This window comes from Sminthopsis crassicaudata, chromosome 1 (assembly GCF_048593235.1).
Source record: "Sminthopsis crassicaudata isolate SCR6 chromosome 1, ASM4859323v1, whole genome shotgun sequence".
NCBI lineage: Eukaryota > Metazoa > Chordata > Mammalia > Dasyuromorphia > Dasyuridae > Sminthopsis > Sminthopsis crassicaudata.
The window spans coordinates 135,992,208-136,059,801 of NC_133617.1; the positions used below are offsets into that span (position 1 = coordinate 135,992,208).

Below are 67,594 nucleotides of genomic sequence, written 5' to 3' on the forward strand. Positions count from 1 at the left end.
GTATTTTTGATATTGACTCATGAAGCAAGTCATTTCTATTTCCTTCTTAGTTTATAACATAGGGATAAACCTGATGAGCCATTTAGCCTGCATCTCTGAGCTGAGCAAAAGGTTAATACAAATCTAATGGAACATGCCAGACTTACAGTTATGGCCCAATAACTTATCAACCCTCACACAGAAATCAATATTTATTTCCCCTTGTCCATTTATTCTCAATGACACCACCAGTCCCCATTACTACTTTTTTTTTAATCAATTATTCATTCATTCATTAAGCAAACATTTACTAGGTGCCTACTACATGCAGATAAAACTGAACAAGTAGAATAGGGAGGCATCTGGAGATGTAGACATAAAGGATAAAGACCTGGAGTGAGGAAGATCTGAGTTCAGATGTAGTCTCAGAAACTTACTAGTTATGTGACCCTGGACAAGTAACTTAACCTGTGTTTGCTTCAGTTTCCTTAACTGTAAAAAGCAGATAATAATAGCATTTATTTCCTAGGATTATTATGAAGATCAAATGAGATATTTGTAAAAAGATAGGAAAATGCTTTGACATATAAGTTCCAATCCTATCAGAATTTCCATGATCCTGTAAACCATACTGTCCAAAGATTTCTTGGCAAAGATTCTGGGGTATTTTATTATTTCTTCTCCAGTGGATTAAGGAATGTATAGGCTAACTAAGTTGCCAAGGAGGGCAGAGCTAGAAAGCATATGAGGACAGATTTGAACTCAGGGACTATCCTGAGTATCAGTGCTCTATCCACTGAGCTGCCTAGTTGCCTTCTGAGGAGACTACAGGAAAAAAAGATAACTGGGGAATTTCCTAGATGACATATAATAGACACATGAATGTGTATTCTTTTCCTTTCCCTTACCCCTTATCCTGGCCAGACTCATAGAAAACCTTAACTTTTAGACAAAGAAATTTGAACTAGATAGGCAAAAAGATCCATTGGGGTGAGCTTTTTCCAGCCCAGCTATCCTTAGCAATATCATAGTTATAAAGAAACAGCTCATCTACTACCTAAAGGTAAGAGGGTGGTGCTGGCAGGGAGAGATAGTAATATATTTTTTCCCACACCCTTCAATTTTAGCCAGAACAATAGGCTTAAGAAAAGAGGCATCAGTGAATCAAATTATTGTTGTGGAAGTTGATCTTTATTAATATAGAAGTGATATCCTTTTAGAGGAAAAAAGGTACTATCTTACAAATATGCTCTCTGATTTGGATGATTCAAAATTGTGAAGAACAGATTATAAGGATTGACTTTCTATTAGGAATAAAATATAATTAGGGATAAAAAGAATTTTATTGGAGTTAGAAAGGAAGATAATTACACATAACCTAACATATGACCTGACATAAATAGTGAGAAGGACTTTAAGAAGTCCAGGTCTTTAGTTGGGGCTTTTTTTTTTTTTTTTTTTTTGGTTAGAAGAATGTGTTTATTTCTTATCCTTATCTTGTAGAGTAAAACAGTAGTTCTTTCTATTTGCAGGTACACCCATAACTGGCAGCAGTACCCTCTTTCATCTCTTGGGAAAGTAGAATTACTCTTTCTTCTGTTTCTGTTTATCTTTCTCTCTCACTCTCTTCCTGTCTTTCCTCTTTTCCCATTTCTCCTTTTTATCTCCTTTCCCCTTTCCTCTCTTCTTTTGCCTTTCTACTCCCCTTCTTTCTCCCTCTTTCTCTTTTTTCTCTTTTCCTCCCCTATCTTCTGCCATCCTTTTTCTCTTTCCCCCCTTTTTCTTCTCTCCCCACTCTCTCCTTTTCTCTCTCTGTCTTTCTTTGTCTCTCTGTATATCTATGTCTCTGTCTCTGACTCTGTCTCTCTCTATCTTTTCCCCTTTTTTCTGTCTTTCTCATCCCATCTGCTGGCCCCTTTCCCTATGTGCTTCTTCCTCTACTTCTCTTTCTCTTCTTTTCTTCTTTCTGCTTCTTTTTTTCTGGAGCTGCTAGGCCTACTTGGATCCAAGAGAGCTAATCTGATTCCATCCTATTTGCAGGGATGTTTCTATGCCTCTGTCTTTTGAACTGTTGTTATGAATTATATCCATGATTTATAGAGGTTGCTCTGGATGAATTTGCCTTTGTAACAAGGTGGGGAAAAGGAGAAAAACACAAGATAGATTCTACTTCCTCCTCAGGTAGCAGGAGTTGTTTGGATCCACATAGACTTCTGGGATTTGGGTTTTCATAAATCTCTTGAAACAAGAAGGCAAAGTAGACTGGAAAGCTCCTGGAAGAATTGGAAGGAGAGTGAGGGGGAAAGCCTTACTTACCCTGCCCCATCTTTGATGGTTACCTCAAGCTGGAAGCAATTTTAATAGAGCCATATCTGAGGCTGGCAATTGAAAAGTATTTTTATAAAGTATCTTAAGCATAGTTACATTGCGCTTTAAATTTTCAGGTTTTTCAGTCATTTTTCAGTTATAGCTAACTTTGTAACACCATTTGGCGTTTTCTTGGCAAAGATACTGGAGTGGTTTGCCATTTTCCTTCTCCAGTTCATTTTATAGGTGAGGAAACAAAAGCAAACAGAATTAAGTGACTTGTTCATGTTAAAACAGCTACTAAGTGTCTAAGACTACATTTGAACTCAGGATCCACATCTTGTACTCTATTTACTGTACTACTTAGCCAACCACATAATAAGTTTTTGTTGTTGTTCAGCTGTTTTTCAGCCATGTCTGACTCTTCATGACACTTTTGGGTTTTTTTCTTGGAAAAGATACTGTAATGGTTTGCCATTTCCTTCTCCAGTTCATTTTTTAGATGATGAAATAATGGTAAATGGAGCTAAGTGTCTTACATAACATCATACAGTTATTAAATATCTGGTGCCAGATTTGAACTTAAATCTCACTAATTTCATGCCTGGCTATCCACTTCATGATCTATATAACTTAATAATTTTTTAAAATTGATTCATTCATGAATTCCTAGATTTTGCTTCAAAATCTATAGAATGAAACAGAATTTCAGAACTGGAACAGATATCAGAAAGCAAACTGTAACTAAAAAGATAGCACCGAAACAATATATAAGAGAGATTGTTTTGGTGGCAGTGTAATATATGAATTGAAGGCAGTTAAGAAAGTGAAGGCAGGGAAACCTTTAAGAAAGTTATTGTAATAACTACTATAATAATCTAAGTAGATGTGAGGAATCTTACAGCAATGGAACTGACCATTGGTAAATAGGTAAGTGATTGGACCTGAGAGAAGAAGTAAGAATAGTCAGAGATAAGCCTAAGGTTATAAATTGCCTTGATTATAAAGCCTGGATCTTTCCTTATTCTACCTATGTGTCAGAGGTCACAGTCAAGAGAGTAAAGATTCCAAAGGTATGATGAAGATAAAAACTAGTGCTGATCTTGTGCCCTTCTCTGTGGTGCAGATGAAATTCCTGTTCATGCACATATTAACAGGGAATCTGGGGATTTGTAGTTCAGAAAAACAAAATCTAAGCCAAAAGTGAGCTTGAGGCATTCCTAGACACTTTTAAATGAACTTTAATGGATTATTACCAATAGTCTTAACTTTGTCCTGTTGCTTTGGAGGATATGATGATTTTGCACAGCTTTGTTTCAAATACATTTCACTCTTTGGCCAATATAATTCTCTTATTGTGCCATTGATTCTGTTGGAAAATAAAGAACAAATAACAATAACAATAATGGTCTGTGAGGGGACAGACTGAGAGGACAACATAGTACATGAGCTGAGAGTAAGTAGTGGAGGATACAAAACCTCTAGCCTTGCCTGGGATTTAATGGCTAGAGTGGAAACAAAATAATGAAACACAATTCTTATATCTTCCTTCTGTTGAATATCTCCCATATTATCTTGTATTTGTACATAGTTTTTTTTTTTTTTTTTTTTTTTTTTTTGTCTCTCTCATTAGAATGTAAATTTTTCAAAAACAAGGACTATGTTTTGCCTTTCTTTGTATATCTTTAGTGCCTGGCAATAAATGGTGAAATTAACTAAATATCATTCAGACTGACTGATTGATTTACTGATTAATGGAGGATCAATAAATGAAAGGAGAAACTCAAAGGAAAACTAAAGTTCAAAAGAAAATGGAAATATTAAAATGATCTGTACAAACTTTAGAGACATTTAAGAAAAAAAATAATTCAAACTGTCCTACCATTTATTCTCACTTCTTCATGGGCTGGAGGAAGTTTCAAAAGGTTTCCTTCCCCCCACCCAACTTCCCTACTCTTTTCCTGTCCAGAAGCAAACATTGCAATATATTATGCTTGCTTCTTTTACCTAAGTGTTTCATATCTCTAAGACTCTGGGCTCTAATAGGTGAGTGTTTTAATTTACATGGAATGAGGCCAAATATCCTCCAAACCATGCTGCTACATGCATACTCTCTCCTTTTTTTGGTTCTTTATGTATTACCTTTCACCATTAGAATATAAACTCTATGAAAGCAGGGCCTGTCTTTCTTTCCTGTATTTATATCATTCATCAAGGTACATAGGATATAGTAAGCACTTAGTAAATATGTTTTCATTCATCCATTCATTTTGCTTTAAATACACAGAAATTATGGCGTTAGCTGGAAGTGCTCAGGGGGCAGAGACCCAAATAGTCTGAATTTCAAGGATTTTCCTAACTGAAGTTTTTGAGCTATTATTATTGTACTAATAATCTTTCCTTTTATATAAACTCTATATAAAACAGCAAAGAAAGGCACCTTATAGCTATTATACGTAATCCAAAGTGAAAGTAAAGCTAAAATATGTAGCTGATTAATCTGGGTAAGTAAGCCTGGGATAAGAGGTTGCTGATCAAAGATAAGATTCTGCTCTAAGCCTCCTATCAGGGAGAAGATAAATGAGATTTGCAAAGATTTCAGCTTTGGTCTTTTCCAGAAGGGAGGAGGCAGAAGAAATAATCAAGTATCAACTAACCATTCCTTACCATCCAGAGGCACTCATCACTAATATATACAGTTTTAACTTCATAGCTTCTGAACTCACTTCCAAGCCTGAGATTCTATGACTGAATCTTCATTGTCAAAACCCTTTGATGTACACTCTATGTCTAAGAACTCAGGTAGTTTACAGCAGGACCCAGAGTAAAATCTCTTCACAGACATACACATTATAGGGAGAAATAAACACAGGTACTTAGAAATATTTGACTTACCTCTGCACTGAATTGTCTCATGTACAAGCTGTGAAAGCAATAGCAGGCCAGCACTACTCTAGAGGTTATGGCTCTTTCTGGTTTTCTTGTTGCTGTTGTCCGTAGTTATTGTTTGATCTCTAAAAATAACCTTAAGATGGGGAGTTTGGTGTAGAGTTCTACCTATAACTCTTGCTTTCTAGCTCCACAGTTCAAATACTCTGGCTTACTTTATGTGGTGTTAATTGTGTCATCAAATGTGATACATTCCTTTAACATGTTCTAGGTCATTCTACCTATGGGTTTTTGCTCATATCATTTTCTGGTTGGGGGTACTAACATCTTTGCCTATTAAAATATCACCCTACCTTTAAGACTCAGTTCAAAAGCTTGATCCTCTATGAACTTTTCCCTGATATGATATCAATTCTTTCCTCTCAGTCCATAGCCCTTTGGAACTCACACAGTACTTTGTGCCTTTCTTTTGTGTGTAACATGAATTATTTTATATTAGAGTTATTCATCCCCTTGTGAAATTGTGACTTCCATAGAATTACAGATCTAGGGCCAGAAGAAACCATAGAGGTCATATAGTTTTATATACTCACGTTATATAAGGGAATTGAGTCCTAAAGATGACATGATTTGTCTAAAGTCAAATATGTAATATAACAGACGTTATAGTATTAGAAGACTTAGAGTCAAGTCTTGATTTTAATATATATATGCTAGACATATGCCATTGGTTTTGCCATACCTACCATTGGCAAGTCATTTAACTTGTCTGAATTCTAGGTAACTTTATAAGATTATGAGTTTCAGAGAAGGTATTGACTGCCTTGGTAGAGGAAATTTCCTCACGTGGGAGTTTCTTATGAAATTACAAGTCTACTTTCCATCTCTATCCTTAAATAAGTAATGAAGGGCAGACCTGGGATTCAAAACCATTTTCTTTTACTCTAAATCTAACATTCTTTCTACAGAGAGAGAGCAGGATAGCTAAACTTTGTGTTTTCTCTGTCCTCACAGGAGGTACTCAATAAATATTAGCTAATTTCGCATGTTGTTTGTACCTTGCCCCCCTAACAAGAGAAAAAGACCTTGTAGTAAATTATGTTTTTATTACTCCTCATACCTAAAATTGTGTTCTGCCCCTAAGAGACACTTAATAAATATTTTTCAATTTAGTAAATAATTCTTATTCCAAGTGGGAAGGCTTGTCTTTATATATAAGGTTGGGATATAGACCTCCTTTCTTCTGCTTTATGAATAAAAACAAGAAAGAAATAAAAATGTATGCAAAGAACCCAACAGATAAAAATTATGATTGATAAAACAATAGAGACAATGTGATTTAGAGAATCTGGGAAGACCAATTATTTTTCATTATTATCATTAGAAGAACTAGAACCTTACTATTATGAAGGGCTGAGAATAAGTACCTGAGTTACTTCTAATGAGAAAATCAACTGAGAGACAAATGCAAAGTTCAATAAGGACATTGCATGACATTTGGAATATGATAACTAAATATGGACACCAAATTGTGATAAGTGAGATGAGAAATGGTGAGTTAGAATATAACACAATATACTTTTATGACATTAAGATTAGAGGTGGAAAGGAAAGATCTATTAAATTATCCAGCATGGTCTCTCTCTGCCAGTGCAAGATTAATATAGCACCTTTCACAAAATGTGTCTCAAGGAATTTTACAACCCATTTTTATAAAGCTTAACGAGATAAGCTATAATTAAATAAGCACTTTATTGTCACAGAGCACAGTTAGTCCTCGTGATCTAACCTAGCCATGGTAAGATTTTAAAGACCAAATTGCTCTTTTGTATCCACTCTGCCTCTCTGATCTGTCCTTTAAAAAAAAAAAGCAAGGAAAAAGGAAGACAGTTTTAGATCAGAGGGAAATGTTAGTAAAAAGGTCTTCAATGTAATCACCAAAGGTTCCCAAACACTTTAAAATGTCACTGAAAAATATAGATAATGCCATTTCAGAAAACTAGTTTTTATGTAAAAGAAAATAAAAAAAAAAATCTTCAAGAACTCTATTGCTTCCTTTCCTTTTAGGGAGAAGAGGGTAGATTTTGCCTTTAAAAAATACATGAAACAGCCTCAGGCCAAAAATTAGAACTCCAAAAAGATCATCTACATTAGTCATTACGAGTTTGGCTTATTTTGCTGTCCTTTCTAACTCTCTTGTTTACCTAATTTGATTGTAAGAATATGAAGGGCAGGGATGGTTTTAGACCTTTTTGCAGACTCAGAAACTAATATTTTGGACATGATATGTACTCAGAAATGTTAGTTACTGGCTCTGAAGCTGGATGAGGTGAGATAAAATTTCAATTCTGCTGTTTGCTAGTGGAATATGGGTTGGTTTAGTCATTTATGCTTTGAGTCTCAATTTTCTTATCTGTAAAATGGATAATATCTGTCTTACATCCCTGATTTTATAAAGCATCTACTACAAAATGTAAATATGCTAGATTTTGGGAACATTAAGACAAATAAATACAAAAAGCATACAAATAATTTGGGGAGCAGAGGATGCAGGCACAAATGAAGGACTTTCTGTAGAAGGTGAGATTTGAGTTGACTCTTGAAAGGAATTAGGAATTTTAAGAGGAACCAGTGAGAAAGGATTTTGTAGTCTTGGGGAACTGTTTGTACATAGGTATGGAAGCAGAAGATGAACTTTCCTTTATGGTGAACACCAAAGGGGATGGTTTGACTTAAATCTAGAGTATGGGAGGGTGATCAGTTTAAAAAAAATTGTTTGGAATTAAATTTTAAAGAGATTAAATATCAGCACATTTTGTATTTTTCCTTAGAGAAAGGAGGGAAAAAGCATTTATTAAGCACCTAATAAATGTCTTACACTATGCTAAATGCTTTACAAATATTATTTCATTTGACCCTGATAATATCCCTGTGAGAGAGATGCTATTATTATGCCTATATACAATTGAGGAAACTGAGACAGAATAATTTAGTCACCCAGAATTATACAATTAAGTATCTAGTACCAGGTCTTCCTAACTCCAGGTTAGTGGTCTTACCAGTGGACAACTTAGCTAACTTAAAAGCAGCAGGAATCATTAATAATTTTTTGAGCCAAGGGAGTAACCCAGTCGCCCCCTTACGTTAGGAATATAACTTGGGCAGTTTTATGGAGGATGAGTTGGAAAAGAGAGACTAAAAAGAGGGATATCATTATAATACAGGAAAGAGTTGATGAGTACATGAATAACAATGGTTAGCATATAAGCACAAAAGAAGGGACAGATGTGAAGAAGATTACAGAAACAGAGTCTATGAGATATGGCAACTGAATAGGGTTTAGCATGAGGATAGAGTTGAAGATGATTCCATTATCATTAGTCTCTGTGAATGGAATAATAGTTTTACCATTAAGTTTACCACTGAAATAGAGAAGTTAAAAGAGGAATGAGTTTTGAGGAATGGGTTATGTTTTGGACAGCACTTTATTCTTCTACCTATATCTTGAAATTCTGCTAGCTCAGTGACCTTTGTAAGGTCTTTCATAATCTTCCAATTTACCTGATGTCCCCCATCATGCTATGTATATGTTTTGCATATATTTATATATGAACATGTTGGTTGCTCCATTAGAAAGTAAGCTCCTTGAAGGTAATAAGAACTATTTTGCTTTTGTCTTCATATCCCTAATACCTAGTATTCTCTGTCAAAAGTGCAGAAATCTTCTGTAGTTAAGCGTATCTCAGTCAGTGGCTATAATACTTTCTTCTCCTTGGACAGGCTATATTAGGAAGTATGGAACTCTTTAGTGAGATGTGCCTTTGACACTTTAGCATAGTTCTGTTAATTGCATCTCCTTTTCTGAATTTTCTTCTGTCCTATTCACTCTTTTGACTCTTCTTAGCTTTCTGGCTGAATAACATGGCTCTGCCCTGAGTTTCGTGGTTCAACTAACAACTAATTTATTGCTAGAAATTCATTGCAGGATTCATTATATCCCTGGTAGAGATCAATTTCTCTAGGGACTCATTTTGTCAAACACAAAAGGGATTAAGAGACAATGTTAAGGCATGTACTTTAACCTCAAACCAGCAGCCACTTGGTTTTATGCAGAAAAGAGAATTCTAAAAACTGTTCTATCTGAAGTGTTGGGATTGAGGAGGAAACTCCTGATTGAGTGTCTCCTCCAGATTGGGGTGTACTGATAAATGTTTAACAACTAGCTGTTGAGATGGGGATGAAAGAAAGGTAGGCAAATTTATATGACATATTGTAATTTTTAATCTGTATTGTTAACACTTTCTCCATCATTTTCTAAAGTCTGGAAATCAACAAAACCATAAATGAAGCTCTGGTTTTTAATACTTTGAAATTTCAGGGGTGTAAGTGATCACACTGAAAATTTAACAGTCTCATCTCAGAGCCAGTATGTAATGGTTCCATCATATTTCTATCCCTAGATTATTTGATTAAATTATAGAATTTAAAAAGCAGGAAACAATGACAATGAGAGGTTATGGGTTTAAAGGAAAGGTAAAAAAACATGTCTATTATTCTTCTGGGAGGAGTGAAAAAGTTATTTGATCAATCCCTTTATAGAATATTAGAACAACTAGACATTGTATGAATGAATTACCCATGTCCCTGGAGGTTTCCAAAAAGGAACATTCTCTAAGGCAAATTTTTTAACCTTTTTTGTGTCAAGGAACTTTTGGTAGTCTGGCAAAACCTATGGATCTTTTCTTATAATGATGTTTTTAAAATGAATGAAACAAAATATATAGGATTCCAAAGGAAACCAATTATATTGAAAAGCAATTATCAAAATATTTTTGAAAGCAAGTTCATGGACTATAGGCTAAGAATCTCTGCTATAAGGAGCAAGTCAAGACAGCTGGCTTTTAGGATAAAGGGGAAATTGGCCGGGTTTTTTTCTTTTCCTCTTCCCCTACCATGACAGAGTTCAGATAAGTTCCATATAAGAATTGAAGTATGAATCAAGCAAGTAAGAGGAATTAAGAGAAACCTGGGCATCAAGAATTGAATGACAGAGAAAAGGCCCAGGGAGCCTAACTGAATGGTGTATCCAGCACAGATACAGTATCTAAGGAAGTACCATGATGATATCATTTCAAAAGAAAGGAAAGTATTGGGGGAATGAATTACTTTGTCCAAATGTCTCCTACAATGTGTCCCTCTTTAAGAATATTGTCATGAATACCCATTCCTTCCACTGAAGGAATCTCAAATTTAGGAGGAAAGGGAGGTTTTGTTACTACTGTTTACATTATGAAATTTCAGTAAATGCTTTTCTTTTGAGTCAAGTGGCTGATTATAAAAGGTAAATTCATTGGTACATCCAACTTGAATCTAAAATTGTCTACTTTGGGAAGACTTGACCTTTAAATGCAAGTTGGGGTTATAATTATGCTAACTAGAAATTTGAAAAGAAGTTATTAACCTTTTTTTGACTTCTTTATCAACATGTCACAACCTGCTCTCTTCTCTCTCTCTCTCTCTCTCTCTCTCTCTCTCTCTCTCTCTCTCTCTCTCTCTCTCTCTCTCTCTCTCACACTCACTTTTCAAAACACTAGAGAGCAAGGCAATTCATAGTCAGGAAGAGTTAAGGAATATCAAACAAACAGAGCTGAAAAGAACTCAGAAAAATAATTAACAGAAAAATTCTGGGAAGAAATCAAATGGCATAACCAGTTATCCAACAAGTATTTAATTGCCTACTATAAATCAAGACTGAGACACTGAGGTTACAAATGCAATCAATAAACCAGTTTCTATTTGTGATAAATTTACATTCTTAGGGAAAAGGCAAGTACATATAAAAATATACACACATATAACATAAATATAGATGTATATGTATATATGTATAATATACAAATATATCACATATAAATTTGTATGAACATATATACATATATATTAAATATAAGATATCTGGGAAACAGTAAAACCTTAAGGCAAAAGATGGTATCTGTACTGCATCTTCATAGTTCTTATTGTTATCTAGTCTTTTCTTTTTAAAAAAAAATATTTTATTTATTTAATATTTCCCCCAGTTACATGTAAAACAATTTTAAGCCTTTATTTTTAAAACTTTGAGTTCCAGATTTTATCTATTCCTCCTTTCCCAGCCCCACCCCCCAAAAGAAGGCAGATAGGAAGCTGTACAAAACATTTCCATAAAATTCATGTTGAGAAAGAAAACATAGATTTCTCCCATACACACACACTCACTCTCTCTCTCTCTCTCTCTCTCTCTCTCTCTCTCTCTCTCTCTCTGTCTCTCTCTCTCTCTCTCTCTCTCTCTCTCTCTTACACACACACACACACACACACACACACACACACACAAAGCCTCAAGAAAAATGAAGTTTTTAAAAAGTGTCTTTCAATCTGTATTCAGACACAAATAGTTCTTTCTCTGAGTGTGCATAGCATTTTTCATCATAAGTTCTTCAGAGTAGTTTTGAATCATTGTATTGCTGAGAGTAGCAAAGTCATTCACCACTGATCATCTCACAATATTGCTATTGTTTTCTATACAGTATATTTCATTTTGCGTGAACTCACAGAAGTCTTCACAGGTTTTTCTGAGAGCATCCTGCTCATCATTTCTTATAAAACAAAAGTATTCCACCATAATCACATACTACAATTTATTCAGCCATTCCCCAATTGATAGGCATCCCTTCAATTTCTGATCTTGCTCTTAATCTAGCTGTGTGATCCTGGGCAAGTCACTTAGTCTCTTTCATCCTTAGTTTCCTCATATGTAAAGTAGGAAGCACTTTACAGATAAAAAATATCCTCTTCATGAGATTGTGAATTTTTAGTGAAATCACACACATAGACATAGACACACGTATGTGTATAGTACTATATGAATATTTGCTATAATGATGGTGATGATATATTCTTTCTACAGAATGTGTTTCATTTTGAAGAATGAATACAAGGTTAGGAAACTGGACCATCTCTTCCTGCTGTTTAGAGATCTTTAAAGGGACTACATTATGTTAAACAAAAGTTCAATCAGACCCAGAGACTGATGCAAGGAATTTTCCTACAATTCAAGGAACCCATATGTCTTATCTAAAAACTGATTTCATATTGATCAGTCACTGTTTCCATGTTCTTTATATGATGTATAGATATTTGGGGGAATAGGATACTTTTTTTTTAATTCAGAGAACTGTACCTATTTGCTCTCCCCTCCCAACTTTAGAAATTTCTAATCTCTCATCCAATTATAAATCAGATTTCCTTATTTTGCATTATTTCCTTTTAATTAATTAGTCTTATTTGATTAATTGTTTTTAATGTATAAAGGTCTGTCTCTCCATGCATTTAGGGTAGAACCTTGATCTGAAGAAGTCTGATCTCAGTTTGCTGGTCAATTGGCCTATATTGCATTAATAAATTGTTATGCTCAGAATGTTGAATCTTTGTTTTCCTTAGTCATTTCATTTTTTATCTGGCACAGGATGAAAATTGGATATATTTTTTAAGAAACTGGTAAAAGAGTTGTAATCTAGCTTCCTTAGTAGTTGTTGTAAAATAAATCAGGCAATCCTGAAAAGTCAAGTCAACAAGAAATTATTAAACATTTGCTATTTGCCAAGAATTGTGTTAAGCATTGGTGATTCAAAGAAAGGTAAAAAAATTTTCCTGTTCTCAAGGAATACATATACTATAAAGAGGGAAACAATGTGCAAATAACTTTATGCAGACAAGAGATATATAGAAGTAGGTACGTTGATATAGATGTGTGTATTTACATGCATACATATCTACATGTGTATGTTTAGATAGATAATCCACAGAAGCATGCAATTTGCCTTTAATGCAATTGATAGCCTTCCTTTAGAGGGCGAGATCTTAGCTGAAACTTGAAGAAAGTTGGGAAGGTCAGGAAGTGTAAATGAGGATGAGAATCCCAGGTGGGTGAGTGGGAATTCAGCCAGGGGAAAAAAATTATGGAGTAGGGAACTAGAGTTGATGAAAATCTAGAGCAGAGAACAATGACTGATGGGGGAAATAGTAAATGACTCCAGGTAGAAAACAGAAGAGGCCCAGGAACAGGAATTCCTGAAATAGAAAACAATTCATTATGGGGAAATGGGCTGACAGAGATTAGTTCAATCAGTTAAAGACAATGCAAGCTTTTGAAAATTCTTTGTGCAGGTGATCTAGTCATATATGCCCCATTTGTATGGGTTTTCATATAAAAACACCGATTTTATCTCCATGTGAAGATATATCATATAATTCCTATGTGTTGGTATAGTGAATAAAATAATAGAATTGGAATTAGGAAAACCTGAATTTTCATCTTGCTCTTAACATTTACTACATTGATCCTGAGCAAGTCACTTAGTCTCTTTCATCCTTAGTATTCTCACATATAAAGTAGGAAGCACTTTACAGATAAAAAATATCTTCATCAATTCAAGATTTATGGGAGGAATATTCTATTACTTAATATAGCTTGCTATTTAATTTAAGTAACTTTGCTATTAACTGAGTATATCATCTGACTGGCTAATGAAAAGCAAAACATTTTGAAGGGAGCTTAAAAGTACATAAATCTAGAAGATTTTGATCTTCAAATTACCTAGAACTTGGGAAATGGGTCACTTGAAAGCTTAAAAAAACACTCAAGGGAGGCCTAGGTTTCTTTGTGGACAGCTTGGAAGAAGCTGGTGGATAAAGAGATATTGAATATTAAATCGAGAATGGGGAAGATTAAAAAGGCAGAGAGTTTGAGGATTTTTATGTTTCAAATGAGACACAAAGTTAGTAACCCATATGTAACAGTATAGATGTTCTATGGAGTGCTTGAAGATCAAAGAGGATAGAGAAATTACATGAAGTTACACAGTTAATATTAAATATTACATCTGAACATTGTTCTTGCAGATTCTAAGTCCAGCTCCCTGTCTACTATGCCATGTTATAACTCTAGAAATTGCTACTCATTGAATTTAATTGATCACAGATCCATAGAATCTAGAGGTAAAGGAATTTTAAAGATCATCTAGTCCAATTCTCTCATTTTATTGATAAATAAACTGAGGATCAAGATGTTAAGGTTACAAAAGTGGTAAGTAGCAAAGCTAAGATCCCTGCCTTGTCACTTGGCTTGTCACTTAATGACTGTATCTCCTTGTCTTCATCTGTAAAATGTATAGATGGTATTAGATGGCATTTAGAATCCCATCCAGTTTCAAATTTATGTTCCTATGATTCACTGACAAAACAAAAAAAATCAATTTAAATTAAAAATGAGTAATCATTTTTCATAGACAGAATTACCATTCCCACCTCTATCTTGTTGTGGGTAATATTCAGTAAAAAAAGTAAATGCAAACAATTTCACACAGTTTTACTTCTTGATTATTTATTACAAGTTTATTACTTTGAAAACACACTAAATCATAAGATAATTTTAATTATCAACTGAAACAGGTTGTTGAGATCATATTCCCCTTTTCAGGATGTAGTGTGGTATAGTAGAATAAATATTAAACTTGGAGTCAGGAAGATCTGGGTTCAAATTTGTGCCTTTCCAAGTAATAATTCATATATAGCAATATTTGCTTAACTGCAGTATTTGCGATTATCTTGACCTAGCTTTGAATCTCCTTGAACCTTCCCCACTGAAATGTTAGCCAGCAAACCAGCACAAACTGAGAAGAATTAGAAATGAATGTGTTGGGCATGTATCATTACTTGGGATGGCAAGGAGGTGAAGCTGTTTCTGTAGAAGCCTAGTTTCTACCAGTATACAAAACATTGTCCCTTCACAAACTGATTGATTTATGTTTCTTTATGTTTCCTTAGTAATTTTGCGATTTTAAGGCTTAAATATGAAGAACATTCACACAATAGAGTCTTGTCTTGACCATCAACACCAGTGTTTTCTGTCTTTTTTGTTTTGTTTTGTTTTCATGATCTCTGTGACAGCAGATACAGCTGGTCTGTTATTAGCATTTCACACAAATTATGCCTCAGAAACTAAGTAACTTTGTGACTCCAGTCAAATCACTTAAAATTTCTTAGCTTCAGTTTCTTCAATTGTAAAGTCATAAGATCTTTGATACAAAGCTAGAAGAGAATTCATCACTCATTTATTGAAGAGTCTAGAAACCCTCACTTTACAGATAAAGAAACTGAGATCCAAAAACATTGTCACTTTCCAAGATCAGACAGACAGTAAATGGCAAAGAGATCAAGATTCAAAACTGAGCTACTCAATTCCAGAACTAGAACCTCTTCCTTCCTCACCCTACAAGCTGCCTCTATAAGCACTTAGCTTTCAACGCATTAAATATCAAATAAGATTAAATGTAATGCAGATCTGGGGCATATGTAGATCTACTCATTTTGCTCAGACCCCTATCTTATTACATGTGTAAAATAATATTGAAAACTTTGGAGCACTCCATAAATGTCAGTTAATATTTTAATTCCCCCAGGTCTTATGTGCTCTTTTGTTGTCATGTATGGGACTAGAAACATTGTGATATGAACACATGACTTGTTATAGTGTTGGACAACTCTGCAAACAGCCTTGGCAGGTTCCCATAATGCTATAAAGGAGGCAAGGTTTCTAAGGGAAGAAAGGTCATTACTTCAGATTTTATAAATATACAAATTCATGGCTGACCAACTAATTAATTCATTTGGTGTGCATTTTCCTTCATCTCCTACTATATGTAAGGCTGAGGATAAAAAGAGGAAAAGTAGTCCTTGTACTCAAGGAGCTTCCATTCTACTGGATAGAAAACCACATTCACACAGTTAAGTGGAAGTTATATTTTATGGAGAAGAGGAGTTCTGACACTTGGGGGCAGTGGGAGACTTTTCTGTTGTTAGACTAGAATCACTTTGCAATTGAAAATTTTCACTCCCTGTGCTTTTTAAAGCCCCTCAAACAATGCTTTTCTGGCAATTTGCCTCCTGGAACATCTACTGTCCTGTCACTTTATAAATTTGTGTTAAAGGAATAACTTCCTCTTTGGCACTTCACCCTTAATTACAGTAATTTACTACCAATAGAAGAGCCATGCCTTGATTATGCCATCTAGAGTTGGAACAAGGCATGTACATTAATCCAAAGGTTTGACTCAAATCAAATACCTTACTATTAATACCATGGACTAAATTATTAATAATGATAGCTGTCGTTTGTTTTTAGTGTTGAAGGTTTAAAAAGTGCTTCACACATACACTATTTCATTTGATCCTTGGAGCAACCCTGTGAGTTAGTTTCTTGTTCAGTCATGTCTGACTCTCTATAACCTAATTTAGGGGTTTTCTTGGAAAGGATACTGGAGTGGTTTGCCATTTTCTTCTCCATTTTATTTTGCAATGAGAAAACTGAGGTAAATAGTACTAAGTGTCTTACCCAGGGTCATACAATTAGTATGTGTCTGAGACTGAAGTTGAATTTAGGAAAACGAGTCTTTCTGATTCTAAAGCTAATGTTATAGCCACCTAATATTTTGTATTTTAAAAATGAAAAAACTGAAGCAAAGTACCTTTCTGATGCCACTCAGTAAATGTCAAAGGCAGAGTTTTGGACCCAGATTTCTCCTGATATCAACTCCAACAATCTTTTCATTAAGTAGCTATGTGACGTAGAGGTTAGAGCACTTAGTCTGGAGGCAGGATGCTTTCAAATCCATCCTCAAATACTTAATCCTGTGACCCTGGACAAATCAATTAACCTGCCTCAGTTTCCTCAACTATAAAATGAGGGTAATAACAATAACCCCTACACTGCAGGCTGCTATAAGAAAATCAAATGAGATAATATTTATAAAATACTTAGCACAGCACCTGGCACATATTAGGTGCTATATAAATGCTTATTTCCTTGTCCATATCACCATGCTGCTCATCACAAAGTTACAATGAAACTCCTCCTCCACTTAACCCTCCCTCTTCTGCCAAGCTGATGGCAGCCCAGGCTAATTGTACATAATATGTACCCTGGAGGAAATAAGCAGCCTCTAGAGTTCTTGAGTTTGGCCCTGAAAATTCTAAGCCTATAAAATGAAAGTAAATGTCACATTTCCATACAGTTGGGAATGAACCGTGACATGTGCCAAGCATCCATAAATCTGAAGGGAGCTGCTGAGATAAATTTAGCTGAAGAGCTGCTGAATTTTTCAAGGATTGTTTTCATTTGCAGGGGATGAGGTGCCCTCCCCAAACATTTTCAGGATGGGAAACCAGAAGTGCAGCTGAAAAAGACAAGAAAGATAAATTGGAATCAAATTACTCTCAAATTCCAGGTATTTGTAAGAAGCTATTTACTGCATGGTCCATGAACCAATAAGGAGTCTTTGAAAGTTCTTGCTTTTGTAATTGGGAGGGGAAAGAGCAGTAGAGGACAATTCAATTTAATTCTATAAACATTCATTAAACTGAAAATTCTGTACAAGGAATTGTGGCAGGTGCTAGGAACACAAAGATTTGTTTTTGTTTTTGTTTTGTTTTGTTTTGTTTTTAAAAGTAGTCCCTGCCCTCAAAAAACTTACAGTTTGGGGGTAGTGGTATAGGGAATAGGAGAAACAGAAATTCCTAAAACAAATGCAACGAATTGCCCCTCTTGGAGTAGACTCATACACCAACACCTTATTGATTGGCTTTTGTGGTCTGGAATTACCTCCTAATGATTTATTGGCTTAGGCTCAAAAAATGTACTCTGGCATATAACTGGAGAATACAGCTTCTCCTCCTATGAAAGTACCATAGTTTCTATTCTCACAGAATCAACCAATAAGCATTTATTAATTCCCTGCTATATCCCAAGCTGTGTGCTAAGCATTAGAGATACAAAAAGAGGCAGAAAACAGATTTTGTCCTCAAGCAGTTTACAATCTAATTAAGGGGAAACAACATTTAAAAAAAATAAATATGAAGCAAGTTACATAGAAGATAAATAGAAGATAATTAACACAGAGAAGGCATTGGAAATAAGAGAAGTTGGGGAAGACCTTTTGTACAAGGTGGGAATTTAGATGGGACTTAAAGGAAGCCAGAGAGGTCAGTTGTCAAACTAGGAGAGAGAGAACATTTCAGGGGTGGGGATTCACCCAGAGAAAATGCCCAGAAACTAGAAATGGAGTTTTTTTGTTCCTGAAACAGCCAGAAGACCAGTGTCACTCTATTGAAAGTACAGAATGACGAATAAGGTGTAAGACTGAAGTGTAGAAGAGGGCTAGGTTATAAAGGATTTTGAATACCACACAGCATTTTGTATTTGATACTCGAATCAATAGAAAGTCACTAGAGTTTATGGAGTGTAGTTTGGGGAAGGAGGGGTGTGTATGTGTATGTATGTGTATATGTGTGTGTGTGTGTGTGTGTGTGTGTGTGTGTGTGTATGTGTGCTTCATGATTAAACTTGTGCTTTAGGCAAATTTTTGTGGCTGAATGGATTGGAATGGTGAGAGATATAAGCCAGCGGACAAGATACCATCTGGCTATTGCAGCAATCTAGGAGTGATGTGTTGAGGATCTGCACTAGAGGGATGGCAATGTCAGAGAGGTATATTTTAAAGATGTTGCAAAAATTGATAGGCATAACAACTTGGATATGATGATGAGGGCTCAGTAAGAGATAGGGTGATACATGATGACTCCTGGGTTTTGAGTCTACAGAACTCGGAGAATGGTTTGCCTTCTACTGGAATAGGGAAGAATGGGACAATATTGGGGGGAAGGGAGGGACAAGGTAGGGGAAAATATGAGTTTTGCTTTGGAGATAGTGAGTTTGAAATGTCTATTAGACATTTAGTCTGAAGTAGTTGAAAATGTAAGATTGAAGGTCAGCAGAGAGAGTGAGGCAGATAGGTAGATGTGAAAATCATCAACATAGAAGAGATAATTAAATCTCTGGTAGTTAATGAGATTATCAAGTGAAAAATTAGTACTGTACATAGAGGGAAGAGGAGTCAGGACTGAACATTGAAGGACATCTATGTTTACCTGTAAGAAAATGAAGTAAAGAAAAAGAAAAATAAAGTAAAGGAAAAACGGGAAAAAATGGTTCTTCAAATCTAGAGACAAGATAGTAACAAGGATAACAGAGTGATTAAAAAATATCAAAGGCCTCAGAAAGCTTAAGAAGAATGAGGATAAAGAAAAAGTTATTTGATTTTGCAAATAAGAGATCATTAATGACTTTGGAGAGATCAGTTTTGGTGGATTTATAAGGTGAGAAGGCAACTAGTAAGGGGATAAGAAGAGAGAGGGAAAGTGGAGTAGTTTTTGATTTTAGCTACAATGATAGAAGAAATAGAGGATAATAATAGGGATACAAGGATCCTCAAGTAAAGATTTTTGTCAGGATAAGGGAGACATGGCTATGTTTTTAGGCAGTAGAAAATAAGCCAGTAGGGGAAAAGGTTGAAAATAAATGAAAGGAATGACAGAGGAGGCAACTTGTAGAAAGAGATAAATTGAAGGAGATCGAGAAAATCATGGCCGTAAAGGACCTTAGAAATGATTAAATCTTTTAGGTACTATAGTAGTAGTAACTTTTTCATCATGCAGCATCACTTCAGCCCTAGAATTCACATGTCTACCCTCTACCTTGGCCCTTTTCTTTGATTCCATGACTTTTCTTAGAACCTCTATTTATGGAGGGCACCCAAATCCAATCCTTCATTGCTCATCCAGCTGAAATCTTCCAGATTTCTCTATCATTTCCAAGCCTAGTAACATCTTACTCTCCTCCCTCACTTCCCCTTCCAGCTTCCTTTTGTGTTTGTCCTCCCTTATTAAAGTGCAAGTTCTTCAAAGGTAAATACTGATTTTCCTTTTTTTGCTACTATTTTTATTCTCAGAACCTAGAACATCATTTAGCACATTGTAATCACTTAAAGTTGGTTGCTGACTGCCTGATAGCCCACCCATCTTCTGGTAAAGAGGACTCAGGATAAAGAAGATGCACATTTTTTAGACATAGCCAATGCAGGAATTTGTTTAGTTTGACTTTGTATATTTGTTGTAATAGTTTCATTTGACTTTTTTTTTTTTTTTAATAGGGGATGGGATGGAACTGAGATGGAAGGAAGACAAAATAGATATTTATTTATTGAAAAAATAATTTTAAAATATTCCTTTATATAGGGGAATTTTTTTCTCCCTTAAACTTCCAGACAGCAATACATCAAGAAAGATTTCTATCCCTCTCTTCTCATCTATCCTCAGGATTTCATTTTACAGAATAAGATCATGATAGTGACTTTATGGAATTCTACTCTCTGATTGCTTTCTAGCTTTTTGTTTCTGAATGAACATCAAAGACTATTGAATGAGATGGAGTGAGATTTCTCAGACAGTCATGAAAATTGAGTAAGGCTTCACCAAACCCCAAAGTTGATGTAGGCCTGAACACTTATTAGAACATACCTGGATCATCTTCCTGCTATTTTTCCATGACATCAATTGCTTGCTACTTCAACCTAAACCAAATATGGGCAGCTATACTCTTATTGGCCAAAGCTCAATTTCCTGTTCCCGATTTTAGACTTCATTCCTTTGGCCAATGAGGATGAGGGTGGGAGGGATTTTTTGCATTAGGGACTATATAATCTACTGTTCTGCATCTGAAAGCACCTCCTGCCTTTAATTACTTATTTAAGTAGAGTGATGCCTACTTCTTGCAAGAATATATAGTAAACCTTGCTTTCTTGCTCCTAGAGATATCTCTAGCTATTTTATTATATGGTGGTCACTTACCTCTCCATCTGAGCCACACACTATCAATTTTCAGGAAGGATATTTACAATTTGGGGAGTTATATAGTAAATATTTCTGAGTTCTGAAGACTCAAGATTTAAAGGACCCAAAGCATTAAAGTTTCTGAAGTCTAGAGTCAGTCAATGAGCTAGAAGAAGGAGATGTCTTCATTAAATGATTAGGAGAATAGAGAGGACTTTTCTGGAACTGAAGGATTAAAGCCACATCATGGGGATTATGAGATGTAGACCTTTTAAATGCTCAATGATAGTACTGTGAACTGCTTGAACATTACACATCAAAAGTGGATAGCTAACATTTATTCCGTAGTCCCATAAAAATGTTTTTGCTTTCTGAAGTAAAGTCTACTTTTACTTGGCATTTACTTTACTTTGGCATTATTTGGATGTTTTATATTTCTATCCTTGTTTATACACTCTTGGAAGAATTTAGCATCTTATTCATTTTTCATGAATAGTCCTAGCCTATGTCCTGCCATTGGACTCAGACGTCTCTGGGAGAGTAAGGCTAATAATGGCTTTGCATTGCTCTGCCTCACTTAAATCCAGTTTACTTGCAAGTCAAAATATCATCTTCCTAATGTCATTGGTTCTCTTCTAGAATGAAGAACAAACAATTATATGAGTACTAGTAGCTGTACCCTTATGGGAACCAAACTGACAGTTCCACTGGACAATTCTTCTATTTCCTTATTTCCTCCCTTATTCCCTCCCTCTCTTCCTTCTTCCCTCCCTCCCTCCCTTCCCTCTTTCCCTGTCCCCCTCCCTTACTCCCTAATTTCCTCCCTTCCTTGCTTCCTCCTTCCTTCCTCCCTCCATTCCTCCCTTCTTTTTCCCCCCTCCCTCCCTCCCTTTCCTCCTCCATCCCTCTTTCCTTCCTTCTTTACTTTTTATTTCCTTCCTTCCTTTCTTCCTTGCTTCCTTCCTTCCTTGCTTCCTTCCTTCCTTCACTCCTTTTTTCTTTCCTTCCTTCTTTCCTTCCTTCCTTTCCTCCCATACATCTTTTGTTTGCTCCTTGTTTCTTTTCTTCCTTTTTTCCATCTCTTTTTTTCTTCTCTCTTTCCATCCACATGGGGACTCATACTCTAACTGCTAGGTATTCTGTTCAAAGAAATATAAATTCTGATCACTAAAACTTGAAATATATTTTGGGGGTTAGGGAAGATTTTTTTCTTCCACATTTATTTATTCTATTTTCCCCTCCTCCAAAAAGTAAAACCTATGACAATTAACTTTTTTGTCTCAAGTAGTTTCATTTGTGATTTTTGGAAATAAAGTTCTGGAAAACCTGTCTTAGATAAAGCCCACTGAGATTCTAATGGAGTTACTTAACTATGCTTTTAATCACACTGGTTCTCCCTTATTGGCCAGCTCAAGCCTTACTTGCTCATTGTTTGGGTTTTGATGACTTGAATGTAAACTGTAATTGTTTCTGTTCTGGAACTTCCCCTCCCAGACTGATTTTTTTGAGCAAACTAGGCCATCTTTTGCCTCAACTTTTACCTAGCCTTAGGTCACTGAATTGACTCAGACAAACTGAGACCTGAAAAAGATCTTAGCTTTAAAAGTCCAAAGTGTGCCAGTTCATCTGGGGACATCTCCAGTTATCTTGATCTGTGTTTTATCACTGGATTCAGATGACTTTGGAGTGAAGCTGATGACTTGTACAGCCCTGCCTTACTTAAATCCAATTCATTTGTAAGTCAAGACATCAGTCTCTTGATGTCATTGGCCCTTTTTAAGAATGAAGGATTGAAGGGAGGAACCCTGAAACTATCCTCCCTGCCTTTGGGAGGGAAGCCATGGGGGTGAACTCTGAGAAACTCTCCTTTGGGAGAGGCCCACTTCAGGAAATCAAGATAAGTGGCTTCATTCTGTTTTCTTGGTAGTGATTATCTGCACCCTCTATTGAGTAGAAAATTAGTCCAAGACCACTCCTATTTAGCTCTAACTTAAGTGGTCTCATTCTGCTGGAGATCTGGACCTAATATAACTTAAGTAGTTTAATTCACCTTAAAATCTAGGCCTGGAGGCAGTGACAATATGGAAGGAATCTCATTCAATTGAAACCCCAGTTTCAGACTTCTTATAAAAAGATAATTTTAAACTTATATTTTTGCAGAAATCCGAAGTTAGTATGCTTTGCCAAGGGACCTCTCCTCTGAAGAGAACTTCTCAGTAGCAATCTTTTATTATTTTTCTGCCAGGACCTTATCACTAAGAGGTCTGTCTTTCTAGCAAAGCTGGCTTCTCAGAGTCAACAGAATAAATTTCCCTTTTGCCATTCAAACTTTTTGGGTTCGTGAATTCTTTCACATTGGATCTGCATCGACCAGAGGGGGTTCCCACAACTCTCTGCACTGCCATTAACCACATCAGGATGAACAACATGTTGTATGGTAGGTGAATAAAGGCTGTCCCATATATTACATCCATATGGAATGGAAATTTTGATATTTCTTCAAAAGGCAAATTACAAAATTAATTAAGTTATGAGATCAGGTTCTTATTTTCCTCTGTCTTTCTTCATTGGCAAAGAGGTCCCAGGATATGGGGAGGGGCAGCAAATCTGGGAGAGTGTAGAGCAGACTGACTCAGTCCTTATCTCTCATATGTTGAAAGCACTTGTCTCAGGGACAATAAAAGGAATGTCTTCGTTTAAATTTGAATATATGTGTGGTTTCCCCATTTGCTGTAGTTTTTGCTCTTAGAATGTGAGGTTACATTCTCAGTCTATGAGAATGAGCCAGAAAAGGGGGGTTAATGTTGTGTCAGGGAACCTATATATTGCCCCTTCTGTCTGTGCTCAGGGCCCTCATTTTCACCCCTCCATATGATGAGAGTGGCTGCCCTTTCTCATGAGAACCAAATAAACTTTCTCCTTGCATCTTGAGAGATCTCAGATTTATTGGGTCATTGTACATTGTACATTGTAAAATAAAGGCATAAATAAGAGTAAAACTTGTAACCCATTTTTAGGACTAGTAACTAGTACAGAGTTAAATGAAACAAAACAAAACAAAACCCTAATAAACTATACCTCTAATCAAAAAGTTCAGTATACCCCAAAGATTGGTTTGTGGAACAGGGATTAGACTAGTGAATTCATTGTTATAGGAGACTTCCAGGTGATGAAAGTCCCTCTACCAATTGCCTCCACTAGTATTCAGAGGTAAAATACCTTGTCTAGAATAACATAGCCACTATATGTTAGATTCAGGACTTGAAGGCAAGCTTTCCTGGCATGGAAGTGAGCTCTCTTACTATAAACCTCACTTCCTTTGTGTATACAGTTTTTGTTGTTGGTTTTTGTTGTTGTTGTTGTTGTTGTTGTTGTTGTTGAGGCATTTAGGGTTAAGTGACTTGCCCAGAGTCACAAAGCTAGGAAGGTTAAGTATCTGAGGTCAAATTTGAATTCAGGTCCTCCTGACTTCTGGGCTGGTGCTCTATCCACTGAGTCACCTAGCTGCCCTATGTATACAGTTTTAATGTGGGCCTGGATCACTGTTTTGCTAAGAATTATTGTTATACAAGGGATAGAAATAGAGTTAAGAAGATCTGATCTTGAATCCCTCTTCTAACATTTTTTGTCAGACATATATATAAATGTTAAAGTGCTTTAAAAAAAAACACTGTCATTTTGACACTGAACAGGAATAAATGCCATAATCTGATTCTTAGACTAAATTAGAGGTACTCTTAGGCTTCTTTCAACCCATATCCTTCTCCTTACCTCTGTAATAAACTGCCTCAGTTTCTTTTCTCCTCTCCTCAATGCCTGCTTGGATCTTCTCCTGAGGATCTTGGCATGCAGATATTGTATCCGAACTCTTTCTACATCAGGGTAGAATGACCCAGACACTAGGATTTTAAACTGCATTAGGATGGAGGATAGCAAACCTAGTACCACCAACATCAGAATAATGACACTTAGTGGAATCCATGTTTTAGACATAAAGAGCTCAGGTTTGGGGATGCAGTTGGGCTCAAACAGGGATATATTAAAGGATGAATCATTTATGATATCATGATTTCCCTTCACCTGAAACATAAGCAAAGTCAAGTTAATTCAATTAGCCTTTATTAAATACCTACTATATACTAGGTTCTGTATTAAATTCTGGATTGACAAAGAAAGGCAAAAATAATCTCTGCTTCAGGGAACTCACAGTAAAATGGAGGAGCCAACTTGTAAACAACTCTGTACAAACAAAATATATACAAAATGATTTGAATATAATCCCAGAGGAAAAGGTTAGTATTAAGGAGGCTTGGGAAGATGTTTTGCAGAAGATAGGACTTTAGCTGAAATTTGAAGGAAGTCAGAATATCAGGACAGTGGGGGGATTGGAGATAGGAGCTCTAGGAGCAGAGCAGGGAGAATTCAAGGCATAGAGAATATTACCTGTGAAAATGTGTAGAGTTGAAAAATGAAGTGTTGTGTATGGGGGAAGAGAAAGGAGTAATTGGGTTGTAAATTATGTGGAGAAGACTGAAAGTAAATCTATTTTATGAAGGATCAAAAGTCAAAGCAGGTTTTAGGGAAGAAAGTGCTAGATTTACAGTTAGGATAGGCCTGGATGTGAATCTCATTTATTGCAAATTATTGTTGAATACAAGCAATTCAAAATCTTTCTGTCACTCTGTTTTCTTATTTTAAAAGGGTTAATAATATCTACAGTACTTAACTCATAGAACTATAAGGACAAAAAGGTAAAACATATATCCATAATATATAATAATTATTATAGCTAGCATTCATGTGGTATTTTAAGATTTGCAAAGTGCTTTACAAATTTTAGTTCATTTTATTTTTCACACAATCCTGAGAAGTGGATGCTATAATTATTATCTCCATTGTATAGATGAAGAAATTGAGGCTGAGGAAAGTTGAGTTTTTCCCAGGTCCATATGTCTAGTAAAGTCAAAGATCAAATTTGTAACTCAAGATTTCCTATCTAAAGGTCTAGGACTCTATCCACTATTACTTCTAACATGGCTTATATTACCCTTTACCCACAACAACCGTGTGAGACAAATACTATTATCATTTTCTATATTCCTCATATGCCAATCTACCTCTCCAATTTTTGCCTTTACGATGTCTTGCATGTCTAGATTGTACTCCCTTTTTACCTTTGCTTAACATTTCTTCCCTTAAGACACAACTCATTCTAGTCTGATATAAATGATGAAAGAGACTAAAACATCTTTTGAAACTACATTCTGTGATCACAGAAGGCTACCATGTTTCTTGTTAGACACTAAAATATGCTCCACAGTAGAAACTAGTTTTCTGATGTTTCTTCCATATTTTTTCTGGCGATCTTTAAAAATATAATATTTCCTGTTTCTGAGAATATATTCTGGATTAGGAATAGTTGGCTTTTTGTTTGAAGCAAAATAAGTAAATAAATAGATGAAGCAGGTATATTCCAAGGTCAATGTGAACTGCTTAAGACTGGCCCAGAATTAAGGAAATGACATTGATAGTCATGTAATGAAGCCAATAAGGATAGTCAGGTTTGTTGATTCAGCTTTTTTCCTCCTGACCTAGGAAAGTCACTTAATCTCTCTGTGGACTGGTTTTCTCATTTGGAAAACAGGAATTAATGGACCAGATCCTGTCCATGAATACATATTCCAATTTAAATGAGGCACCTTGGGACTTGAGAATTAACCTCAAGGTACTGTGAGACTTAGTGAGATCTTTAAGTGAGATCTTAGGGAGTGTTGTCCCAGCATCCCAATACTCTGGTGACCACAGACCAAGAATGCTATCTTCATCATATCTAGGAATCAAGTAATCCTCCTGTATATTAGGACCTAATAAAGGCATCTGCAAGGCCAAAGAAATGTGGCAAAGAGGATTACTAGTCTATTGCCTAGGGGAAAAGCAAGAAAAACTATTTCAGTGGCCTATTCCTAATTAACAAATTAAAAATGAACCTCTGTGACTAAATAGTTAATTTTGGTTCTCCAGAGCAAATGTGTCAGTTCTTTCCTACTATTGAAATTGCCAAAACACTCTGATCTGATAGTCCTGCAATAACAAGACAGCATGTGGCCAATTTCATGGTGGTGCAGTAGACATTTTATCAAGGCATCTAAGCAGGGATTTGAGAGTTAGGAAGCTAGGTTATAAATATAATGACTAAACATTTTTGTACTTAACTCTTTCAGGAAGTCAGGGTGATTTATCAAGTGTTTCCTCAGCCATCAACCTAGTTCAGAGCATCATTTCTTTGTTCTTAGATTAATGAGACAAGCTCCTAATTTGTTTCGCTGACTCAGATTTGTCTCTACTTCAATCAGTCCTATGAATCTGGGAAATTTCATCTTTCAAAAGCAAAGTATGGATAGTGGTGCTAGCATAGTGATCTTGAGCAAGTCACTTTCCCTATTGGGGTTTCCATTTTCTTATTTCCTAAAATGAGGGCAGTTGAACCATATAACCTCTAAGATTCTTTCCAATTTTCAGCCCATGATCCATGTTCTTTAGCCAAGATATTTGAAAAAATCTAAGAGGACCTGCTCAGCTCACATAGATGTGTGAACAAACCACAGAAATAATAGATTTAGACATTTAGCACTTATGAAGAATCAAATGGCAAAATGAAAATAATTTTAACAAGTTCTGGCTTGTGGCCCATTGGAAAACTTGTAGTTTCCAATTATTTCTATTCTCCCCCTTCTTGCCATTTCCTATCATTCCCTGTCCTGTCTTGTTTATTCTCTGGCCTGCTTTATAATAGCTTGCCTTCTTACTCCACCTTGCATTGAAGAACTGAAACATTTCAGGCTTCATGCTCCCAGCTTTTTGTTTTCTTTTTGTATCCATGAGAATATATATGTTTAAGTGTTCCTGTCTTTCTGTATATGTGCCTATGTCTGTGAGTGTGTGTATTTGCATTTACTTAGAAGTAAAGAAAGCATTAACTACCAATGAAAACATTATTGGGTTCATAAACATCCCTGAATTTCACTAATTTAGAAGCTGATAAAAGAATCTTGTCATAGGGCTAAAAAAATGCAGGCAAGAGCAATAGAAATGGTACATTATCTCTCATTTTTGATTCCACTATGTTAGCTCCTAACTGTATTTATACATTACATAGCAAGCATTTAAAGTGCATTAGCTACTTCTTGCTTAAATCCAAATAGTTCTTCCTTTGAGATTCGTTTCTTGCTGCTCAGCAGGTACATTTTGCTTGTTCTCTCATTTACTTAGCTTTTTCAAGCTGATTGCACTGAACAGCACCCCACTCTCTTTCCCAGGCCCAAGGAATTAGTTAATTATAAGGCACCCCAGGGCTCCAAGTTCTTAGAGTAAGCTCCAGGAATGACAGAGCTTCTGTTTCAACTTGCAAATGACAAAATAAAATTCAAAAGAATTTAAAATAACTGCATTAGGTCTGGCAAATATGAGACTCCTCTCTTAACTCTTCAACTTCCATCTCCTTTTATTCTTACTTTTGTTCCCTCTTCCTTTCCTTCCTTCTTCCCTTTCTTCTTCCCTTCCCTTCTTTTCTTTTTTTCCTTTCTTCCCTTCTTGCCTCCTTCCCTCAATATTTCTTTTGCTTTTTTCCCCCTTCCTTTTCTTCTCTCTTCCCTCTTTTTCTCTTTCTTTCTCTAACTCCAAATCCAATGTTTTCATCAATATACTAGAAATAAAATGCTATCTGAAAGGAAAATTTCAGCTCCTGTTTGAAAAGTGCAAACCTGATTCCAAACTGATCATAGAGACACAAATATAAGTTGGAGGGGCTTTGGCATAAACTTTTCATTATTTCATCTAAATTTTCTCCTTTTGGATTACAGGATTGTAAATCTAGAGTTGCAAAGGACTTTAACTTTATTCAATCACTTCATTTTACAGATGAGGAAGCTGAGGCACAGAGAGATTTATTGACTTGCCCAAGAATGATTTTTGTTTAACATTTCTGATCACTTATAAATTGTAAGTTACTAACTGTGTGAAGTCACTTAAACTCTTGGCCTCAGTTACCTTATCTGTAAAATGAAAATAATCAATTAAACAACAGAGGTTGTTGTTGTTAGTTTTTCCTTCTCAAAGAGGACCATGACATCAGAGAGGTGATAGCATGACATGTAAATGAATTGGATTTCAGTGAGGGTAGGCTAACAACAAGTATTCATTAAGCTGCTACAACTAGCAAGTGTTTATTAAGCTACTACTACCTATGCTGGAGATATAAGTCCAAATAATGAAATAATCTCTACTCACAAAGAATTTATATTCTGAGAGTGGAGACAGCAAGGAAATATGAAATATATATGCTCCATAAATACAAAGTGAATAAGGTCAAATATATACAAAGTAGTTAAAAATAAGGTTGTTTAAGGAAGGAGGATTCTAGTGGTTGAAGCATCAAGCAAGTCATGCAGAAGATGATTCTTGAGTCATGCCCTAAGGGAAGAAATGTAAGGCAGAAGTAAAGAGGGAGTGCATTTTAGATATGCAGGACAGTGGGAAGGTAAAAATTTGTGAGGTAGAATGGCACAGAAAATGACAATTGTATTTGTTTCACAGTTTTTGTGGGTATAGGGTAATATAAGTCACATTCGAAGCAACAATGAATAGTGACTTGAACTTTTAGACTGGAAGCCCTGAATTTAAATTTAACCTCAGACCTTATTAGACATATGGCCCTGGATAGGACCTTAACCCTCAATCTCTTCATCTGTTCAATGGAGATAATAACATCTATTTCCCAGGATTCGTGAGGATAAAATTTGTGAAATATTTATAAAGTACTTTGCAAACCATAAAACACTACATGAATGCTAGATATAATCATTATTATTATGTATTATAGAGATGTATTATGATTATTAATATGAATCTATTCATTAAAATGCCTTCTTACTATGGTAGGTATAATTATCATCTTAAGCCCTGGAAAGACCTAACTTGAAAACTTGTGTGTTTGTTTGTTTTAATGAAAATGGGTAATTTATTTTTAAGGGAAACTAATTTAAAGGAGCTGTGACTGGTCTAATGTGATACAATCTAGATGAATCTGAGAAAATAAGATATTTCCTGATCTAAGTCACACAAAACTAATTCAAAGCTTAAGAATCCTTAGTTTTCACACTACTTGATATCTTTCTACATCCCTGGATCTAAAAGCAGTAAAAATGTAATTTAATGAAGAGCACATTAAAACCAAGGTCTGGGGACCTGGATCCAAATCTTGCCTCTCTTACCATCTGGGCAAATCACTTATTTCCCTTCCCTCCAGTTTCCTCTTCTGTAAAATAAAGTAGTTGGATTAGTTGGTCTTTGAGATTCTTTGTGGTTCTAAATCTATAGTCCCATTATCTTCACTTACCTCACTGTACAGTTTCAAGTGAACCTCCATTCCTGGCAAGTTTTGGAGATGTCTGTTAATTGAAGAAATGAGTTGATACAACCCATAATCCAAGGCTGCAAACATGGCCCAAACATAGAGATTGGTCAGTATGGGAAGGAAAAACAGTCCAAGGCTTTTCTTCTCTTTGGAAGCCAAGCAGATGGAAGGAATGATAATGTACTTCTTTCTTTCCTGCTTATTAAGTGGAAGGACACAGGACCTTTTTTCATGTCTCTCACTTTCATCAAATTGAACAAAATATCTGGTGATGTAGATGTTTTCAAATTTATGGCTATGAGGACCCAAGAAACGTTTCATAAAGCGTCCTGTGCTGAATAGGACTAGAGCAAACCCAGTGATGGTCAATAGCCCTTGGCCCAGAGAAGACACCACTTCTGTGACAGTGGTTACATGGTCTATCACACTTAGGATTTCTTCTTTGGTATCATTTAGCCTAATCTCAAAGGCTTTGCTGGGAGTGAGAATAGACATGGCCAGCGTGTGATTCCAAGAGACAATCTCTTCAAGCAGACCAATATCTGTGACAAGACTATAAAGCCACTGAATTGCTTCAATGTATTTGTTCAAGAGAGGGAAATGGATAGCAAAACTTTTGAAACTGAGGTTGCACATTATCCCTTCCAATAGTCCTTTCAGGTTATGGAAGATATTTTTCACGTGGCCAAATGTCACAATTCCTGTTCCTGCAGCAATCAGAGCATTTCTGCCTTCATGTAGTCCACAAGAGAGAAAGAAGAGAATAGCAAAACAGCGTACATGCTTGGACCAACACAGTAGGATAGTCATAGTAATCCAGAAAGGAAGGAAGAAAATTATGGAGGAAGATAGGAACCAATACAAGCCAAGATATAAAAACGTAGTTGAAATTGAACCAACCACACAACAAACTCCAAAATGTTGCAAGAATCCCTTCCATCCAGTATTCCTCGGAATCAAGTAAAGTCCCCAAAGATATAAGAAGACTCCAATGACTGAGGTTCCAACATTCATGCTGCTTGAAATGGTATTGTCACTGATATGCCAGCTAGAAATAAGAGGGAACAAAGGTTATCAGTTGATTTTGATTGTAGACTATGGCTGTAATGCTTTTAGGTTTAACATCCCCACCAAGACATCTTTACATCCCTGACATCCCCAGCCAAGAAGTCCTCTGTCCTTTGCTTAACTAAAAAGCATGGAATGTCAGTTGGTTGACTAAGTTGCCCAACTGCAATAAGAAACAACAAATGTAAAAACTACAGAGAAGTATGGGAAGACGTATTGTACTTACTGATGAGGCTAATCGGGAAAGAAGGTAAGAAGCATTTATTTATGTACCTACTATGTACCTACTATATGCCAGGCATCTTCATACTAAATTCTTTACAAATATTTCATTTGATCCTCACAATAACTCTAGGAAGTAGGTGATGTTATTATCCCCATTGTATAGCTAAGGAAAACTGAGTCAAACAAATTATATAACTTGTCTAGTGTTACACTAGCTAGGAAGTATCAGAATGTGGATTTAAATTCAGGGTTTTCTGAGTCTAAGCTCAGAGCTCGATCCCTTGCTCCTGCCTCCAAAAAAACACATTAACTACAATGTAGAAAGGGGGGAGTGAAACAAAATGTCACATAATTATAACAGTAAAACTTGATCCTGGAGAGATATTGGAAAAATATTGTGGATATGGGCTATTGTATATACATAGTATTATATATTTGTATATATCGTCTTTGTTAGTATCATTGAATTTCTTTTTTTTTTCCTTTCAAACCTTGTAATAATATAAGAGAGGTATTCAGAAATGAAGATTAATAAAAGATATCAATAATAATAACAATGGGGAAGTATAACGCCATGCATGGAAATATCCAGTAGGATAATTCAACTAGAATTGAGTATGTGGAAGATAATATGAAATAAAAGAGGAAAATTGGAGCCAAATTGTAGAAGGTTTTAAATTCCAGCTTGAGGATTTTATATTTTATTTTAGAAGCAATAGGAAGGCAGTAGATACTTGTTCATGGTGTTTTAGTCAATATTTCTGTAATAGGTAAAGGTACTGGAGGGGATAGTTTCTGAATCCTTCCCAATTGTATAATTGATGATGATGATGCTAATAATGATAAAAATAATGAGCTGTTATTTAGAAAGTGTTTTAAGGTTTGCAAAGTACTTTTATATATATTAGCTCATTTGATCCTCATAAGAACCTTGTAAGGTAGGTGCTAATATCACTCCCATTTTACAGGTGGGAAAACTGAGATGGAGCAAGATTAAATTAATTCTTCAGAATACCAAATTACACGTGTGAGGTAGGATTTGAATGCAGGGCTTTCTAAAACCAAATCCAGTATTCTAGCCCCTCTATCACCTAGGTATGATTCTAAACTTTGGGAGCTGTGATAAACTCAAGATGCATTGTTGAGTTGAATTTTCCATATTGAATATGATTTTGTCTTTGATGGTGTTCCAATTGGATAGTTTATTCATTCATATGGAAAATCATATAAAGAGTATCTATGCATAAATGTGGCATTTGGACTATGGTCATTTTGGTTGTTCCACCTAACTAACTTGTCTCCTTCTTTTACTTCCCCCTCCCCCTGACTACTGCAGTGACCTCCTGAGAATGTTACAAGAAAAGCATGAACCTTTCTGTCATTGAGTCTCTACTGTCTTTTCCTGGAGCTGAAAATGCATTATGAATGTACTCTGGGCTGCTGCCATTCTGTCAGTCAGGCAGATTTGGTTTTGTGATGCATTTAAATAGCCTTGGGGCTAATTTGGAACAGAACAAAATAAATTGTGAGATTATTCTCTCTTGATTGACATGGAAAATATCTAATGAGAAATGTACCATATGTACGAGTATTTTAATGAGAGTTTTGATCAGTTTTTAAATGTTCTTAAATAAATCTCATTTCATATCAAATCTTGTGAAGCTGGATTTTACACAAAGATTCTAACTTATTTGACCATAGGATGGAATGTGGGGAGAGGGAGGAGTTAGAAAGAAGACTCTATTCTGTAGCTAGAGGGAATAAACTGTTAACCTTCAGGGTGAGATCCTGATTTTTTTTTTTCCTCAATATACTCAGTCAGAATGACAATAATGAGGGAAACAAGAAATATGGAAAAGTTTTAGGAACTATTGTGTAGAAATTTATTTAGGAATGTGTGCATAAGAGTAAATGTTCCAGTTACATTATACTGAATAGAAGCATCACTTCATTTCCACAAATAGCTGTTAAGTAGGGGCTATGTGCAAGGGACTATGCTAGACCCTAAATTTGAAGGGAAAAAAATGGACCCTGCCTTCAAAAACTTTAGAATCTACTAGGATGGAACAGATTATACTCAGATAAGTAAATGCAAGAGAATTTAATGAAAGAGAATTAACAATTGGAAGGATGAAGAAAAACTTCTCATAGGAGGTGGTACCTAAGGAAAAGTCATGAGGAAAGATAAAAATTCTCAGAGTAATACATTAGGGAATCCAGACAGCTTGTATAAATATATGGAGGCTGGAGATGTCATGCCAAATATAGCCCATTTGGCTGTAATTTAGAATATATACAGGAGAGAAATGTGAGCTTAAATCCCTTCCCTTACTGAGTATTGAATTGTGGGAACTTCTAATGGTAAGTTATCAGTGTTGGCCTCTAGCCTGTCATGCTAACAAACCCAGTAAAGGAAGCAGCATTGAGACAATAAAACATTTAATTGTGGGCAAAAATAGTAATTAAAGAAACAAAACACATACTGAAATGAGTCCAAGGTTTGTCCCTTTTCCTCTCACTCCCACCCTCCAGAATACCTTTCGAACTCAGCTTCTCCAAGAGTCATTGTGTGTTGACAGGAGAAGCATACAGCCAAAACACATATGTATATGGCTTTATAATTGATGATTCCAGCAAAGGGTTGAGGCTGTGTCTATGTTTTCCTCCTTACAACCTTTATTTCCTTATGTAGCTCTTGGTCATGCCATCTCCATTGAGGTCTTGATGTTTCTTGCCTCAGGTGTTATTCATAGACACAATTAAATGTCATAATGAAATGGTATCAACCTCAAGTAGAAACAGATCAGTACAGGCTGTATATATACTTAGAAAATCACAAATTAACATTATTTGGATTGTATTGAATGTTTATTTATGTTGTTAGTTATGTTTTAGTTACATTTTAATCTGATTCTTGCCCCACTATTTTTTGGTTTAATATTTCCAATATTTCCATTTCCAGAGTTGGAGTGAAGACCTGGTATCACATTTTACATCAATTACTTACTGGCTGTGTGATTCTGGGCAGGTCACTTAACCTCTTTTAGAATCAATATCCTTGTCTATAAAATGAAGAATGATAATTAAATGTACTTTACAAGGTTATTGTGAGGACTAAATTATATATATATATATAATTTTATGTTTTATATGTAAAATTTATATGTATATATGTTTATATAGTGCTTTGCACATCTTAAAGTGTTATATAAATGTTACAGGGGATAACATAGACATGTGTTTTATGAAAATCATTTAGCTATCACTATTATTACTGTATTTTACCCAGATACTTTTTGGTTCTGATTAATCTCACAGATAGGCCATCTGTTTTGCCTAGTCAAAAACTCCAGAGCAGGGGTTCTCAAACTACAGCCCTCGGGCCAGATGCGGCCTGCTGAGGATGTTTATGCGGCCTGCCAGGTTATGGCCAATGGGCTGAGGGGCGGAGACAGAGTGTGAGTTTTTGTTTTTACTATAGTCCGGCCCTCCAACAGTCTGAGAGACAGTGAACTGGCCCCTATTTAAAAAGTTTGGGGGGCACTGCTCCAGAGCATTCTTCCAAAAATCAGACAGTCAGTAAACATTTACTATAATTAGGCACCTACAAGGTACCAGATACTATGCTGAGGTCTAGGGATGCAAAGAGGCAAAAGACCATTCCTATTCTCAAGAAACTCACATTCTGATTGGGGAAGATAACAAGCAAACACATATGAACAGGTAAGCTACATATAGGATAAATTAGAAATAATTGAGAGAGAGAGAGAGAGAGAGAACAAGAGAACGAGAGAAGCTCTAGAATTGAGAAAGTCTTCTCAGAGAAGATGGAAGTTAAGGAGATCCAAAAGAAGTCAGGGAATCCAGTAGGCAGAGATGAGGAGGGAAAATATTTCTAATCATGGAGGACAGCCAGAGAAATTTCCTGGAGACTAAAGATGGAATGTTTTGTTTGTGGAACAGCAAAAGAAACCATGTCACTGAATCAAAGACTATCAGAAGGGGCATAGGATGTAAGAAGAGACAGGAAAGGTAGGAAAGAGGTATGTTATAATGGTTTTTTGAATACCAAACAGAATTTTGCATTTAATCTTGGAGGTAATAGGGAGCCACTGCAGTTTATTGAATCAACAGATGACATAGTTGCATCTTAGTTTAGGAAAATCACTTTAGTGGCTAAAATAGAGTATGTATTAGAGTGAAAAGAGATTTGAGGTAGTTAGCTCCACCAGAAGATTTACAATTGTCCATTCATGAAATGACTGAGATTTGTATCAAAGTGGTAACATTGTCAGAGGAGAAGAGGGGACATATTGTAGAGACTGAATATGTGGGGGTGAGAGATAGTAAAGAGCCAAGAATAACACTTATGTCTTCAGGATGAAGGATTGGGAGAAAGGTGGTAGACAGGTTTAGGAGAAAAGATAATTATACTTTGGACATATTGAGTTTAAGACATTTACTGTATATCCAGTTCAGGATATCTGAAAAGCAGTTGGAGATGCAAGATTTGAAGTTTTGGAAAGATAAATAGATTTGAGAATTATCAGCATTGCAAGGGAATTAATGAGATTGCCAAGTGAAATAGTGTGGAGGGGAGGAAAAGAGGGTCTTAGAATAGAACTATGATATCAAACTGCTATTTTTCTTGGAAAGTAAAATTTCTTCCTTCAACAGTTTCATCAAGAAGAGGGACAAAACAGAGGAAGATGGTCTAAGTGTACCTGATCTAAAGCTATATTATATAGCAGCAGTCACCAAAACCATTTGGTATTGGCTAAGAAATAGAACGGTAGATCAGTGGAACAGATTAGATACAAAGGACAAAAAAGGGTACATCTACAGCAATCTAATCTTTGACAAACCCAAAGATACCAACATTAGGGATAAAAATTCATTATTTGGAAAAAACTGTTGGGAAAACTGGAAATTAGTATGGCAGAAATTAGATATGGATCTACACAACACCATATACCAAGATAAGATCAAAATGGGTCCATGATTTAGCCATAAAGAGGGAGATCATAAATAGATTAGAGGAACAGAGGATAGTCTACCTCTCAGACCTGTGGAGGAGGAAGGAATTTATGACCAGAGGAGAACTAGAGATCATTATTGATCACAAAATAGAAGATTTTGATTACATCAAACTAAAAAGTTTCTGTACAAACAATACTAATGCAAACAAGATTAGAAGGGAAGTAACAAATTGGGAAATATTTTTAAAAGTAAAGGTTCTCGAACCATTCTCCAATTGATAAATGGTCAAAGGATATGAACAGACAATTCTCAGAGGAAGAAATTGAAACTATATCCACTCACATGAAAGAGTGTTCCAAATCACTACTGATCAGAGAAATGCAAATTAAGACCACTCTGAGATACCACTACACACCTGTCAGATTGGCTAAGATGACAGGAACAAATAATGACAAATGTTGGAGGGGATGTGGGGAAACTGGGACACTAATACATTGCTGGTGGAGTTGTGAAAGAATCCAGCCATTCTGGAGAGCAATCTGGAATTATGCCCAAAAAGTTATCAAACTGTGCATACCCTTTGACCCAGCAGCGCTACTACTGGGATTATATCCCAAAGAAATACTAAAGAGCGGAAAGAGACATATAGGTGCCAAAATGTTTGTGGCAGCTCTTTTTGTTGTAGCTAGAAACTGGAGGATGAATGGATGTCCATCAGTTGGAGAATGGTTGGGTAAATTGTGGTATATGAAGGTTATGGAATATTATTGCTCGGTAAGAAATGACCAGCAGGAGGAATATAGAGAGGCCTGGAGAGACTTAAATCAACTGATGCTGAGTGAAATGAGCAGAACCAGAAGATCACTGTACACTTCAACAACAATACTGTATGAGGATGTATTCTGATGGAAGTGGAAATCTTCAACATAAAGAAGATCCAACTCACTTCCAGTTGATCAATGATGGACAGAGGTAGCTGCACCCAGAGAAGAAACACTGGGAGGGGAATGAAAATTGTTAGCACTAATATCTGTCTGCCCAGGTCGCATGTACCTTCGGATTCTAATGTTTATTGTGCAACAAGAAAGTGATATTCGCACACATGTATTGTACCTAGACTATATTGTAACACATGTAAAATGTATGGTATTGCCTGTCGTCGGGGGGAGGGAATAGAGGGAGGGGGGGGTAAATTGGAAAAATGAATACAAGGGATAATATTATAAAATATATATATATATATATATATATAAAAAAAAAAAAAAAAAAAGTAAAGGTTCTGACAAAGGTCTCATTTCCAAAATATATAGAGAACTGACCCTAATTTATAAGAAATCAAACCATTCTCCAATTGATAAATGGTCAAAGGATATGAACAGACAATTTTCAGATGATGAAATTGAAACTATATCCACTCATATGAAAGAGTGTTCCAAATCACTACTGATCAGAGAAATGCAAATTAAGACAACTCTTAACTCTTAAGAACAAACAATGATGAAAGTTGGAGGGGATGTGGGAAAACTGGGACACTGATACATTGTTGGTGGAGTTATGAAAGAATCCAGCCATTCTGGAGAGCAATTTGGAACTATGCCCCAAAAGTTATCAAACTGTGCATACCCTTTGACCCAGCATTGCTGCTATTGGGCTTATATCCCAAAGAAATACTAAAGAGGGGAAAGGGACCTGTACGTGCCAAAATGTTTGTAGCAGCTCTTTTTGTTGTAGCTAGAAACTGGAAGATGAATGGATGTCCATCAATTGGAGAATGGTTGGGTAAATTATGGTATATGAAGGTTATGGAATATTATTGCTCTGTAAGAAATGACCAGCAGGAGGAATACAGAGAGGCTTGGAGAGACTTACATCAACTGATGCTGAGTGAAATGAGCAGAACCAGAAGATCACTGTACACTTCAATGCTGTATGAAGAGGTATTCTGATGGAAGTGGATATCTTCAACATAAAGAAGATCCAACTCACTTCCAGTTGATCAATGATGGATAGAAATAACTACACCCAGAGAAGGAACACTGGGAAGTGAATGTAAATTGTTAGCACTACTGTCTATCTACCCAGGTTACTTGTACCTTCGGAATCTAATTCTTTATGTGCAACAAGAAAATGGTATTTACACACACACATATTGTATCTAGGTTATATTGTAACACATGTAAAATGTATGGGATTGCCTGTCATCGGGGGAGGGAGTGGAGGGAGGGGGGATAATTTGGAAAAATGAATACAAGGGATAATATTATAAAAAAAATTACTCATGCATATATACTGTGGGAAAAATTCTAAATAAAAAATAAATTATGGTTAAAAAAAAAAAATAAAAGGGACAAAAAAGAAGCCTTTTTCAGTTGGTGGGAAAATTCTTCCCAAGTCCTTTAAACAGCATTGCCCACCTTTCAGAAAGAACTTCCTGTTCTTCCTGAGAGTTTAAGAAAAAAAAAAAAAGAAAAAGAAAAAAGAAAAATATGGATGTGGAGGAGAGAGGAAGAGGAGCTATAGAAATCCTGGTTTCTGAGCAGCAAAAGCAGATACGATTGGATTCAGGTAATAGATGACCTAAAACACCAAGTTGTTTTGTATTTTACCCTATAGACAAAAGGATCCCACTGAAGGCTCTTGAGCAGAAAATTGTCTTTGTCAGACTAGAACCTTAAAGCCTATTTTAGCAACCTTGTTGAGAATAGATTGGAAAGGAGGGAAATTGACAATTAGGGGACAAATTAGGGAATTGCTACAATAGTCCAGGGAGAAGTGAAAAGGATCTGAACTAAGAAAATGATTATGTGAGAAGTTGGCTGACTGGAGAGATGTTGTGGAGATAAAATGGACAAGAATTGTTCAATGTGTTAATGTGAGGGAGGGTAAAGAAATGGGATAAAAATAAGAAAGAATCAATTCATAAAAATGAGTGATTGGAAGCAATAAAATAGCAATAGAGAAAAGAAAGCTTGGAGGAGGGGAGTAATTAACAATCAATAAAAATTTAAGAGCCAGGCATTGTGCTAACTTGGGAAACAAGTAAGAAAAAGAAAGGCAATCTTTGCCCTCAAGGAATTTACATGTGATTGGGGGAAAAGCGGGGGAGACAATCTGAGGAAGACAATAGAAAAGAAGAAGCTGAAAAAAGGAGAGGAAATGTGTATAGAAAGATATTAAGTTCTGTTTTTTTACTACTTGATTTTGAGATGCCAACTGGCCACTCTGCTAGTCAAATCTATCAGGCAAATTGTGATATGAGACTAGAAACCAAAGGGGATTAAAGCTGGCACTATAGATTGTAGAATCTTATACACCATGATAATAATTGAACCTATGGGAACTAATGAGATACCAAGGGAGAAAATATAGATTGAGAAGAGTAGAGAGCCCAAGAAGGATCTTTGAGGAATACTTAGATTTAAGAAGAGGGATACAGATAATGAACCAGTAAAGAGAGAGAGAGAGAGAGAGAGAGAGAGAGAGAGAGAGAGAGAGAGAGAGAGAGAGAGAGAACAGAAAGGAATAATAGGAAGAACATGATTCAAAAGAAGGTGCCAGGGAATGTGTCTATATGTTGAGCTTCTGTGGAACACCTATTCGCAAAAGTAGAAAACACTCCACAGTACTCATATCAATTATGGTTATTGTCATGGAAGTACAACTCCACTGAGATTTTAGGAAGGAACAGGGGAGGAAGGATCAGAGGAATAATGAGCAATTTTTGTTATCATGTTATGCCACAGTCTCCTTGAACTGTTCTACCTCAGTTTCCCTGCCCTAGTTTCCCTTATTGTCCTGACTGAGTTTCCCTGAATTGTTCTATCTCAGTTTCTTTAACTATTCTGACTCAGTCCCTTAAGTCATAAAATCCCCCTGGTTCATTAAGACTGAGGACCATTTGCTCTAAGATTATAAATTGTCAATGGGAGATGAGGAGCAGATCAGACTTTCTGGCTCCTAGCTCCTTCTGCCCTCAAGAATTTATGACACTGTCCCTCTAAAATATTCCAAAAGATAAGACTATCTCGGATATTTCACTGACATCTTTACTTCTGTTATTCAAACATTCTGAATCTGGCTTTTAGTAAGAATTTACAGCTTCTCCCCCCCCCCCCATCCTGACAGAACCCAAGCGCTTCTAACTTTTCCCTCTCTTCTTCTTTACTTTGTCTGAAAAGCTATAAAAGTGTTTATAATTCCTCCGTTCATTACTGGATACTTTGAGATGAGAGTCCTGTCCAGTCAATTAAACTCTCCAATTAATAAAATATTAAAAAAAACTCTCTAATTTCTATCTTGCCTCAGTTTCTCCAGCATTACAATCATACACATTCCTACTGTTATTCAGAGAATGTAAGGGTCTCCCCATTACTTTAAGCTACATTTGTGATCCCATTGGTGGCTCCTTTCTTCATGAACAGGAACATTCTCTTTCCTTGAAGTTCACTTCCAAATACATTAAAGTGGTACATCATTTTTTAGTCATGAGTAGTCAACATTCTCCAATCATGGTAATGTGGAGTAGCCCTGAAGAGCTGGTAGAATCCCCATTAAGACTTAAAATTCAGAAAAGTAATAGAACATTTACATAGTCCTTCAAAGTTTACAAATTATGTTGCACGTATTATCTAGTTCGAGCCTCACAATAACCCAGGGAGGTAGATACTAGCAGTATTCACATTTTACAGATGAGGAAGCTGAGGTTCAGAGGAGCTCATCAGCTTCTCTGTGTTCGTGCAAGTGGTGCCAGAGGCAGCATTTGAACTCAGGGCTTCCTAACACCATATATAGCACTTTATCTTTTCTCCCATTCTACCATTAAATGATAGTGGACCCAATTTGGAGGTCAGTCATTCTTTTCCCCCTCATTCCTCCTTAATTCATGGATGATCCTAATCTATTTGTTCTCAGATTTGTTCCATAATTAGAGGAACACATCAATCAATCAGTTCATCAAGAAAAAGTTATTAAGTAGTATTACCTAACAGGCATTGTGCTAAATGATGGGGATACAAAGAAAGGAATCAAAAATGTCCTGGCTCTCAAGCAGCTGACAGTATAAGGGGAGAGGTAATATGCAAACAACTATGCATAGAAAAGAAATAGGGTAAATTGGAGAAAACCAGCTCTTCAGGGCTACTCCACATTACCATGATTGGAGAATGTTGACTACTCATGACTAAAAAATGGGAAGGCACTAAGATTGAGAAGGATTTGAAAAGACATCTTATACAAGGTAGATCTTTGCTTAAGATAGTTTGAAGAAATCCAGAGATGAGGGGAGAAAATATTCTAGATAATGGGGGACAGGCAGTAAAAAAAGATGGAATTGTCTTGTTTGAGGAACAGCAGAGAGCTCTATCTCTGTATCACAGAATGTATTGAACTATGTAAGGTTTAAGAAGACTGGATGGATTTAAAAAAAAAAAGAAAAGAAAAGGTTATGATGGACTTCAAAGGCCCCACAGAGGATTTTAAATGTATTTGTCAGTTTATAGGAAATTGGATTGGAATGGGGAGAGACTTCAGTCATGAAGACCATTTAGCAAGCTATTACAGTAGTCCATCAGATGGTGAAGGTTTGCACCAGGGTGATGGCAGTGTCAGATGAGAAAAAGAGAAGTGTTCAGATAGATTTTCAAAATATGACTTTGAAACAATGACTTTACAAATGATTGAATTTTAGGGGCGAAAGAAAAGGAGGGGGTATTGATAATGAAACCTAGCTGCAAGCCTGGATGCCTGGAATAATGATGGTATCTTTGATAGTAACTGGGAAGTTTATATCCTTCCTAACTCAGCCTTAATGTCTGATTGTGGAAACCAATGTCGCATATGGATTGTTCATTTGAAACAGATCTAGACACAGGATAAACTCTCGCCTTACTTCTACTACTAGTTAAATGGCATATATACTAAATCTATAATTTCTTTTCCTTATGGGGCTTCTAAGTAAGAACATTCTCTCCTGTCAATGAAAGTTGGAAATCTCCTCAAATTTTATCTTCTTGTAGAGTTGCCTGGGAACACTAAGCACTTGGCTGAATTGTTCATAGTCAAGTAGTATATGGCATTGCCAGGACTTGAACCTGCCATTTTTCTGGTTCAAAATTTCTCCTAGAGGCAGCTAGGTGGCACAGTGGATAGAGAAGAACAACAAAGAAGAAGAAGAAAAGGAAGAAGAAGGACAAGAAAAAGAACAATAGCAAGAACAAAAAGGAGGAGGAGGAAGAGGAGAAGGAGGAGGAGGAGGAGAAGGAGAAGAAGAAGGAGAAGGAGAAGGAGAAGAAGGAGGAGGAGAAGGAGGAGGAAGAGGAGGAGGAGGAGGAGGAGGAGGAAGAGGAGGAGGAGAAGGAGGAGAAGGAGGAGGAGGAGGAGAAGGAGAAGAAGAAGGAGAAGGAGAAGGAGAAGAAGGAGGAGGAGAAGGAGGAGGAAGAGGAGGAGGAGGAGGAGGAAGAGGAGGAGGAGGAGGAGGAGGAGGAGAAGGAGGAGGAAAAGAAGATCTGCTCCTTATCCCATTATGCCACATGGTCTCTTACCAGCAAGAGCTTTTCTAAATAGGTCATCCTGTAGTAAGTACTTTGCCTAGAATCCAAGTATTTTCCTTTGTGAAAGATCAGAATTCCCAAGCATTCTTTTATTTTTACCAAGTTGCAAAATATCTGAGAATAAATCACACAGTTTTACTTGTTTGCTGGGAAATTAATAATACATGTTCTGGGTTCCTTTTTCCTTCTACTGCTTTCATTTTTTAAACAATATGCCATAATATAGATATTTCTCAGAGAGCTTAAAGCAGATTTATGTGCATATTAACAGTTTAACATTCTGCAATAAAATCTAATAACAATTAAATAAGATATAGTGTTGCAATTTTGTCTTATAATTGGCACATGCTGTCTTAACAAGCTTCAACTTTAATTTTATATTCCTTTTCTTCACACAGAAAACCAAATGATAAGTAAAATATTTCCTGAAAAACAAGGCCTCCTATATTTTGGTCTTAAGTCTATTCTGTGGTCTAAAAGCCAGAGCCTTGGACCTTCTTCCCCAACCCTAGCCCCTTTTTCCAAGTCATAATACTGTTCTCATCTTCTTGAGTAGTTCATCTTTCCATTATTCATTCATTTCATAAGTAATTATGAAACATTACTGAATTAAGCAATGTGCTTATGCAGGGTAAAAGATATAAACTGACCTGGTCCCTGCCTCAAGGAGTTGATGTTCTATTGAGGCAAAATAAACTGCAGATAAAATACATATAGTAAGTAAAGACAAAGCAATGTGGAGTAGGGTATTAATAACTGGGGTACCAACAAAAGATCTCAGACTGGAGACAGTGTTTGAGCTGAACCTTGGAACGAGCTAGAATTTTTAAAGGATGCATGGAGGGAATATCTTTCAGACATAGAGGACAACTTGTGTGAAGACATGGAAACAAGGGATAACATTTCACATAAGTAGAAGAGCAATGGGAAACAAAGAGAAAATGAAAGGCAGTAATGTCCTGTAAATGTGGCTTTCCACATTTAAAATGGATGTATATTTGAGAAGGATTTAAAATGCCAAATAGTGGGGAATCTTTGTTCCTTCCCTTCCCTGGTTTAAACTGGAGTGGAGAATAGATGGATGGGTCTTTAGGATATGTCCTGGAAATTTCCAGGGATTCCAGGAAACTGTTGACTCATTATTTGCATCTTGGGAGATGGCAAATTTCCTGGCTGCTTGACCTGTAACTTTCAAATGTTGCATAAAATTCTGAGTGGTCCCCTGATCATCATCTTCCCAGTGACAGTGACATGGGGGTAGGATTCTCAATCATTTAAAAGGAAAGAGAGCTTCCAGTGGGTTTTTTTCTTGCTTGAAATCTATAGTATGGCAGATATTATATTCTCTTTAGACTCCCTGTGAAGAAAGTGAGGATGCTGCCTCCCTTGCCCAGTCCTTCATCATCCCATCCCTTTTCCCTCATAGAATGGATTCAATTACTTGAACCTGGACCTGAAGCCTGGGCTATCTTTTCTGCTTTGTGTTTTATTTCCATTAGTATAAGGCTGGATATGTCCAAGTTTTGAGGTGTTCTCATGAATTCTAGACTTCTGAAGGTCCTGGATCTAATGATTGAAGTGCTGGTAGCTAGGGAAGCTTCTGAATTGGACAGTATAACCCTGACAAGTGAAGTCACCTAAACCTCACTGGACCGTGTTTATTTGTTTTTACTAGTAGAAAAGTTCTTTGAATTGTTTTGAAAGTGGAAGAGTCAAGGAAAAATAAATGTAAAATGTCTAATTAGCAGTTCTGCAAACAGCTGTATGTTCTAATGGGGTTTAAGTTTTAACCTCCCAGCAGATTGTATCAGTAATTATAAGTTAAATTACTGAATCCTATTTTAGTAGTTCTGTTAATGCACATTGTAAGCCTTTTATATTCAAACTTTCCTGCTTCATATCTGATTTTTATTGTGTACTGAATACTCTTTACCATCACCCCCACCCCTTTTTTATTTTTAAGGAAATGCTAGAAATTAACTTTGACCTGAACTAAAAGCATAATTGTCCCTGGACCCCATAATGGAGGCTTAGTCATGATGGAGGTTTATCGAGCCAAACAATGTGAGAATGGGGAACCTAATAAATAACATGCCGGAATACAGAATAGGAAATGGGTGTGGTGATTCCTTCCCCCAATCTACTCCCCTTTTATGGGTCCAGGATCTGTTTCCTCACATTGCATAATAATAGACTTCAAGTCCCCCATGACACTGACTATTCTTTAGAGATATTAACGAGTCAATATTGGTAAAGCCCTTCTGGGAATCAAAGCATCCAGTAAATCTAATCCTCAATTTGTGGTTGTTTTGGAGGTTTGGGGCTCTTGGAGACCTTTAGCAACAGAGAAGATGCTGAGTTCTTGCTCCCCATGCAAAGCAGGCTTTTGGTTCGGCCTAGCATCAGGACTAAAGGCTGAGTTGGATTTTCTTCTCTATACTGTCCTCTCTTAGAAATTCATTTTTGCTGATTAATCTGGTATTTTCAATTCTTAATATAGCTTAATGCAGTAATAATATAGTAGCTGCCATTTAGTGTTTTAAAATTTTCAAACTGCTCTCGAGACATTATATCATTTGATTATATGACTATTTTTTTCCTCTAGATACCTTCTCAAACTCTTTTTTTAAAGACAAAATTTTCAGTCAAAGCACTGTGCACTTTAATGATCATTGTTTTTGCTAGTTCCTTTCCAAGAAATTTTGTCAGCAGATACATATAACAAATATTCAGGCCCTTTACTTACTTCTCCATGAGGAATTTAGGAGACAAATTTTTCTGAGCTTCTTTAAACTGCAAATTAATTTTTACTTCTGATCTTACATATGTATCTCAATTAATTTCTTTCTTTCTATATATTTAAATGTAATTAAAATTCCTTTGCTTAATTCTTTCCCACTCATTACTAAGGATGTGATTTTAGAGAGTATAAACCTCACCTCAGTCTGATAGAGCAATTTATATTCTAAAGGGGTGCAGGTAGAAGTAGGGGAGCAGGGGAACCCCACATCTTCTCAATATTACCTATGGCTTCTTACTGCATTCCAATGCACTCTCAGGACATCAAACACATATGATATTCAAATTTAAGTGCATCTATAATTTATTTTTATAATACTAGCTAGTATCTATATACTAGAGAAGGGAACATTTATTAGCATCAACTATCTGACAGATACTATATTAAACATTTTATAAATATTATCTTATTTGATCTTTACAACAGACCTGGGAGGTAGGGGCTATTATTAGTATCCCCCATTTAACAGATGGAGAAAGTGAGGTAAGAGAGGTTAACTGATTTGCTCAGAGTTACACAGCTAGTAAGTGTCTGAACCTAATCTCTCCATATATTTTCTATTATATCAAGTTGTTCTTTAAAGTATAAATTAATCACAAATCAATCACTGTTTTATAACATCCATATGACTGTTAAGTCCCATTAATAAAGTTGACTGTAAAGTATAATGTTCGGGCTAACTTTCTGGAAGTCCTTGGGATCAGCCCAGGTCTTAGTGAAGAAGTGATGAAGGCAAGACAGCCACTATGAAGCTGGTCAAAGATAGAATGTCTCATTTCCAGTCCTTCTCAGATCTTATATACTTTAGTACAATTACATCATTATAGCATACTGAATATGTGTGAACTAGAGAAACATTACATCACCATAGTAAGTACTTAGTATATATATGAACTAGAAAACCAACATCTCATCAATTCCACTGAGTTAACACCTTGTTTCAAATATACTTCTCCAGAGTTCTGGCCCTTTACAGTAAAGAAAGGAACTTCAGTTCTATATATTTTTTTCTTAGCTCTTCATAAATACAATTGTTTTTGTTGCTTTGCCCTCATTTTTCTGACTACCAGCTTATGCATTTACTCCTGTCCCATTGATTTAATAGCCCTGTCAGAGAACCACAACTTCCAAATTGGACTTCTTTCTCTGGACAGGTAGGAAATAGGGAGAAAGGAAGGATTTGTTAGATTCATATTAATGTTAGAAAACAACACATAGGAATGGTTTCCAAGTACATCTTATACTGGAGAGGAGGGCCTTAAATCATATAAAAATACAATATAGTATTATTTGGAGAAAAAAAACAAAAAAGAGGTGCTCATATGTGTATGTGTTTGTATATGTACACACATGTATATGCACATACAAACACCCCAAGTTCTCTCTCCTCTCCTTCTCTCTGTCCCCCCCTCTTTCTGCTTCTCTCCCTCTATCTCTCTTTGTTTCTGTCTTTCTCTCTGTCTCTCTCTCTCTCCTTGTCTGTCTCTGTCTCTCTCTGTTTCTCTCTCTCTCACACACACATTATATATATGAGTGTGTGTGTGTGTGTGTATATTGTTTTTGATCCTGAAAAAAGAAAATTTATGCAAGACTACTATTCCTTTTGCATGGCCTCATTTTTTAAAGTCTTCCTGTCTCCCTCCCCCCCCCATTCCCCAACTCTCAAACTTCCTCCTATACTCATCTTCCTTTATCCCTACTGATTTCTTAAGATCTTAAAAAAAAAAAGCAGATGAGGCATAGTCAGTTGCCTCTCCGCAACCAGCCTTTCCAACTTCCCTTTGCTCTTCTTACCTCATCTGCAAATCTGTAATATTTATTTTCTTGCTTCCAGTGGTTTTAGCCAGAATCTTTCTTACTCATTTCATCTTTAACTCTTTTCCTGCTCATAGAATTTGAGAGTTAGAGAAACCTCCAGGATTATCTAAGACAACATCCATCTGGGTTTCTTTTCTTGACTCTTTTCCTTTGAGATAAACCTTACTGTTGCATTTCACTGTCAGCTAGGAATATTCCCCAATTCAAATCTCTTGCCTTGGTCATGGGACCGAAAGAAGCAGAGATGCCTCCTTTTTGGCTGTTCTCAACCTCAGCTTCAAGAAGTTGGCTTCTCTAGCATAGACTTAGTTTAATGTGAGAAATTATTACCTTTCACATTTATAAAGTCCTTCAAGACAATATCAAAGCTATTTGACAATTTCATTTTTCTTTCAAGGATAAATGACTATTGAACAAAAGAAGAAAAAGGTATCTCATCCCTGTGTGCAAAAGATAGTAAGGAACTAAAAGAACTGTGAGAAGAGCTCAGGCTCTAGAGGAGAGGCATTCAAAGCCCTGAAATATCTATCTGTATAGACCTCATGTGGATTGGATGCTTTGTCTCCTTTTAGGCAAGGATGTGTGCTTGCTAGGAGCAGCAAAAATGGGAAGGCTTTGTACCTACATGGAGTGTACTTGAACAAATAAAATCAAGTTGCCGGCTCTGAACCTCTGACTATTTTTCTTGAGAGGCTAAAAATATTGGTACCAAGAGTACATGCTTACTGCAGAGGGCACTAGGGATTCAGAGTTTCTCCCTGGCTCTATTCAGCCAGCTTTCTGAAAAACAAGGAGGGCCAAAAACTCTTTGGCAATGTACCACCTACCCGCTAAGCTGAGCAGCTGAGAAATCTTAAGGTGAGGACAACATGCCTTAGTTCAGAAATAGGATCAAGTTGGTGGCTGAAACAAATGAGTCTATTTTTTTTTTAATAATTAAAGTACCCAGATAAATGGCTGCCTCTTAAGTGCTTTGTAGATTTTGGAATATTGAAGAAGTAAATCAAGCAAACTGCCCCTGAGCTGTCACCCATAAAAACCACGCATTTCCTTTTAATGAAAGAGCCAAATGAACAAATCCTTCCTTCTGGAAAATTACTGGGTCAAGTGACCTTGCAAGCATTCCTCTTGTCCCTCTCTCCTTCTTCTCTGGGAATTATATCTATTTGTAGATTCATTATAAATTAATAAAAATAAAGATGTGTTCATTTTGCCACTTGTCCCAATGTAGAAGCCAGTGATTTATAAAGACTGAAATGGGGCATTGAGTACAATTTCTTCATTTGGCGGATAAGGAAACTGAGATTGAAAAAGATGACAAATTTTGCCGAATGTCACCTGGTTAATAAATTGGAGAGCAAAGATTAAAAGTCAGGTACTTTCACTTTAAATCTAGTACCTTGTACACTGTACCACACTATCTCTCAACAGAAACACATTCTGATGTGACTTTTTAGGGATAGTCATCATCCATGCCTCCTCTACTTCTGTTTTCCAGGCTTCTTCCCAATCTCACCTAATCCTGCACCCTTCAAGGAACCTTTCCCAGTCTTCCTTTATCTTAGTGCCTTCAGTCTGATATCATCTCCAATTTATCTTGGCATTGTGTAGACATTTAATGAATGCTAATTCATTGACTCACTGTCTTGAAAGAAATCAAAACTTCTGATCTTCTCAAGATGGACAAAAAAGAAAGCCATCCCCCCCATTAAAAAAGCACCCACCACTAATCTTACAGAATTGCTTTCCCACATGATTCTAATTTGAACCAATTACTTTCTTTAAAAAAAAAAAAGGGTAATAGGTAACTGACTAGAAAGAGCTCTGTCACTAGAACATGCCCAGCATGCTCTGCTTACCTCCAAACTACATGGAGAAGCTGGGTGAACCAACTCCTAATAGAGTGCTATATAGTGTGCTCTCTACTTTAGAGTTTGTCCATATGGTTTTGATAGACTAACCACATAATGAAGAAATGGACTTTTGATTCACTGCAGAGCCAGAACTGTGTATGCAATTAAAAAGGTACTAACCACCATTGGATGCTGTTTTTTGCTTGGCTATCTTTCAGTGAGAAATTGTTATGTTTGAAAGCTCTAAGCTTCTGAATAAGGAGAAGAGACTAACTCCAGCAGCCTATTTTCTCCACTCAAGTAGATATGAAGCCATGAAAAGATAAACTTGTGGTTACTTCTATTCCTGTCGTTGCGGATAAAGATAAAAAAAAGAGTGCTGAAGATGAAAAAAAAACTAGGCTTCATCCTTATGATCTTCAAAATGTTGGAAGAATGAGCTGCCAGAGATCTACTGATGACTCCATGCCAGAATTTGCTGGCAGCTGAGCCCAGTGAAGAGGAAAGCATCTAGCAACCTCCTTGATTCAGCGAATGCAGTCATGAGAGAGAAACTTCATCTGTTGGCTATGCAATATTCAAAAGTAAATTTGGTGGTGGGAAGGGAGAAAATGCTTTGAAATGCCTACTTTAAATATGAACCCATTCTAGTAAGGACTGAGGTAATACAGAGTGGAATATGGCCATAGATATTGGAAATAAATGTTTATACTTTAGTTCTTGATATATCTCCTCAGTAAATTTTCCTTCATAGCAGCTAATTGATGTGAATTGTTTAAATGAAACTGGGACAACCAGGTGACAACACTCATGAAGAATTACTGTAATGGGAGCCCCAACATAAAAAAAAACCCCTCAAAGATACCTCCAGAACCCTTGGGGAATATGTAATCTGACATGTTAATGTGAGTGGGAACTGGGATTAAGACACTGAGTTTATATAGACTACAAAGGTTTTGGAGTTTTTTCTTTGTTTTTATCATTTACTGATAGTCACTAAAATGAGTTATAATTATTACAATTAATATCAGTTCTATTATCTTTTATGTTTGTTTACATTACCTTAATCATATCATGTGTATTCTATTTTTTTTCTTCTGGTCCTACTTTCTTCATTCTGTATTTGTTAATGAAGTCTTCCCGTTGTTCCCCAAATTAATCAATAAGTTTATATGAAGTGATTCATATGCCTGACACTGTTTTAGCTGTACTCTCAATAAACTTTAATTCTAGTGGAAGAGATGACAAGTAAATATAAAAATATATACACCACACTATAATATGTACAAATATATGTGAAATAGTTAAATACAAGATAATTTGAGAGAAAGGATAATATCAGTTTTAGAGATGGTACCCCAAGCTGCATCTTAAAGGAAAGGAGGGAGTCAGTAGCACAAAAGTAAAAAGGGAATGCATTCCAGGCAGAAGGAAGGATAGTGTAAAGGTATTTGGATAGGAGATGGAGTGCATGTGTGAAGAACAGAAAAAAGACTCATTTGGCTAGAATACAAAGCACAGGTGGGTATAATGAACAATGACACTGGAAAGATACATTGGGGACAGGTTGTTTATGGCTTTAAAAGCTTTACAGAGAAGTTTATATTTTATCCAAGAAGCAACAAAATGAAGTTGGTTGAATTGTTTTGATTTGTGCTTAATGAAAATTACCTTTGTAACATATGAGATGTAAAGATGTATTAGACAATGAGAGATTTGAAGCAGAGAGAGACCATTTAAAAGGATAAGGCAATAATCTAATCAAGAATGATGAAGGCCTAAACTGAGTGAAAAGGAGACAAATTTGCAAAGTGTTATGAATGTAGAAAATACAAGATATGAAAACTGATTCTATATGTATTGTGAGGAAAAAGGAGGGTAATGCTGAGATTGCAAAAATGGAAATTTGGGGAAATGGTGGTGTTTTGACAGAAATAAGGAATTTTGGAAACTGGTAGTATAGAAAGATAACAAACGAAAGTTTTACATACATTAAATTTAAAATATAACCAAGATACCCAGTTTGAGATATCCAGTAGGCAATTAGTAATGAAGTACTGAAATTATCCAAAAAGAATTCACCTTGATAGATCTGGGAGTCATGTGCATAGAAATGATAGTCAGACTTGTCAACTGAAAAGACTAAGATAAAGATAATAAAGAGAAAGAGAAACTTCCTTTTTTTTTTTTTTTTTTTCCTTTTTCTGAGGCTGGGGTTAAGTGACTTGCCCAGGGTCACACAGCTAGGCAGTATTAAGTGTCTGAGACCAGATTTGAACTCGGGTCCCCCTGAATTCAAGGCTGGTGCTTTATCCACTAGCCACCTAGCTGCCCCGGGAGAAGAGAAACTTCTAGAACTTTGAGGAGCACTTATAGTTAAGGAGGATGATAAGATAGCAAAGAAGACTGATAATTTAACTGAACTTACTTCTCAGTGATTAACATACTCCCATCTTTTCTGCTTTTCTCTATTCCAGTTATTGTAGCCTCCCAGCTGCCATTGTGCAAATTCTGTTCTTTGTTCTCCACTCATTCCCTCTTTATTACCATCCCCAATCAACCCAGCTGCACAGATATGGTACACTAAAGCCACCACTCCTTTCCAGTATGTTCTCTGGACTGCCTTCTGTATACAACCCTCACCCCCCCCCACCCAAAACAAAAAACAAAAAAAAACAAAAAAACAAAAAACAGAGAAAAACAAAAAGAAACAAAACAAAAAAATTAACTTTCATCTTAAACCTTTTCCTTTCTTGATTCCTTCATCATCTTGTACTTCTTGAAACCTGGGGCCCTATTGATGACACAGCTTCCCTGAAATACTTTTCAGCCCTAGTTCATCTTTTACTCATGTCTTCACACTACCCCATCTTGGGGGAAGAATTGGAATAGTCTGTTCTTTACAGTACCACTTCCAAGCTTTTCTTCCACCACCATTACTTAGCAATTTCTTTTCCTTTGAGGTTCATTCAATCCATATTTATCAATCAATCAAGATTTTGGTAGGTGTTGTTTACAGAATTCTAAGACACTCTTTTCCTCAAAGTGTCATATGCCTGATTTAGTCCTCCCCTCTCTCACATACTAGGTTGCTTTAATATACATATTGAGACTTCCTCAAGTACTCTAACTACCTAATTTCTCAATTTCCTCATTTCCCACGAACTATGCCTCCACCCCACCTCAACTACTCACAAAAATAGTCATACATTTGACCTTCCCATCACCCACAAATGTAATACTTCCATGTTAATGATTTCTGAAAGTCCCTTATCTGATCAAAATCTGTTATCACTCATACAATAGTCAATAAGCATTTATTAAGACCTTCTTCTGTATCTAGAACATAGTAGGCGCTTAATGTTGGGGATACTAAAGAGGCAAAAGACACTCTGTCCTCAAGGAGCTTAATATCTGATCTCACCTCTCTCTCTGCCTTACAATTATAAATCCTGTTTTTCATTGCCACCAAGATTTCTAATCCCTCAGTTCTTTCTTGGTCCATCATTGCTGAGCTGGTTACACTTTTCTCCCTTCCCTACTGCTTAGAAACTTATTCATGTCTCCTCTATTCTAAAAAAAAAAAAAAAATCAGAGTGCCATTCATCTTCACTGATTAATGTCCCATATCTGTCCTTTTTTATGGCTAAATCCTTAGAAAATTGTCTTCAATTGATGTTCATTTCTTCTCCTTTTATTTTTTGTACCCTGACTTTTGACTTCATTATTCATCTGAAACTGCATTCTCCAAAGTTATCAGCTGTTTCTTAATTGCCAAATCTCATGAATTTTTCTCAATCCTTATTCTTCTTTACCTTCTTGAAGTTTTTGACACTGTCAGTGATCCTCTTCTCTTTGATACTCTCTTCCTTCTAAGTTTCTTGTCACATTGTTCATTCCTGGTTCTTCTCCTACCTGTCTGCCTTCTCCTTCTCATTCTTTTTGATGGATATTCATCCAAGTTAAATTAGCTAACTATGGATATCCCCACAGCCCTGTCCTAGGTCCTTTTATCTTCTCCCTCTGTACTATTGTGTTTGATGATCTCATTAGCTCCCATGGCTTTAACTATCATCTCTCAGCACATGATTCTCAAATCTATTTGTCTAGTCTTCTTTTCTGAATTCCAGTATCACATCTCTAGTTGCCTAATAGACCTCTAAAACTGGACATTTATAGAGATCTTAAAACTAACATGACTAAAACTCAACTCATTTTTCCTTTCAAATTCTCTCCTCTTCTAACTTACCTACTTTTATTCAGGATACTACTATCTTCCCAGTCACCCAGGCTTATAACCTACATCTGCTCCTAGATTCCTTACTCATTCTTAACTCATTTAAATCTGATCATTTGTTAAGTCCTGTTATTTCTAGCTTCAAAAGATCTCTCATATGTACCTCCTTCTTTTCCCTGACTCTGCCACTACCCTGGGTAGACCCTTATTACCTAATGCCTGGACTACACCAATAGCTTTCTAATTCATCTCCCTGATTCAATTTGTGTCAATTCTCCTCACAAATGTTAAGTTAATCTTAAAGTGCAGGCCAGATCATATCACCATCTCTATCAATCCTTATTCAATAAATTCCAGTTGCTCCCTATTGGCTCCAGTATGAAAACTTTTTTATTTTTTATTTTTAAGGAGCTTTATAAATGACTCAATCCCTTTCTTCATTTCTAGTCTTCTTAACTGTCATTTTCATTTACTGATATCGAGTGGTATTGTATTACTTTCTGTTCCTTATGCAACACACTTCATTTTCTGCCATTAGGCATTTCATTGATTGTCCTTCATGCTTGGAATCTTATCCTTATCTCTGTATCCTGAGTTTTCTGGGTTCTTTCAAGTCTTACCTAAAATTTCACCTTCTACAAGAAACCTTTACAAGTTCTTTTAAATTTAGTGTATTCCCTTCGCTATTATCTCTAACAGATCCAATATTTAATTTGTACATAATTATTTGCACAGTGAACATTTTTAGTTGAGTGATTAGATTAGAAACTAGAATGTAAATGATAGAGAAGAGTGTAAGAAAAGAAAAAGTGGAACCAGTAAATGTAGAAGGCGTTATCAGAGATTGGCTGAGCAAGGAAGAGGAGTTTCAGGATGATAGTTTGAGGGAGAAGTAGGTTTTAGTATTGGGAGGGCTTATATGAGGGCAGGGGGAAGAAACCAACGCATAGGAAGAGATTAGAAATTTGTGGGGAAAATGATTAAGATCATAATCTTCTAACAAAGAAAAGAGGGGGTGAGATAAGATATACATTTAGAGGGGTTATATGGCATGGAGAAAGGCAACTTATTTGTTGGAGAGTAGAAATCATGTTGAGGAATTTTCAGATGAAGCAAATTAGAGCAGGAGCTCAGTTGCAATGTCTTCAATTCTTTCAGTAAACTTAGCACTGTGGTCCTCAGTGAGAGAAAGAGAGAAGAGGCTTTAGAAATGAAGAGAAAGTTTAGAAAAGTAACTGTTGGGAATAAGAGGGGAATCAATTAAGGAGGAATAAAAGGACTGTCTTACTATAGTGAAAGCCCAGTTGAAATTGGATAATATGAATTTGAAATATAACCAATCTCCATAATTTTGAGATTTCATTCAGCATTTTATGTAGAGGAGGTGGATCCTGTGAGTGATCTAGAGCTTAGTTTTGGCAAAGATCACTAGAGAGCATAAGAGGGCAAGGTATTCAAGAGCAGGTAGCAATGAAAAGATTAAATACTAACAACTGGGTTGAAGTTGGAGAAAAAAAATTAGAAGTCAAAGTAGAGGTAAATGAGAAAAATGGAAGGATAGATGGAATAGAGGTTTCAGAGTATGAAGAAAGGTATAAGAGAAGTGAACTATAGTATAGTGATAAGTGAGGTGATAGGAGGTTATGGTTATGTAAATGAATGTTATGTAAATGAATATTTCTATATAGGCAAGTGAAATACTCATGGGTAAAGTGAAATCTACTGTGTAATCATTCTTATATATGGCTAAATTAGAGTGAAGAAGTAGGTCATAGGACTTGAGAAGGTTGAGGAAATGAGAGGTTAGAAATCTGAATCATATCTACACGGATAGTAAAAATTTTTAGCATAAAGATAGAAGAGAGATAGGTGAAGATGGGGAACTCCATGAAGAAAGAGAAAGAATAACCTGGGGATTGATATATTTGAACTATTATAATTTTTATGGGCTGGGAAATTGTAATTGGATAGCTTTCAAAAGAAGAAAGGTTATTCACGGAAATCTAAAAATGACAATGATGAACAATGAGTTTTCTAATTACCCCTCCAAAAACTAGGGTGATTGATATTGTGAATGAAGATACTGGAAAGAGTAAACAAAGATACAGGGTCACCAGAGGGGAGATAGGTCTCAATAAGTGATAATGAATGAAAAGAAAGTGAAAGGAATAGGTCTAAAATGAAGCAGAGTTTGTTCATTATGGAACAGGAATTCCAGAGGACATTGTGGAAGGAGTGGGCAGATTTGAATTGGGACTAAGATACCAGTAGATTGAGAGGAAAGGGGATGATATAACTTGAAAAAAAAATAAGAGACAAATTCTTCATTGGTCACAATTTCTTTCTTTTTTCTTTTTCTTTTTGGCTAAGGTAATTGGGATTAAGTGGCTTGCCAGGGTCACACAGCTAGGATGTATTAAATGTCTGAGACTGGATTTGAACTCAGATCCTCCTGCTTCTGGGTTGATGCACTATAGCCACTATTCTTAGCAGCTGTGAAATTTTCTTTTTCTCATATGTTTGTGTATATGTGTGTGTGTGTATTTTTTTTAAGGTTTTAGTTATTATATAGGGATAAAGAAATAGGAGAAATGATAGAGGGGTATCAGATGAGTAGAAAAGCTCATAAACCCTAAGGGATCTTTCAGAAAGAGCAGAGTGAGTCTTTTTTACTTAGGAGCCTAGTGGAGAAGTTGGGATATTGGTAGGGTGTGTGTGTTGGTTTTGCGGGAGTGTTGTGATGATATATCATCCTATTCATATAATTGCAATTTATTCACTCATTCTCTGGACAGTAGACTCCATTTTATTTCTAATTTCCAGATAGTTTTAAGGCTTCCATACATTTTATTTGCCTCTCACTTTTCATTTAAAAGTGAGAGAAAAATAATACAAATAAATTCTATGATGTGTATTTCACACTCATTTTTCAGAAAGAATGTTGGGCTCTTGCACCTGTTAAGTTGGACAAAAAGATGGAGATAATTTCTGCAAACTCAGGCAAACTTTTATAATTTGAGCTTGTAAATCCTTTTCTCTCTTCAAGTCAAGATAAAGTAATAGCTTCAGTCTCACAGATTGATAGAATTCTCCAAAATAGTTTTTTTTTTTTTTTTTTTTTTTTTTTTTTTTAGATAGCTTTCACCTTCGGTAAGCCAGAAAATGTCTTACCTTATGAAAGCAACTTTCACACAGAGAAGAAAGATTAATGGGAGATCCTGGATAAACAGAAAAGCATTTGCTCTACTATTTGGCTGAAGGTTATAAATTGTAAAGCATTGTGATGTGATGCTGTTGGCACAAGTTAGAAGATTTTCTGTAGAAAAGTATATCAGGTCATTATCTTTATTCCTCCGAGGCCATTAGGTACGTGGTCCTTGAGTCTCAGAGGACTTGCATATATAAGACCTGATTGTGGTGCTATCTGTGTGATTTTAAACTACTCACTTTGACTTCCCAATCCTCAGACTCCTCAGCTATTACAAAAATAAAATTAAAAAGAATTAAGAGCACTTAGGCCACATACTTCTCTTGGGAAGAAAGAATATTAAAAAGCACAGTCTGAATGAGAGCATGCATCCATTGTTATAATACACACACACACACACACACACACACACACACACACACATATATGTGTATATATATATAAATAGTAAACACATACAAAGTCAACTGGTCAAGCACACTGCTTATAGCTAATAGTAAGTATTCAATTAAAGAAACACCTGCTGGAAATCTATGGGGAAGCAGAGATTCGAGAGTTAAGTTGTACAATATAAAATAATATGAGTCAACAAATAAAATGGTTTTTTTGATAATTGAGTTCCGGTCTTGGGATTTGAATTTTCTAGTTAATAATAAAAATGAATCATAATAATAACTAAATTTCATCATTGTTATTCTTGTTATAAAGGGTCTTAAATGCCAAAGAGAGGAGTTTATATTTTATCCTAGAGGATAGGGAACTATCAAAGTTTCTTGAGCAGGAAAGTGACATAATTAGATTGGTGATTCCAAATTTTAACATGCTTTACAGACATTATCTCATCACAGGTCTGAACTTCTCTCCCTAAGAAGCTTCAATGGATCCAAATTACCTTTAAGTAAAACACATTTGGTATTTAAAGCCCTCCATAATCTGATTTATGGAAAGACATATGGAAAGTCTTTCCAGGATGACTACTCATTATACTTCCTCATGCACTCCAAGTTCTAATGAAACAGATCTACTTGCCATTCTCCCAAAAACACCATTTGATTTCCTGTCTCCCTACCTTTGCCAAAGCTGTTTCCCATACCCAGAATGCTTTCATTTCTTACCTCTGCCTATCAGAATACCCTAGAAGGCTCAGTTCAAGTGCTGCTTCCTAAATGAGATCTTTGCTGTTTTCATTCAGTTATTAATCCTCTATGTTCCTCTCAAATAAATTTTCATTACTTTGTATAGTGTCTGCACTTAATTTTCTGTGTCTGGTATCTTCCTGTATAAGGTAAACTTTTCAGGGCAGAGACTGCTTTATGTTTGCCTTTGAATATCCATAGCTAGTAAATAATAGGTGTTTATGAATTTTTAAAATTGCATTGAAGGTAATCATTATAGTTGTTATTATGCCCATTTTATAGAAAAGAAATTTGAAGATCAGAGAGGTAAATTATTTTTGATGAGTAATATGTCTAGTACCAAAGACAGGATTTAAAGTTAATTTTATTGGCTTTTTTTTTTTTTTTTTTTTTTTTTTTTTTGAGGCTGGGGTTAAGTGACTTGCCCAGGGTCACACAGCTAGGAAGTGTTAAGTGTCTGAGACCAGATTTGAACTCGGATCCTCCTGAATTCAAGGATGGTGCTCTATCCACTGCACCACCTAGCTGCCCCCTTTTGTTGGCTTTGTTAATGAAAACCTGATCCAAGCCACAATAAGTTCCTCTCTTATTATTGTGGATTTTTCCTCCTTCCAGAAATTGAAGCAGTTCGCAAGTGAGGTTAAAAATAAATAATAATAATCTGGCTGTGAGTTGTCAATGTCTGGCCTTTTGACAGGTCCATAATATGTAATTGTTCATTAATTTTAATGGATTCCAAGATGATGTGTGATGAGCAAGACTGACAACTAATTTTTGAATTGACTTGACTGGCTACATTAATCAAGAGACTAACTGGTGTATGTGTGTGTGTGTGTGTATGTGTGTGTACGCTCATGCATGTGTGCATGTGTGTATGTGTGTGTACGCTCATGCATGTGTGCATGTGTGTGTGTGTGTGTGTGTGTAGATGTAGCCTAAGTATGTCATGAAAAAAAATACTCAACATGCCAGATTAATGAAGAATTCATCTAAATTAGTGGAGATTTCCTGGCAAAACAGATAATCTCTTTTAAAGATGAAGTCAATTGATGTTGTATACCCAAGTTTTAAAGACTGACAATTCAATACATAATCAGGGACAAATATTCTGTTGAAATTGTACTTACAAATTCTTCTTTGTGTTACACAGTAGTCCTGGAAGCAGAGTTCTGGGTTTCAAATCCTGGGTTGGCTCTCACCTGTGTAACCATGTGAGTCCCTTCCTTTATCAGGATCTTAGTTTCTTCATCTATAAAATGAAGGGTTTGTATGAGATGATCTCTAAGCCTCCTTCCAGCTCAAAATCCTATAACATACCTATTTCTCTTTCAAGTTTTTGTGACTCTTGATATAAGACTGGAAAAAAGGAACTACACATGATCACATATTCATATCACCATGAATCAACCTTTTGATTTCCCCAGCTAAGTGACTAAGTCATTTTGGTTTTGACAAAGTAACATTAGAGCATAACTCATTCAGAGGTCCCCCCCAAATCATTTACTCTCTAGCATATTTCTTCATGTAGAATGCTTGAGTAATACAAATCCAAGGAATGTATAATACAGAAACCTGAGTTCTGAAAATTTTAAATCACAGAAACCTAGAATTAGAAAATACCATCTTCTATATTCTATGCAAAGCAGGAATCAGAGATCTTATTGGGAAATTACAGAGCAGACAAAACAAGAAGATAGTATAAACATATAGAAATATAGGTGATGTGTACTCACATAATACAGTACACACATATACATGTGTATAATGTATGTATGCGTGCATATTTATGTATGTGTGCGTATACACACACACACACACACACTTTTTGAGGGAGAGCAAACATCCCATTTTATTATAGAGAGAATTCCTAATGAAGAAATTCTTTCTACTAATGTATATTGGTAATTCCTCTGAAATTTATGATCTTAGAGAGTCGCCTGAGTCCCTGAGGAGTTAAGTGATTTAACCAACATGTGTCAGAAGCAGAATTTAAATGAAGGTCTCTCCAATAATGAGGGCAGATTTCCACTCATTATAACATGCTGCTTCATCTTAATCAAACTGCAAATTATTTTATTCATTTATTTTAGTCACTAAGTATAAAAGGTGGAATTCAAATTTAGGTCTCTTCTGACTCCAATTTAAGCACCTTTTCATCATACTTTTCATCACACCATATCTTTCTGAGTTATTTACAACTTGGTGAGGATGAAAAAATTGTGATCATTGTATTATAAAATAGAAGGAGTGCAGTGTGATAGAGGTGTTCAGACAGAGGGAAGTGTCACCTTCCAAAGACAAAGATATGCTGGTGCTCATTCAAGCATTTGTTACATTTTACTATCTTCCTGACATTGGCTAGTCTAAGTGTGAGGTGCTAGGGGTCTACACCCTTGGCAATTGCAGAGGAGAGAAGAAAAATCATATATTTGAGAGAGAAAGATGAAATTGACAAACCTTGGCAACAGATTGCCAAGTATATGTGGAGTGAAACATGAGGAGTTAAAGGTAACAACTAATTCGCAAATCTGCTTGACTGGGAGAATAGTAGATCTCCTGGAGAGTAATGGGAAAGTTTCAGAAGGGGTGGGAAGGCGTGGGGAAAAAATAATGAGTTCCATTTTGGACATGTTTTGTTTAAATTGTCTACTGGTCATCCAATCTCAGATATCTAAAAGGCAATTGGAGATGGGAGGCTGGAGGTCTGGGTAGAACTAAGGTAAATATAGGTTGAGTTGAGAATTATCAGCATAGAGATGGAAATTAGGTCAAGGATTGCTGATAAGATCACCAAGTGAAATAGTATAAAACCCGCTTTTGAGAGGAAGTAGATCAATAAGTAGGAGGAGAATCAGGAGAGAGTGTTGTTCTAAAAATATAGAAAGAAGAGTATCAAGAAGGAAAGGGTGACTAACAGTGTCAAAGGCTGCAGCGAGATTAAGAAGAATGAGGTTTGACAAAAAGGTCATTGGATTTGGCAGTTATTAGTAATTTTGAAGAGAACAGTTTTGGTGGAATGATGAGGTCAAAAGATGGATTGTAGAAGTTTGAGCAGAGATTAGAAAAAGTGGAAGTTTCTCTTGTAGATGACCTCATCAAGGAACTTAACCACAAAAAAAGCAGAGCTCTAGTATTTGAATCCAAATCTTCAGATTTTGTCACACTGATGTGGTTGAAGGACACCAAATGATGTGATATAGGAGAACACCAGAGACTGATGTAGGCACCAAATATTGGGATTTGGTCATATGAAGAATTCACAGTGGTCATTCTCTTTGGCAAAAGATAGTTTTATTTAAGAGAAGAGATTACAAAAAAAATGAAGAGGTATAATAGACACCAAGAGTGGTAAATGTGAAGTAGAATTAGGAGATCATATAGGTAGAAGGGGACAGGAGAAAGGAAACACCCCTTAAGCATGCCCTTAGCTGGTAGAGTAAATCCATAGAGTAGTCTAGCACCTAGACTAAAAGAGTTAGCTATAACGAGAAAGACACCATAAGGCATAATGAAGAATGAGAACAGAGAGGCAAGGGGGTGGAGGGGAGAGGTAAATGGTGAAGGGAAAGGGGAACAGTGAAACAGGCAGAGTGCTATGGTGGGATATAATAATCCAAGAAGAATTCAGCGAAGATGAGACTAAGCATGGACAGGTTTAGAGAGGAAATTTAACCTCAGAGGTTTGACATAACTTGGATTTCTTAACTAGTCATAGAAAGGAGAGGCCACCTGGAGAGGGGGAACTTCCACAGAGGATGAGACCACGTGGCTAAACTGATCTCTATCAGTGACCCTCTCTGCGTGCCCCAGGGAACAATTCCATCAATGCACCAGTCCCTCTCTGCCTACCACACCAAGTTCTGAGGAATCATCAATACTATTGCCTGAAACTGAGAAATCTTGGTTTTCTTTCTAAGGGATAAATTGCTTTTTTCTTCCCTTGAGGCAGTCAACAATTCATTTTGAAGTGGATTTTCTTCCAATAAAAGTTATATGGGTAAAGAAGAAAAGGTTAAGTAAAAATAAAAGCAATATTAAAGACAGGAAATATTTTCTTGCAAACTAGGTCAGACAAATTATTTATCAAGTGAATAGCTTCTCTTCCTAATATGCCTGTTTTTTCCTTTGTTCAGTGGCTAAACCCAGGAATATCCCAGTAAGCTACATAATTGGCCTATGAACAGCATGAATATATGTCATCTAACATTATTTTTAAAAGTCATGTGTTGTTGTTTCTGTTATATTCTGTTGTTATTGTTGCTGACAGGTAGATTTAATAAAGTCAGGGATTTTGAACTGGAGGGTAGAGGTAATGCTTTTGCTTTCTCCCCCTAGCTTTTGTTCTTGTTCAATTAAAGACCATGTCAATAAAATAGAATATGTAATGAAGTGCCCACTGTACTGCCTGCTTCTATCATTTCTGTGGTTACTCTTGAGTCAGAATCCCCAGAATTTTGGGAGGGTAGGGAGCAGGAAATGCAAGAGCTGGATTCCCATTAAGAAACCTATCTGATAGAAAATCTGATTTTAAATGTGGCTTTAAGACTTCTCAAGATTTCTAAGGGCCTATATGTGATAGAGGATAATCCAGGCATGGTACTTACAATTAGAACTTGTCCAAAATTAAAGTATACTAGTTGAGCAGATACTTGTAAATATTCCATTACTGAAGGTCTTCATGGAGAATCTAGCTGATAATTTTATGGAATATTGAAGATAGAATTCAGTTTTTGGGTAGAAGTTGAACTATTGAATTATTCCCACGTCTCTGATTGTCGTTATTGTTGTTCAATTATGTTCTTGGCAAAGAAACTGAAATAGTTTGTCATTTCTTTTTCCAATGTTTTCCCATTTTACAGATGAGAAACTGAAGCAAATAGGGGTTTAAGTAATTCGCCCACCATCACACAATTAACACGTGTTTGAAGCCACATTGGAATTCAGATTCTTTTGGCTCCAGGACCAATGATGTATCTCCTTACTTGTCTTTCATTGCAGTCAACAGAATGCCCATTTATAGTTATGTAATTATAATTATTCCAAGAACATTTGAATAGCTAATATACTTTGTTTGGAATAATTATAGTTACATTTCCACTAGTATTTTTTTTTCTCAGTAATATAATGAAGGATTGATATAAATATGATCATTTCCATTTCATAGGTAAGAAATTTGTGGCTTAGAAGTAATTTATATACAGTAATACCAGTATTTATATAGTGCTTTAAAATCTGTGAAGTGTTTTACAAATATTATCTCAATTTGTTCTCACAATAATTATGGAATTAGGTGCTTTCATTATCTTCATTTTATAGTTGAGAAAACTAAAACAGGCAGCAATGAAGTCACTTGCCCCGGGTCACACAGATAACCAAGTATTTAAGGCTGGATTTGAACTCAGATTCTTTTGATTCCACGGCCTGTGCTCTATCTACTGTGCCAAGCCTCTAATAAGTACAACAGCTTGCAAAAGCTGATCTGACTTGTGAACTCAGACCCTCTTACTATGTCTAAACATCTTCCCACTGTGAATAATAGATCAAAATTTAAACCCTGCTGGTATTTCTTTCTCCATGGATCTAGAGATGAAAAATCCCATATAAAAAAGATGGGAAAAAATTATATGTGTGTGTTTATATGTATGTATGCAAATATGTATATGTATATATATTTATATACACACATACACTCATACATATGTATATATATATATAGTTTCATTGTCTGGATTCTGTGTTTCATTGAAGTTCTCCTTCTTTTGGACATCTGCTTATTATGAAATTCTGCCCTTCAGCATATATTGAGGCTCTCGGTATCCACAGCATGATTTTGACTTATCCTAAGTTCTATCTTGCTCCAGGTTCCCCAATCACTTGCATTCAATTGTTTGCTTGTTTTTTTTTTTTTTTCTATAGACAAAATATAAAAAAACAAAAGATAATGAACAGCTATTGAGTTCATGATTGATTACATTCTCAGATGGCCCCCTGCTGGCCCAACCCTGACTTTTGGATAAAAAGATTTATGAATAGATTTTTTAAAATATTAAAGACAGTGCTAGGCAGTGGGGTATAAACTCTTAAAGAATTTACAGGATGAAAATGCAAATAACATGTAAATTATGTTATGGTATAGAGGAGACCTTGATAATTGCAAAAGAGAACACCAGATAAAATGCAAAAAAATCAGGAAGGGAAGATTAATTACAACTGGGAGTCTCAAGGAGAAATTTATAGAGGATGAGTCAAATGAATTGGGCCTTAAAGAAAGAGGTACTTTAAGAAAATTAGATTGAGTCCATTCAAGACAGATGAAAGAATGGGAGATAAGCCCAGAGATGGGAGAGAGTAGCAAATGCTGAGAAAGGGAAAAGTCAGGTTACCTAGAAAATAAAGTCACATAACTCAAGGTTAGAAAGATCCACCTGCATCCAAATTATGGAAAGCAATAAATAACAAAGTCAGCAATTTATACTTTATTCTAAAGGAAATAAAAAGCCCATGAGAATTTTTAGGTAATAATAATAACTCATATATACATACATACATACGTGTAAAGTACAAGCTAGTTCCCTGGAGGGCCTCGGGGTCAGCCAGAGTTAGAATAAATTAAAGTCCTTAGTTTTTAGGGGAAGGAGTGAAGGAGGCAGGCAAGCAGAACCCTGGATTCTGGAGTCACCAACATCTCTCCTCCTTGTCTTGCCACTAAGTGCCTCTGGCCTCTCTCTCCCTCCAATCCTTGCCTACGATTATTTTAATACCAACCATTCAGTAAGCACCAATGATGAGAAGAGCCATTATCCAAACATATGCTATTAGAGTCATTGTCTCACACTGAATATGTAATTAGCTTTAAATGCTCTGTTGTTTGATTCAAGCATACCTTTTTGGAGTTTCAGCCCTCTATACATACATAAAAATGTGTGTATATGTATGTATGTATGTATGTTCATACACTATCTCTGTATATATGTGTATGTATATTCATTTAGTGTCTGCATACATATGTGTGTGTATACATACACACACATATATTACTTTAAGGTTTGAAAAATACTTTACAAATATTCATTTTATTTTTTCAATAACATTTATTGATGAAGAAACTGAGTTACATAGCTTTGGAAATGGCTTTCCTAGCATCATCTGGATGCCTATGGCTGGATTTGAACACAGGACTTCATGACTCCAGGTGTTAGGTTCCTTACTAGGTGCTAAGTCGGTATTTAACAATTCTCTAGCTTCTTGTTGTATTTTGTTTTGTTTTTATAAAAAACATTTTATATAGTACTCTATCTCTTCCAAGGATTCTAGATGAATTTGTGCCCAAGCACAAATCTTTGAGGCTTTGCTTGTCGAAGTTTTGGAGCCATTCTTGAACACCAAAATAAATTTTGTGATAGGACTTGGTTTTATTTATGCTTATTCTTTCCGTTTACTTCCTGACTACAAATTTTAATGCACAGGCTCTATATGCTTCTGTAAGAAAAGTCTGGGCTGATCCTGCTGCTGCTTTTGAAATATTGAGTGTTGTGTCGTTCCAGTATCTCAGAGACAGCTCAGGCTGAAGATCTTCAAATTTTCAGCATATCCAAAGTACTTTGATATACAGTAAAGTCTCATTATTAAACCTTTGATCTGAACTCAGCAAGTTCTAGACCTGGGTATAGGTCTGAGCAAAAGTAGACTGGCTAGATTGAGCTATCAGTCAACTGGAAAGCTCTGCTGGTTCAGTGACAGAATTGCAAGCTTTGCTTTGTTCTGGTATTCCTATCACGATTATTCCTTTCCAGCCTTCAAACCACTTTTCTAATTGGAATAAGCATCCTTTTGGAGTCTCAAAACCCTATTCTTAATACTTAAAACTGCTATTCTTAAAAACAACCCAGGCTTCCAACTGCTCTTTACTTTGGAACACATCACTATACACAGGTCCACTCCTCAGTCTCTCCTGGAACTGTGACCCAGAACTGCGTAGTCAGCAGCAAAATTGCCCTGTGGCTCTTATTCTCATATTTTCCATGAAGGTGAGGTACCTCTGTAAGGGTCTAGGACTTCCTCTTTCTTGGCACATAGTTTCTCCTGAGTCAATGTGCTCCTATGAAGATCACTTTTAGTCCAATGCAGCCCCAGTACCCATAGACTTCTTTGTTCCTATGTAAATCTGAACTTAAAAAAATATTTACAATGCATCATTGTATTTCTAAGAATAACTAAGTCATTCTCAATTGATCATCTTATAATATTGCTGTTACCATGAACATTGTTTTCCTGGTTCTGCTCATTTCACTTTGCATCAATTTATGTTAGTTTTTCCAGGTTATTCTGAGAGCATCTAGCTCATCATTTCTTACAGCACAATAGTATTCCACCACAATCATGTGCCATAATTGATGGTATCCCCTCCATTTCCAGTTCTTTGCCATCAGAAAAGAGCTGCTATAAATATTTTTTTATCCATAGAGGTTCTTTTATCTTTTGGGATCTATCTATATCTCTTTTGGGATACAGATCTAGTAAATGTATTCTAGGACAAAGAGTATTCATGGCTTTATAGGCCTCTGTGCATAGTTCCAAATTGTTCTACAGAATGGATGAATCAAGTTTACAGCTCCACTCACAGTCCACTAGTCTATCAATTTTCTAGCATCATCTTCAGATTTATAACTTTGCTTTTATGTCCTATTGTTAATCTAATAGATATGTACTATCTAAGAATTATTTTAATTTGTATTTCTTCAATCAGTAGTGATTTTTTCATATTACTAAAAAGAGCTTTGATTTCTTCTTCTGAAAACTGCTTGTATCAATGGAGAATGGCTCTTATTTTTATAAATGACTCATTTCTCTATATATTTGAGAGATGAGACCTTTATCAGAAAAAATAATTGCTATAGAATTTTCCACAGTTATGATTGCTAATTGTATTTATTCCCTCCATTTTATTTCCCTCCTATTTATTCTATTCTCTCTTTTTTTTTCACTCTTTCCCTTTTCAAAAGTACTTTGCTTCTGACTACCATTTCCCCCAATCTTATTTTTTATGAGTAACCCACCTTCTCTTATCCCCTTGTAAGGTAGATTTCTGTACCTAATTGAGTGTGCATATTATTCCCTCTTTCAGCCATTTCTGATGAAAGGTTCAAAATGTTCAGGTCATTTCCCCCATCTTCCTCTCAATTATAAAAGCTTTCTTTCCTCTTTGATATGAGATAATTTACCCTACTTTACTTCCCCCTTTTCCTTTCACCCAGTGCATTCCTCTTTCTCACCCCTTAATTTTGTAGATATCATCCCATCATATTCAACTCACATCTGTGCCCTTTGTCTATAGAAATATATTCTCCTTCCAATTATGTAACTCATAAGAAA

At 35.9% G+C, this 67,594-nt stretch overlaps 1 protein-coding gene across 2 annotated transcripts; it reads right to left on the reverse strand.

Moving 5' to 3' along the window:
- Positions 1 to 15,474: 15,474 nt before the first annotated feature.
- Positions 15,475 to 59,521, reverse strand: DCSTAMP (dendrocyte expressed seven transmembrane protein). 2 transcript variants are annotated; one of them, XM_074267212.1, is made up of 4 exons: positions 59,350 to 59,521; positions 30,332 to 31,397; positions 24,709 to 25,017; positions 15,475 to 17,447 (listed from the first exon to the last, which is right to left on the reverse strand). In XM_074267212.1, the coding sequence occupies exons 2-4, from the start codon at positions 31,361 to 31,363 to the stop codon at positions 17,373 to 17,375; spliced, it is 1,416 nt and encodes a 471-aa protein (XP_074123313.1). In that variant the 5' UTR covers positions 31,364 to 31,397; positions 59,350 to 59,521; the 3' UTR covers positions 15,475 to 17,372. The 2 variants fall into 2 exon arrangements, with proteins under 2 accessions (XP_074123313.1, XP_074123322.1); XM_074267221.1 differs by lacking the exon at positions 24,709 to 25,017.
- Positions 59,522 to 67,594: the final 8,073 nt, after the last annotated feature.

Excerpts from the sequence above, each read along its gene's own strand:
- DCSTAMP (XM_074267212.1), bottom strand. The coding sequence starts at position 31,363 with ATGAATGTTGGAACCTCAGTCATTGGAGTCTTCTTATATCTTTGGGGA. Across the intron at positions 25,018-30,331 it reads ACTTGAAACTGTACAGTGAG|GTGAAGGGAAATCATGATAT; the intron begins GTAAGTGAAGAT and ends CTTATGTTTCAG. Across the intron at positions 17,448-24,708 it reads TGAGGCAGTTTATTACAGAG|CTGCACTTCTGGTTTCCCAT; the intron begins GTAAGGAGAAGG and ends TGTCTTTTTCAG.